We start from the raw sequence: 69,915 nt of genomic DNA on the forward strand, positions 1-69,915 counted from the left end.
CTTTCCCTCTCTTTAGTAGGTCTGGATCCCACCAGCATCCCACCACACCCACCTTCCTGGCCAGTGAGACCTCTGGGACGTGATCCTGAGTAGGACCCAGCCTGGCTCTACAGGCATTGTCCTGTTGGATCCCCCTCGCTGTGCACAGAATGAGCACCTCTGGCTATGAACAGTAAATCCTGGCAGTGGTTACATCCCTCCTGCACATTGCAAAGGCATCTGGAAAGGGCCCCAGCCCGAGGAAGAGGGATGGTGTGGGTCAGTGCTGCGTGGTGGATCCGGCTCTGCAGGGACAGGGTTTAGTGGAAGTGATGTGGCCCAGCTTGGCCAGGACAGGCTGGATCCCTGTCACACCAGGAGGGGCTCTGGCTCCCTGCCCTGCCAGAGCCCAGCCTGGAGCCACGATGGCTCAGATTGTCCTCATGCTGCTTTTTCCAGAGCAAGGCTGGAGCGCCTCTTCCCGGGGCTGGGGGCTCCCAGAGGAAGTGATTATTCATTTCCAGGAATGTGTGAACCAGGGAGAGCTCCTGGAAGCCTCCTTAGTGCTTGATGTCAATGTGTTTCCTCAGTGCTGGACTTCTGTGTCCTTTGGGGCCAGAGAACCCTTTGGCATCACTGCCTGGTGCCACCCAGGCTGCCTGGGCAGCTCCAGGCTGGGCTGATCCCTGGAATAGCACTGTCCCAAAGTGGCCAGAGGTGGGTGGCTGCAGAGCTGCCAACTCCTCCTCCACAGGGACAGGCTCTCCCAGGGCAGGGACTGCTCAAGCTAGGGGTGGTTTCCAGGAGTGTAGATAAATCACCCCAATGGAAACTCTTCCCTGAACTTCTCTGCTGCCCTTACACCAGCACAAGCTCAGCATCCACAGGACCTGTTGCAGTTTAACTACACACTGAAAAAAACCCCTCTTTTTGCTTATTCTGAACCTGCATTCTCCCACTTTCATTAATATGGCCTTGCAGGATGGAGACCTGCTTTTCTTCCATCACAGCTGTCTTGGAGAGCTGTTCCTTTCAGCCACCCCTCTGCTGTCATCTCTGGGATGGGCAAACAACATCCACAGTGCAGGTGACTCACAGCTTTCTCAGGTGGAACAACACCATCTGAAGCTCTAACCCCTTTTCCTCCCCTCACCCTCTCTCCCCTGGGCTGGGGGGAGCTGGGTGCACACACCAGCCCCCCTTGCCTCCATCCCTGCTCCTCCCAGCACAGGGCTGGGACACTCTGGGGCTGGGACAGTAGTGACCTCAGCACTGAAACTCCTGGCTGGGCCTCAGGGCTCTGCCCCTGGGTGTTCCCCAAACGCCTCTTTATTTATGATGCTCCATGAAAACAGTTACTGTCACTACCAAAGAGGCTCAGCTGCAGAAGCCCCCAGCTTCCCTGGAAAGAGGGACAGAGCTGCCAGACTGTATCCAGGCACAGCTGCTGGTAATGGGGATGGTGACAGCTCGTGTAATCCCCAACCACTGCCTGTCCCAGAGAGGGGCTGTTCTGGGTGGATAACCAGCCCATCTCCCTCTCCCGGGGTTGTTTCAGGTGGAATTGCTGGGCTCAGTTGAATTTGCTGGGTTCTGCCTGCTGTCTTTTGGGAGCATCCTCCCCATCCTGCCCCACCTCGGTCCCTTCTGGCTCCCACCCTCTGCCCCTGCCAGGGGCGTCCCCCTCCCTCTGTCTGACTGCACTGCTCAGGATTGTGGTTATTAAAATCTGCCCAACAATAAGATGAAGGTTTGCTCTCCCTCCTCCCCATCTGGCTCAGCCTTCACCCTTTCTTTGAGGACATGGAGAGGTCACACTGCTGCTTCCTCTGGCCACTCAGGGGTGATCCCATGGGAGGGGAGGCCAGCAGGGAGGAGACATATCCACGGGTTTGGGTGCAGGATTTGTCCTGGCATTACCAGTCCTGCCCGCTGGGAGAGCCCCAGGGCAGGCAGTGGCTGCATGGGTGGTCTGTCCTCTCCTCCCTCCACAGCCAGGAATCCCTCGAGGCTCTCATGGCACGAGAGGCACCATTACACACTTCCCAAACTTGCTGCTTCTTGCCAGAGACATTACTCAATCCAGACACAGCATGAGTGTCCAAATCCCTATCCCATGTGCAATCGGGTAAGAATTACACCCAGCTTCCTGCAGGGAGCCCTCACCCACCTGCTGCAGGTGCAAATCAACTCTTTCCATGAGAGCAACGTGTTCCAGAGAGAAAACATCAGAAAACATCTATTTTTGTGCCTAAAGGCACTTGTGGTGGAGACTGACCTGGTGGGACATCAGAGACAGTGTGAGGGGCTGCGGGGGGAAGTGGTTCCCTCCTGTTCCCTCCTGCCCCCCACACAGGGACCTGGAGAGGGGAAGCAGAGCAGCTCTGGTTCAGAGCACACCCCCCCCTGCACTGCAGCAGGGAAGGAGGATCAGGGACAGGATGAAAGCCCTGTAACTCCCTGGTGAACGGGCTCTTGCCCAGCCTCCTCCCACAGACTCCACTTCTCCTGCAATTTGTCACAGGAAGATAAATGGAAGCTCTGGGAAGAATCACAAGCTCCAGTTTGTCATAAGAAGCAAACTGGAAGCTCTGGGAGGAATCAGAAGCTCCCTAAGGCTTTGTGTAGGGGGTATCTATGAGGTCACCCCGTTCCTGCTCCTCCTATTGCAAAACATTCCCCTCTGTGGATTTTCAGTGTAAGACGGAATCTGCCCTGAATCCATCTCCTGCTCCAGCAGGCTGCAGCTCCTGGGGCCAGGCTGGATATTCTTTAAGTACATGGAGGTAAAAGCAGAATATTCAGAAGTCTCAAGGGTCTGTGAGTTGATACACAACCAGCACTGATCCAGGCAGGCTCTGATGCACAGCGATGCTCCGTGGCTGTGCTGGGGTTTGGTGCTGCTCTGCACCCTCTGCATGGACACACACACCCATGCCCAGCGTGTGGGGATGCAAAGACATGCTAAAGGCAGCAGCTGGGCTGTTATTTCATGGTTTAGACCAGTAGCCAGCTTTTACAGGACCCAAGACGAGCTCCCTGTGCCTGCAGAACTTGTCTTGTCCCAAAATGTCTATTAGCTTTGCTTCTATGTGGATGTTCTCCTTGTTATAGTGGTTTTCCTACACCAGTGTGTGATGGAAATGTAAGACAGTCAGGTGTTCATGTGTGTCCTTCCCACACAACCCCCCAAAGTGTCCCTTTCCACAGTCTCCAACGGGAAACGTGGTTTCTCCCAAGACTAGAACAGCGGGTGGGCACTGTGGGAGGAGCTGTCTGGATGCTCGTGTAATTAATGCATCCAAAAAGGGGAAGCTGAGATGTTTGGGATTGACTTTGGTGCACATTGGCCTTCAAAAAGGTATAAAATGCTGCTGGAGGCTGGGAGAACTGGGCCAGCTGGTCTCCTGAGGCTGCAGGAGTTTCTGGTTGGGATTCCTTCCCTCCCTGTAGCACACACGGTGTTGAATGAGCAGGTTCTGGTTAACGGTGGCTTTAATTTGGGTTTAAAATCCCGAATTTCTGGGAGCCAAAGGAATGAGCTGATGAGCAGCACCTGGCATGAGCAGTCCCTGGGCACGGGCTCATAACATGAGAACATTTGGGGCTTTTTAAGATTTCTTTCTTGCCTCAAATCTCAGAGGCATTTCTGGATGTATCACCCCTGACAGACCAAACCTGTTTGTGCAGAGCAGCTTAACATACATTCCTGCTATTAATTAAACTTCCAATCTGTCAGCAAAATAGGATGTTTGCTGGATGGAGCCACAGATTAATTCCAGCTTTTTGGACACCCAGGCAGGTGTGAAAACCACGGGATAGACTCATCTGAATTTTCTGGGGGGCAATATCCATGGATTGGTGACCTGCTCCAGGGTGTGCACAGGCCAGTGTTGTTTTAGGCATTTAACTGGTCTTTCTTTGAGAGGGCTGGATGTGGGTATTTTGTTCACACAGGATGTAGGAAGGATGATATCATAGCATCATATCATGGAATCCCAGAATGGTTGGGGTTGGAAGGGACCTTAAAAATCATCCAGTTCCAACCCCCTGCCATGGGCAGGGACACTTTTCACTAGCCCAGGTTGCTTCAAGACCCATCCAGCCTGGCCTTGGACACTTCCAGGGATCCAGGGGCAGCCACAGCTTCTCTGGGCAACCTGTGCCAGGGCCTCCCCAACCTCACAGGGAGGAATTTCTTCCCAATATCCCATCTTTCCCTGTCCTCTTTCAGTATCAGTTGAGCTGTATGTGCAGCACAGGCTTCAGGAGCAGAGTCACAGAGGGAGCAGCACCAAAGTGACCAGAAGGACTTTTTCTATTCAAGATTTGTAGCTTCTGGAGAGCTGGTGTGGGAGGAGGATGGTGATAGAGCCCCTGCACTGCCACAGGAGTGCACACAGGATCTGGATCAGCTGCCCAGACAAATGCATGTCCTTGTGGGGAGGTAACCAGGGGAGAAAGAAACGGTTGGAGAGACAGACGAGGCTGTGCAAGGGCCATGCACAGGCCAACAGGAACAACTGGAGACATCCAGGCTGATTTTAGGGTTACTTCCTAAGGAAATGAGCTCTGTAGCAGTGCACTAAGTGCCTCTGCCCTGGTAGCCTTTAAGCCAGCTGGCTGATCCAGCTGAAACCCAGCAGAGAAATCTCCCAAGACATTTCAAATACCCTTTTAAAGGTGTGCAGTGGGGGCTGGAGCAGAGTTCAGCTGATGGTTCTGACTGAGGAGGTGGCTTTGGGGGATAAAAAGCATCTCCAGGAGCTGGGCTGAGTTCCACCTCTCACTTCATCAGGTGCTGCTGTTGAAGTAGTTTTGTGCTGTCATAGGCACCCAACAATGGTTGGATTCCTGGGTGTGTCCTGGGGCCTAATTCCAGCAGAACTTGCCCTGCTCCGGGCTTGGCTGCTGCATCCACAGGTACTGGGGGCTGAAGGTATGAAAATGGGGATGGGTGAGGTTGGGACTGGAAGGAGAAAGCAAGGGAAGGTGACTTAGAGAAGGGAGTGGTGAGCTGGGTCTGGGGGATCAGCAGCCCAAAGGGAGGGTGTTGAAAAGGAAAACAAAGGAGTGTCTGCAGCCCCTGCCTGTGCCCACTGCCCAGCTCCCAGCTGGCAGGGGGTGAGACTGGGATTCTCAGAGCAGTCCTACACTTTACATGACTGTTTTTTTGGTGGTGCAAAGCCAAGTGCCCTGGGTAAGGAGAGGTGTAAAAGTGAGTGCAAGGGGGTAACTAGAGATGAGCAGCACTCCCAGTGCAGGCAGCTTGGTGTGTGCCCAGGATGGGGGAATGGCTGGAGCCCCAGGCAAGGAACTGGGAACCGGCACCAACCAGTGGTGCCAGCTGAGGGCTGGTCAGTCACCCTGGGATTCTGCAGGAGCCAGGGAACAACTATAAGATCCCAGACACAAAAATAACCCCTGGAATGGGTATGTTGATTGTAAGGGAACAAAAGCCAAGGGATTCCATTGGTTGGGGTCCCTCCCTGGAGGCACCAGCTCAAGCTGTTATTGCATCACTGCACCACAATGAAGGGACTTAAAGAAACGAGATGTCTGGGCCTCAGGTTGCCCAGAGAAGCTGTGGCTGCCCCATCCCTGGAAGTGTCCAAGGCCAGGTTGGACGGGGCTTGGAACAAGGAAGGTGTCCCTGCCCATGGCAGAGGGTAGAACTGGATGATCTTTAATGTCCCTTCCAACCTAATCCATTCTGGGATTCTGTGACTATGCTGTGGGAAACCCGGGACCAGGTTGGTGAGGGAACCTTGTGAGTGTAGGGTGTTTAGGGAGTCAAGGGGGACACCCATGGGGTCACTGGAACTGCCTGCTCTGAAGGGACTTGGGTCCCAGCACTGCCAGTCTGAGGGTGGAGTGTGTTAAGGAACACACAGCACTGGAGGGTGAGGCTGAAATTTCTCTCATAGTGCTGTTTTTTTTTTCTTTAAAATGCATGACTTTGCCACCTGCCCAGTGCAATTCCAACACTGTGAGCTCTCTGTGCACTGCCCAGCACCCAAAGCCCAATTCCAAGCCTTTCAGTCAGGAGCTGCACTCCCAGGCCGGGCAGGGAGAGCACTGTAACACCTCTGCATAACTCTGTTGGCACCTCCTGCACTCTGCTCCTCACCCGTGTCCCTGAGGGGGGGGAAAAGGGAAAGAAAAGCTTTGGCCACTTCGCCAAACGCTGATTTGCTTGCTTGGTGCCCCCACTACAGATTCAGTGAGCCAAAGGGTAGCTTTTTAAAGGAAATCCTGGAGCAGGATGAATTTGGCCACTTGACACCGATGGAACAACCTCCTGCTGACACCTTCAGTAAGTAGCCTGTGCACAGGTACGGGCTGCCCGGGGAGGGGGTACCCCGTGCCGGGGTGATGGGCAGGATCCTGCCCGTTGTTGCCCAGGGCAGGGATAAATCAGAGGAAGCTGGAGGATGCCCACAGTGTGCACCTCCAGCGAGGGCACTTCACCCGTGCTGGTCTCCTGCAAAACTCCGGGATTTCTTATAATCTTAAATATCTACCGAGCTGAAACTTAAAACTGGGCTGCGGGAACACTGATGAAGCTGCACCTTTGGTGTCTGTGGCTGCCCACGTGGAGATGGTTTTGTGCTCGGAACTTGAGGCTCTGCTGCGCTAAATAAGGTTTAATGTTCTGTTTGACCTTGGTTGGTTGTGCCGGGCCAGCCCTCGCTGTGCGTGTCCTGCAGCTCCCGGTGGAGTCAGGAGTTACCTCCTTAGGAAATGTGGGATGCGTGCCCTGAAAGAGCTGAAAATACTCGGATTTTGTTACGGGCAGCTCAGCAGAAAACAGTGAGGCTCATTTAAGTTCTTGTAGCAGGTGCTTCCCGAAGTGTAACTTCCCAGCTCCCTGATGCCCAGTAATTGAGGTTGATTAGTGGCTAATTGGAGCCATTAGTGGCTCGTTTAAGGCTTCGCTGCCCGTGCGATGGAAATGGGCAGGGAACTTGTTTTTGCAGCAGGTAACACAAAAATCACTTTCTGTGTGGCTTGGTGTGGTAACGAACATCAAACTCTGTGTGTTCACCAGGCTCTGCAGAGCCCTCAGAGCCTGCCCGTGGGTGAAATTCCTGCACCTCTGGGTAGGAAGTGATGATGGAGTCTACGGTGTAATTAAGTGATGATGGAATCTGTAGTTTAATTCTTGGTGTTTTGCATTTTCCTGGATGTTTTCTACCTTTTTGCAGTCATATATTTGCATGTACCTGCTGCATCTCTACGTGCTCTTGAGACCTCTGCCTGGGGGTGGGAATGTTTTGGCTCAGCCTCTGGGGCTGCATGTGGGGCTGTGTGTGCAGGCAGAGATGCTCTTCCACCTAAGAGGGTCCCTGATGCTGCAGGTGACTCTTGTTGTGCCACAGCCTTGTAGTGGGACCTCTGAGAAATCCTTATTTCTCTCCCACTCTCAGGACCTTCCTGTAACATTTCCTGCCATCTCTGGCCAGTGAATCCCGTGGCTACATGTGGTCTCCAAGTGCAAAAGCAGGACCACGATCCTGGGCTGTCCTCCTTGTTTTCCCAGCAGAATTAGCAGCACAAGGACGTTTCCACCCAGAGAGGTTGATGTTTTGGTTTAAAAAGCTGGGTGCTGCTCTCTCTGTGCCCCCAGAGAAATGGGTATGTAGTTTTTCTATGTACTTGTGTTCACTCATTAACTCACACGTGACCGGGGTGTATTTTTTCCCATGAGTTGCTCAAATAAAGTTTGAAGACTATACAAAAAAAATAGTATGAAATAGCTGGAAAATGGTGCTGGGATGGGCCATGACTGTAATTTTGCCATAGGACTGGGAGCTGGCTTGATGCTGTTCTGTTGAAGGCACACAGACAAACTCCTCTGCCACCTCTAACAGGGTATTTCAACCTGTGTGCTGTGGAAGAAAATAGCTCAAGGAGCTCTAACCAGCTCTTGGATTGTCTGTTGGTGGCTTGTGGGCTTCAGGTAACGTGTCCCTGGGTGCTGTGCAGAGATCCCCTGCCAGCTGGCAAGGCCTGTCCCCTCCTGGGACACTGCCCTGCCCTCACATCCCCCTGTGCCCCTTGCAGTGATGGTGCAGGGAGCCCTGGAGGTGCTGAGGCCACCACATCTGACTGGGTGTGTGGATCAGCTGGCCTTGGGCTGTGAGACACTTGCCATCCTGAAGGGGATCAGTTGTTTTTCATCAGGACTAGTGTGGGACTCCACAGCCCCACGGGCTCCCCCAGGCTGGGGCTGGGTGAGGGGTCAGGCTGTCCTGAAGCCAACAACGTGCTGAGGTGCAGTCCTGCTTCAGACATCTCAAGGTGGGTGGGACTGGCTCCCTGTGGGCTCCTTGCTTCCCCTGGATCCTCCAGCCCTGTCCATACACCAGCTGCAGAGGTTTCTGTTGCCAGCCAGGGTTATGCCAGCCCTGCCTGCTGTGGGCAAGGATGCCCTGTGTGCCTCTGGTTTCATCCTGTTGAGGTTGAGCTGCTCTACAGCCCTGTCTCTTGGGCAGGGATCACTACTTGTTCCACTTGCAGCTCTGCTTTGGTAGCCTGACTTTGTCCCAAGGGATGAGGTGTGTTTCTTGGGGAGCTGCTTCTTTCTCTGCTCCACCAAGTTTCGCTGGGATCAGTGGTCAGGAGTGTTGGAGGAGACAAATGGCATGTGCTGCATGCAGACAGACAGGCAGATGTATGTGTTCCATGCACTTGGAGCCCTGCCCAGGGGAACATAGGAAGCAGATGTTGGATTGGGACCTGCTGGATAAGCCATGGGCTCTCACTTCCTCCCGTGCCTCTGTGGTCTGGGTTGGCCAGAGCTGGAGTCAGGAACTCTGCAGGGGCTCAGGCAGATCAGTGCAGCCCTGGCTGCTTCTGCTGAAAGGAATGTCTGTTCATTTTGGAGCTTGGATAGTGGAAAAATGGATCCAGAAGGCAGGTTAAATAGGAATTGAAGCATGATCAGGAAATTGAGATGCTCTGACTGCTTTTCCCTATTCTCAAGGAAGCCTGGGGGCTGCTCTAAGGTACCCATGGGCCAGCTGGAGACAGCTGGGTGTGTTGGGTGCTCCTCTGAGAGTCTGTCCTGCCCAGCCAGACCCATCCCCTCCCATTCCTTAGACACCACTTGGGGCCAGCTTTGGTTGTCTGGGTTCTTCTCCATCTACCCTAGAGCTGGACAAAAGCTGAGGGTTTAACCTTCAGATCTCCTTGAACTTCAGCCCAAAGAAAGACCCAAATGGGTGAGATCCTCAGCTGGGCTCCACAAACTTTCCTCACTTCCACAAGCCAAGGAGCAGGAATTATCTCACTTGTCCTCTGCTGTGCCACCTGAGGCTTGTTCCTGTACCATGAGGACTGACAGGAAGGGATGTATCTGGACCATGAAAGAGGGTCCTGATTTAAATCTCTCTGGGGCAATGCAGCCCCTGGGGTGTGCTGGCAGTGCTGCTGTGGTGTGCAAGAGCTGCTCTGCCCACAGGACAGCAGTGTCAGCTCTTGCTGGTGCCCTGTGCCAGGTCAGGTGAGCAGTGATGTGCCAAAATGGGAGAGCAGCAGGTCTGCCTTGGGCTGTTGGGTCTGGGCTGCCTTCATTGCTGATCTCAGGGCATGGAGGAGCAGCAGGGAAAGCTGGGCAAAGAAATATTTCCTCCCCAAAATGTGAGATCTTGTGATTCCAAATGTTCAGGGACCTTGGGTGTGTGCCCAGCCCAGCTGGGTTGGTGCTGGTGTGGAGCACCAATGGTCCCAGGCTGGCTCCAAACACTGCTGCCTGTGTCTGCCCCTGGGGTGTGACATTCCTCCCAGTTCTGGCTCCTGGCTGCAGCTTGGATGTGCCAAAGGAACACTGCTGCAGCACAGGGAGGTGTCTGTGTGAGCTGCATGGCTTTCTGCAGCATGGAGTTTCTTTGCTCCTAACAAAAAAAATAAAAAAAAAGCCACACCAAAGCCCCAACAAACAATTAAGGAATTTTATTCTGTCTCAGCCATAGGCTCTGCTTACAAACCTACCAAGGGGTTTGTTAATTGGTGGCTGGAGATGGGAAACAAAGGTTGCTACATGATCAGTTTTGCTGAGAAGGAAAACTTCGGTGGAGTGATTTTTGCCTTTGGAGTGAGGAACAGCACTATTGGGAAATATATCCTGAAGAGAATGTTTTGAGGGACTTGTGCCTTCCCTTCTCTAAGCCATATGTGCAGCTGGAGCAGCTTCAGCCCTGGCTGACTTTCAGGGCAGATTAGGAAAACTAATTGGATCCAAATGCATTGATTTGGCTCCTCTGAATAAGGAGGATCTGAGATCCAATGGGTGGTTTGGGGTGTCAAATGTCTCCTGTGCAGGGTTGAGTCCCACAGGTGATGGGCTGGATGTGGCTGATGGTTTGGAAGGGACTTGTTCAACCTCAGAGGGGCTGAACCTTTTGCTGAGGGAGCTCCAGCCAAGGGTGGAGCTGGACAGCTGGCAACAAAAACCTCTGGATGCTTTTGGACATAGTGGCCTGTTCTTTCATTTGAGGGTGCCTCATTTTTTTTGAATCAACCAGCTTTATGAAGTGTTAATCTGAGACATCCCTTTCCTACCAGCTCAGGGAAAAGGCAGGTTTGTGGGGGCCACTTGTTCTACTGGGTTTGGCTTTTGCCCTCTGTCTCTGCAGCCCTGGGAAGATTTTGTTCTGATTTTCACTTTCATGTTTTCTGCAATGCAGATAAGGGCAGGAGCAAGCAGAGGGTGGTGGAAGGCTGAACTCTGGAGGGCTGAGCTGTTCCCCAGGGACAGCTCAGCAGAAATTCAAAGGAATGTTGTCTTGAGCATAGCTCAGGAAGGAGAATGCAGGAAATGATGAATTCAGTGGTGGACACTTGTATTTCTTAGGAATCTTGTGTTGCTGGTGTCCAGATTGAGTTGGTGTTTGCTTCTCTTGGAAATGATATCAAAAGCTTCCTTGCAGGAATGTGTGAGAGATGCAGCAAACTTGCAAGCAAATCCCTTGGGGATCCTGGTGGAAAAAGCAGTGCACATTTTTAACTGGGAGTGGCTGATCTGAAGGTTTCAATGTGAGATCACACGTGTCCTGCTGGCACTCTGTCCCCACTGAGCTGCTGCCCGGTGGCCCCTGTCAGCCCACATGGGCCCAGGGCTAAGTCCTGCTGATGAAGCAGCTTGTGCACAGCAACTTGTGTAGAAAAGGATTAACAGTTCCTCTAGAAATCACCACAAAGCTCTCTGGATCATTTTGGATGTGTTCCTTGCATTTATTTGGCACTGCTGGCCAGCTCCAGCAGTGCATCCATCAAGCCTATGTGTGTCTGGGCAGTGTGAGCACACTCAGCTCTATCCCTGACCTCCTGCTCACCCAGATTGATCTCCCAGACTTAAATCTTTTTTCCCTTATCCAAGTGTTCCCACAGCTTTCAGAAAGTTGCTACCATCTAAAGGGGGCTGAAAGGATGCTCTGAAGCTGCAGAACTGTGGAGGTGGTGAGCACTTGGGTCAGTGTGTCCCTGTTCACGTTCCAGCATCAATCCTAGGGAAAGGAGCCTGGGGTTGTGCTGATTTGGGGGCAGTCCAAATGTGGCTGTGCTATCTGAAAATCACAGCCTGGTTTGGGTTGGAAGGGACATTAGAGATCATCCAGTTTTAACCCCCTGTCATGGGCAGGGACACCTTCCACCAGCCCAGGTTGCTCCAAGCCCTGTCCAACCTGGCCTTGGACACTTCCAGGGATGGGGCAGCCACAGCTTCTCTGGGCAACCTGTGCCAGGTGCCAGGGTCTCCCTACCCTCACTGTAAAACACTTCTTCCTTATATCTAATCTAAACTGACCCTCTTTTAGCTTTAAAAAAGGTTTTAAGTGTGCTTTGGGTTCGTTCATAGGGATCAGATGGTGCTCAAGTGAGTCTTGGTCAGAGCCAGAACTGGTCCCTGTAGTACAGCAGGGCATCCATGGGTAACAGGAATGTCTGTTTGTGGGAATTCATCAGATTTCTGGAGCTTTGTGTGCAGTTACCAAGCCACAGGCAAAAAGCACAAGCACCCTGTGTCCTGAGAAAGCATTTGTTTTGGCTTTTCGTGGCCTGTTTGCAGGACTCTGGGAGGGCTGCAGGGCTCTGGGAGAGCTGCTTTCCCTTCTGATGAGCTGTGGTCTGAAAATGAGGAGAATTTCCTGTGCTAAGTGAAGCTAGTGGTTGACAGAAGGTTGCTGCAGATGGCAGATACAGAAAGGGTCACACGAGAGGTGACACGAGTGCTCTGACTATTTCCTTGTTGACAGAGCTGTTCACAGCTTCACTTGTTAAAACTGACTTCTCAGCTCTGAATCATAGGGGAAAGGTTTGGTTTGGGAAGGGCTGCTCAGGCACAAAACCCAGTTCACTTGGGAGGGTCCTTCTGCTGTGCTCCTGTGACATTCCTGATGGAATACAGGCCCGTATTTTCCTTTTGAAGATAAATTGTTTTGTGGTGTGCAGCATCCATCAGGGACTTTTAGGAAAATGAATCATCAAGGAGGTGCTTCAATCACTCAGATCATTCCAGGAGGCTCCCAAAAACACACAAACCCCACCATAACTCAGCAGCCACAACCACTTGAGGGAATTTTGTTCCTGGACCTGTAAAACCTTTATCACCGTGTGCAGTCACTGCTGCTCCAGCAGCAGCACTGGAGACCTTGGGGTGGGGGAAAACAAAACACAAGTGAGGATCTGCTGCAGCTAAACCACTTCAGAAAGTCATTGGAGCAGATAAATGTGCCAATCCACGTGGATGAACTAAGCAGGAGAGCTCCTGCTGCTCGAACACTCCGGTCCCTTCCTGGGTTATATTTGGTGGGGGGTCTCTGTGGGGTTTCCTTTTATGCCTTTGTTCTCTCTTGTTTGTTGTTCAGGAGTAAGGGATTGGGGAGCCCCATTTGGGTCATCCTGGGTTTCAGGAGGGCAGGCTGGGGGTTGTTCCCTTCCCGTGGAAGATGAATTGTCCGAAGGGGTGTTTCGGTTCCCGAGGCTGATTTGGCCGCACACTGAACATTCCCACCTCGTGTTTTTAGGGCTGTCACAGCCCTGCAGCATCTTCCTGCTAAAAACAGCTGCTGTTCCAGCCCCTGGCTCACGTTGCAGGCTGTGTCCAGAACAGCTCGTGTCAGAAAGGCACACACCCCGCTCCTCCCAGCCAGGCATCTCCAGGGAATGCGGGGCGGGTCCTGGATGTGTGCTGGGCTCTCACAACATGCACGTTCACGGCAGCTGGGGGGCGAGATGACCTTGTCCATCCACTCCTGCTCCATGAAGAGGCTGCCCGGAGCAGTGGGGGAGTCACCATCCCTCGGGGTTTAAAAGCTGTGTAAGAGTGTCACTTTGGGACACGGCTCAGTGGAGGCCTTGGCAGCGCTGGGGGAATGGCTGGAGTCTGATCTTAGAAGGCTTCTCCAACCTAAATGAATCCATGAGCTGGGGGGGGCTCAACCTGGAGAGGAGGAGGCTCAGGGGAGACCTTCTCACTCTCTACAACTCCCTGACAGGAGGGGGGAGCTGGGGGGGGGTCGGGCTCTGCTGCCAGGAACCAGCAGTAGGACAAGAGGGCACAGCCTTGAGCTGCCCCAGGGCAGGTTTAGGTTGGACATTGGGAAGAAGTTCTTCCCAGAGAGAGGGATCAGCCCTTGGAATGGGCTGCCCAGGGAGGGGGTGCAGTCACTGACCCTGGAGGTGTTTGAGCAGAGCCTGGATGTGGCATCAGTGCCATGGTCTGGGTGACAAGGTGGGGTTGGGTCATGGGTTGGACTGGATGATCTCAGAGGTCTTTTCCAACCTGGTTGGTTCTGTGATTCTGTGGTTTCAAAGGGCCAGGTTGCTCATGCAGGGCTGGGGGTTGAAACTCTGGGTCCAGCAAAGCCAAAAGCAGGGCTTGGAGCTGAATGGAGCAGGGATTTTTTGAGTGTGGAGCTTGGCTGGAAGCCCTGGAGATATCTGGGCAATGACATGTCCTGTGGGGCTCCAGCTCAGGAGGAGGCAGTCTGGGGCCATGAGAAACCCCAGCCAGGAGCAGAGGTACCTCAGCCAGGAGCAGAGGCACGTGGGGCCAGCAGTGCCCAGTGGCAGGAATGCCATGCTTGGGGCACGGTGTCACTTCTCAGGATGGCAGAGCAGCCCAGTTGCTAATCAGTGGAGCTGTCTGGGAATGTTTGCCTGTGCTAAGGAGGATTTAATGACAAAATGAAAACAAACAGTACGAATTTTCCACTTGGAAAGGCAAAATCTTCTCTTCTCTTGCCTGATCAGGTTTTTGATGCGAAGTGGATGTTTTCCAGTTGGAGTTTTTCATCTTGTCAAAAAGTCAAGAGCTCTGAAAAGCAGATTTATTCCAGCAAGCTCAAGCTTTTTTCCTCCCAACTCTCTTTCAGACAGCTCAACTCATTATTGCTGTTGAGGTTGGATGCCTCCTGATCTGAATGCCTTCACACAAAAACCTTTTTTCCATGATCAGAGACTGGGATTTTAGTTAAAGCAGAAAAAGCATAAAGCAGAAGAGTCTCCATCCTCAGTTATAAAAAAATCTGCCCAGACAGTCCTGAGGTACCTGCTGCTGGCCCTGCTGGGAGGAGGCAGGTTGGAGTAGAGGATCTCCAGAGGCACCTCCAGCCTCAGCAGTTCTGTGAACCACTGCACATAAAGCAACAAGCTTTATGATTAGGGGCTGCCCTGTGGAAGGGAAGTGTTGGAAGCCACAGAGGCTTGACCTCTTGCTCAGTGAAATTCCTTCTGGCCACTGCTGGAGATAGTGGTTTGCAAGCACAGCTCCTTCATGGAGCTTCCAAAAGAGTCTGGGAAAAGTGGAGTGTTGTGCTGAGGGTTGGGGTCTGTTAGCTCAGTGCAAGTCCTTGTCCAAATTCCTTCCAGGCTGGGTAGGCAGGGAAGAGAGGAGACAGCCTGGCTGAAAGCTTTGCCTCCTGCTCCCCATCACAGAGGTGTGGAGAAGTTAATTTTCATGGCTCTCTCAGTCTCCCAGGAAATCCATGGAAGAGCAGCTTCATCCCTTAGTTGTCACCTGCTCGAACCTGCCCAGGTACATGAGATTCCTTCCTCTGAGATGGATTTCTATCCCAGTGCCTTGCCCAGCAGGCAGCTCACTTGCTGCAGCTCAGCCCTGGGGGGTGCCAGGCTGTGGTGGGACCACAGACCCCTTCAGTGCCATGTCCTGATGTGACAACAGCAGCCAACACTGCTGAGGGGCTGTGACTGACTGCCAGGATGGAAGTGTCCCCTTGAGGGACAGGTGGCCCCTCTAGGAAGGAGCAGGTGTCACCCTGCCTCTCAGGCCAGGCTGCTGGGTGAGGAGGGACATGTTTTCTGTGCGACCTTTTGATGTGGTCTCTGTCCAGCTTGCAAGTGAGAAGCCATTCCCAGACAGAAATGGGGATGTCCATTCAAATGGATATTGGAGAGGGTTTCTCCAGCAGCTGCTCACAAGCTGGGAGTGGGAACTTGCCAGAGCAGTGTTTGAGTTGCTGATGAACCACACGGTGGGAACGCTTTGGGCTCTCCTCAGCAAGCTCCGAATGTTCAGCCAGCTGAACCCTCCAGGGTTATCAGGCTGAGTTTGGAGTCTGGGTCTGAGCCACCCTGGGAGTCTCCCTCATCCTTTCAGGATTGCTGCATGTGTTCTGTCCCTTGTGTTTTACTGAGTCATGTTATAGTATGTCTTGGTAAAGGAGAAATATGTGGCTTCCCTGACTCATCTACTTCCTCTCTGTGAAACTCTGTGGGGATCACAGACACCAAAATAGAGAGGGAGGAGAAGCAGGAACCCAGAGCTTCCTTCTTGTTCCTATGTGGTGCAGGAGCAGCCAGAAGCCCAGCAATGCTAAAATTAACACTGTGTCTGTTTTACATGTCAAACAGGCACCACCTGACAGCTGGATGGACCCCTTGGCAGAGCTGGGTCCTTCTGGGCTGGGCTCCACAGAAGTGTGGGTACATGTGATCCCAGCCAAGGGCTTTTTCACAGGGAAAAGTGATCTGAATTCCATGGGGCAGATGGAGCCAACTGTGGTTGTGGCACTGGCTAACTGAGGGAGCATCAGTGGAAATGACTCTTCAGCAGTTCATGTTGGCTGCCAGCAGGATCTTGCCTATCGAGCTCAGTTTGCTGCAGAGGCTAATAGCCCAGTAATTAAGGTAAACCAAATATTAGCTGGGAGCTGTGCCTGTAACTTAAATCAGATAGCTCTACTTTTGATGTGAGGCTTGATTGGAAAACCTTATGCTTAATTTGTGTTGCATTAGCCTGGTGGCAGCTGGTTTTGTGGGCTGAGCCTGAGCCAGATCTGCTGCTGTCATAAAGCTCTGGCTCTGCTAACACGGTGCTGATTTATGCTGGGTGAGGATCTGGGCCAAGTCTCCTTGTTGTGTTGCTGTAACCTGCATTGTTCAGGCATTTGCTGGGGTGTTTGAGGACAACCCAACAGTAAGGAGGATGTGAGGAAGGAGAAAACACTCTTTTACTTCCTGTTGGTCCGTGGTTTAATTTTTATTGTGCTATAGATAGAGCTGACTGTAAATGAGTCAGATTTGTGCCTGGACTTGAGTTTTTGTTGTGCTTCAGCATCTCTCTGTACATGAATTTGTATTAAATGTGGGAGAAGGTGCCTGTCTTCATATCCAAAATGTGCTGAATTTTTACACAGGGATGCTCTGGGTGGGCAGTTCCCAGGGGAGGAGGCAGAAAGGCCCTCTGGGAGCAGCATTGGGTGTCCCAGGCTTGTTGCTCTCCACCCCAGCGACTTCATCACTCCCATTTGCCGCCTGAGAACCACAGGCTGATGTCAGCTCTAGTTCTGCCCCAGATCCCCCTCATGCAGCCTGTTGTCTGGCAGCCCCTTCAGGGCTGGGCTGTGCAGGGCCACGGGCGAGCTGGAGGTTTGCAAACCTCTGAACTGGGGGCTGAGCGGTTTCTCTGGGTGAGGATGGACTTCAGGGGAACCTCCCAGTCTTCAATCCCATCCCAGCTTTGTGCTCAGCCTCTGGATTTGGAGCATTACCCCTGAGGTTGTCCCATCCCCAGGGACACACACGCTCTGCTCCGTGTGGAACTCGCGGTGTGGAGGCAGCGAGTGGGTTGGTTCCACGTGGTTTGGGTGCATGGCCCTATCCATGTACTGTTGGATGATGGGACTTAGTGGGCTGCTGCCCAGTGTTCTGGCCATGGTGACTGAGATCCCAGCCTGGGAGGTGCTGATCTCTCCCTGGATTTTGGGTTTGGCCTTGCCTTGTGCCAAGTTTTCCCTGGGGCTTCGTGCCCATGGAGAAAGGGCAAGTGATGTGTTTGAGGGGGAAGCCCTGACCAAGAACATCCTCTTTCCCTTGTGTTTAAGTCCTTAACCTGAGTGCAGTGCCCTCACAGCACTTTCCTTCTGTGGGAATAATATGAACTTTTGACTCTCTGACTAATCCTCAGAGCTGCTGTCCCTGCCCGTGCTGCCAGCCTGCTCTTGCTCCCTTCAGGTCTAAGATTTCATCTGATCCCAAATCCAGTCCCTCCTCTCTGCAGGATGTGTTTTAACTGTCAGCACTGTGTTTTTTACTGCTTGTATGAGTACTGGAGGTGTTGGAGCTGTGTCAGTGCCTGGAGAACACTGCAGGTGACTGCATGTTACAGCCTCCCTGAAGCCAACTCCATGTGCTTGTGATCCCTGTGCAAGAGGAGCCTGGGAATGTGGCTGTGACAGCAGGAAGCTCAGTGTTTGCTGCCTAAATATTGATCTGGTTACTTCTGCTTTGTAGAAGAAACTGTTCCCTGTGAGAGCTGTGAAGACCTGGCACAGGTTGCCCAGAGCAGCTGTGGCTGCCCCATCCCTGGAATTGTCCAAGGCCAGGTTGGACGGGGCTTGGAGACACCTGACTAGTGGAAAGTGTCCCTGCCCATGGTCGGAGGTGGAACTGGGTGGTCTTTAAGGTCCTTTCCAACCCAAACCATTGTGGGATTCCATGATTCTACTTGGGAAAGGTTGGAAAGAGCCTGTACTGCTGGTTTAGAGCTGCTGGGGTCTTGCACACGAGCTGTGCTTGGGGCAGACCCCCTTGGTGGGACAGGACCCTTGTCTGTGCTCTGCTCCAACTCCAAGACTTGGAGCATCACCACTGAGGTGCTTGTAAGCCCTGTGCAAGGGACAGTGTGTCTGCTGCAGAAATAAGGGTGGAAAATGCTCCATTGAACTGGTCCCCTTGAAGTGAAAACTGACTGTTCTTCCAGGGACATACTGGATAATATCTTAGGAAAGTGATTCGTGGGGAAAATGTGATCAATGCTTGTTCTTCAGTAAGATTCAGTAAGATTCTGCTTAGCTCTTATTTTCCCCACCAGAAGCTGAAGTAGAACGGGGTGATGCTGAACCAAGAAGGCTTGTAATGACTTCCATAAGGTTGTTGCTAATTAAGGAAAATGAGGGTGAAATTTGGGGCTGGGGAGTGGGGAGATGAACAGCTTTCCCTGGAAAGCTTTCCAAGGCATGGCCTTTGGATGTCAGAAATAAGGCACCCCTTGGGAGTGGTCACAGGGTGGCCTTGGTCTCCAGTGTGTACCTTGTTACCACGTGTCTGGATGCTCTCCCTGCCCTGGCACTGCTGGGTTACCAGCCAGAGCCCTTGGGGAAGTGCCATGGCATTCCTGGGGGATTAGTTTGGAGACAACACGAGAAGGCATAGCCCCACATGACTGGAAAGGCACAAACACCAGGATTTATGGTGTGTTTTCCTGCAAACCCACCACAGGGGTATCCCGTGCCTGTGTTAGAGGAGGACACAAGTGCAGGGGAACTATGAAAGCTCCAACTCTGCATGTTGATTGCACACAGGGAGCAACATCCCTGACTCCTCAGGGAAGGTTTCCATGGGTGAAATTCCATGGGTGAGTGAGCTTTCAGGAAGATCCAGCTCACAGCAAGGTTTGCTGCCTTGCTTAGTCACTGGGAGTCTTGCAAGAGTCACTAAAAACAGAAGCTGCACTAAAATAACTCCCCAGGCCAGCTCATTTCCAGGGAAAATCCTGCTGAGTCACCAAGTGTAGCTCAAACTACATGTGCTTACTCATAAACACATGAGGTATCTTGGCTCTTCCTCACTCTGTGGAGTGGAGCATCCATAGGGCTTCCAAGGGGGATGCTCTGGCTGGGATTCCAGGTACATGGCTCTGCTGCACTGGGTTTATTTTTATTAGCAGGGTGTTTACAAACATCAGAATTGAAGTGGGGGTATGAGAGACCCCAGTGGATAATGGGATTAGCAGTGGGGTGATTTTAACACAGCCTGAGCCCCCAGACTGCTGGGGTTGGAGTGAGGGGAGGCAGGTTGGGAATGCAGCTGGGGAGGAGGCTTGTGTGGGGCAGGATTTGTCCCCTTGGTCTCAGGACATGCCTGTCTGAGCTGGGCTGTGATGGTTATGGCTCTTCCCTGGTGGAGCTGGGTGCTGTAGGAGGGTGAGGAGCCTCTGCTGAGCTGGTGTCTCCTCCTGAGCTGAGCCTGCTGCTAAGGAGCAGTGGAAAGAGACTGGAGGGAAGCCTGGATGGAGAGGAAAATGCTGAAGAGGCTGTTTCTGTAGAGGTTTTGAAGGCTTTTATGGCCATCAGTCCTTTGAGAGCTCTGGGCAGCACTCACTGCTTTTCCTGCTTTGCTGTGGTCAGTTAAGTCTCTCCACAGCCATTCCAGGCAGCACCTCTGGGAGGTGCAGCAGAAGGTCAGAGATGTGAGGACACGATGCTGGATACGTCCCTTCCCTGCCACAAGCAGCTGTGCCTTAATCATGGACCCCAGAATGGTTTGGGTGGGAAGGGGCATTAAAGATCATCTCATCTCAACCCCTGCCATGGGCAGGGACACCTTCCACCAGCCCAGGTTGCTCCAAGCCCCGTCCAACCTGGCCTTGGACACTTCCAGGGATGGGGCAGCCACAGCTTCTCTGGGCAACCTGTGCCAGGGCCTCCCCACCCTCACAGCCAAGAATTTCTTTCCAATATCCCACCTAACCCTGCCCTCTGTCAGGGGGAAGCCATTCCCCTTGTCCTGTCCCTCCAGGCCCTTGTCCAAAGTCCCTCCAGCTCTCTTGGAGCCCCTTTAGCCCTGTGCTTTGTACAGGTTGCAGGAAATCTGTGTGTGCTGTGTTGCAGGGGTGCTGGATTTTGGGTTGGGCATGGATACTGTATTTGTCCCCTTCACTAGTGAGCAGCTTATCCCAAAAAAGTCAGTGAAGGCAAATAAAACAGGAGGTTATTCCTGTTTTGGGGGCTGCAAAGGGTTAACTGCTGCCTGAGCTCATAGCCCAGTGCTGTGGAAGTTGAGCAATCTGGGATTTATTAGGGAAACTCAAACTGGGAGTTAAGAATGCTCCAACCAGCAGAAAGCTTTCTTGGAGCTCTGAAACAAGTTTTCTTCAAGCAAAGCCCTGCTCTGCAGTGGCAATGCCAGGATTTCTTGCAGGGGCCTCCGGGAAGCAAAGGAGGAACAGGCGGATCTGCTCCGTCCCACCAGCCCAGCATGGAACTGCTGGTGCTGTTGTGTCTCCCTTCCCAGGCAGACAAAGAGCCCCTTGTCCACCCCAGCACTGCTTCCTCCTCCACACCCCAATCCTGATCTTGTTTCTGGTGGACAACAAGGAGGTTAAGTTCTCCCTGGGGATGCACAGTGCTCCAGAGGGATCAGAGGTGTAAAACCAGCTGGGGACGTGGCCCCTGGCCAGATGCTGGGAAGTAGAAAGGGCTCCTCTGGCTTCTCAGAGGAGGTGGCTGTTCTTCATCACTGGGATCTTTTCCAGAGGTGATCAGGAGTTTAAAGTGAATGGGGGAAGCTCCAGGAGCCTGGACAAGAGGAACTGAGGGGAAAGCTCATAGCTGTGTGTAACTCCCTCAGGAGGGATCCCTGCTGTCTGAGAAGAGGGACAGGACACAAGGAAACAGCTGGAGCTGTGTCAGGGGAAGTTTGGGTTGGATTTGAGGTAAAGGTTCTTCCCCCAGAGGCTGGTTGGGCACTGCCCAGGCTCCCCAGGGCACTGGGCACAGCCTCAAGGCTGCCAGAGCTCCAGGAGGGTTTGGACAACACTCTCAGGCACAGGGTGGGATGTTGGGGTGTCTGTGCAGGGCCAGGAGTTGGATTGGATGATCCCTGTGGGTCCTTCCAACTCAGCATATTCTATGATTTCAAGTAGAGCACGTGCTGTGCAGTGGGTGGGTGGGTGGAGGAAGGGAGGGCTGAGAGAGGCTGTTCTCAGTTCCTTGGGGAAATGGGAGCTGATGCTCAGCCCCAGCATGGCTGGGACTGGTTATTCTCCAAAATGCCTCCATCAGATGTGGCTGTGCATCTGTATTTTTTCTTTCCTCACTTGGAGTCTCACAGTAAACTGGGAAAGTGTTCCTCTGCCAACTCCTCTGCCCACCCTGAAGGGAGGTCCTGGTGCTCCCCCCGACCAGCACGTGCTGGGCTGTTCTGTGGGCACAATGCCCTGCTGTTCCCTCCTTGTGCTTGGTGGGATGACACACTTCTGCTGGCACTGGGGGGGTCAGGCTGCAGGAGAATGGGGGTTTTATTTTCTGTGTCACCAGCCTTTGAACTGGGGCTGTCCTGAAACGACCTTATTGCCCTTGGCTGTGTGCTGTGCATGGGCAGGAAGGGGAAAATGTGCTGGATTTCCAAGTGAACTTGGAAGACTCTGTTTCTCCCCTTGCTGCTCAGTGGGTAGGGTGGGGAAATGGCTGCGAACAGCAGGGGTTGCACTGAGTCCTGGTGTTAATGGGACTTTTATCCCATAAACTTCTTCAGGTAGAAATTGTTCCCTGTGAGGGTGATGTGAAGCTGTGGCTGCCCCATCCCTGGAAGTGTCTAAGGCCAGGTTGGATGAGGCTTGGAGCAACCTGGGCTAGTGGAAGGTGTCCTTGCCCATGGCAGGGGTGGAATGAGAGGATCTTTAATGTCCCTTTCAACCCAAACCAGCCTGTGATTCCATGGAACTGTGGCTGCTGTGTCAGGGTTGGGTTTATCCAGTATTTCACTTGCATGGAGGTGTTGCTGTCCTGCTGGTGATGGATCTCATCTCTCATCCCTGTTCCACCAGCACCCATGGCAGAGCCTGCCAGGGACATCATATGTGGGCAGAAAGTGCCCTGGGGGTGTGAGGAGCTTCAGGATGAGCAGGCTGGTGGGGTCTGTGCCAAATTCTTAGTCTTTGAGGTGGCAGATGTTCACAGAGGGTCAGGTAGGAGGCAAATCCATGTGCCTTTATCAACTTGGAGAAATCCTTGTGCTTTTGCCAAGATGAGGTGGAGTAAGAGCGTTGCTTTGTTCCACAGGTGCCCTGTCCACAGCCAGATGCTGGGTTTGGGTTGGTTCAAGCCCTCTGTGGGCACTCTGGGGCACAAAACTTTTGGGGGCAAAACTGTTGTGTAACACTTCCATGAAGAAAACAGAGAAGAATCTTCAGCCCTGTTGGAAACAGCACTGATGGAGAAGCAGACATATCCTGGTCCTTACTGGGACAGGAGCATGGGCATGGATGGGGAGCTGGGCAGGCTTGGAAGGTGGTGTGGGCTTGATGCCCCTCACTGGGGGAGGGTCTGGAGGTTTGTGTGGACTGATGAGCCCAAGGGAACCTGTCCTGGCTCCCAGGACACACCTGAAACCTGGTGTATCAGCTGGCCTGGAGATGCTCAGCAGCTTGGCTGTGGAGCTGCTGTCCCCTCTCCAAAAGGGGACAGATTCAGCGATGGCTCCCTCCACCACCTCCAGGTGTGGGTGTAGCTGTGAGTCCTGGTCCCGAGGGGAGGCACCTCCAGGCTCTGCCCCTCCAGGCTCTGCCCCTCCATCTGCTGCAAGCAGGGAGGGGGTTCTGGGGGGGTAAAGGGTCTGGGGGGCTGTAGCAGCAGCGGGGCAGGAGGTGGATGTGGAGCCACACATGAACATCTCGTCCTTTCCATCCTACTGGAATTGGACTGCGGGGCCACTGCGTCTCCCAGGGGAAAAAATGCCCAGGAATTCCACAGACTCTTCAATCTCGTTTCTGTTTTACAGTGAGACAAAAAGGGTGCCTTTGTGTGAGGGCTGAAAGGAACTGCCCAGTCCCACAGCCTTCCCGAAAGCTTAATGTCAACTATTTGCCTCCTTGTGTTTTCACATAAACAAGCACTTTTTGCTGAATTTCTGTGCTCTGGCTGCTCCCCCAGCTGGGTGTTCCCCCTGCTCCATGGCACCCATGGGATGCACAAGCTGTCCCAGTGAGCCACCTCCCAGCAGAGATGCTGGGATATCTGGGGGATACCGGCCAGAGATCAGCAGGAAAGGTGACTAAAGCCAGGCTGGGAGAGAAAACAGCAGCTTGAGCTGCTTTTAATTTGAGGCAGTGCTGCTTTTCTGATAGCAGGGGCAAGCTCGTGCTTACAGATCTGGTGTCTCATCCCTGTTTACACCAGCCTGGCCCAGTATCTCTTGCTGGGCCATCACCCATCCCACCCTGGGGTCAGATGTTCCCCTGGTTTAAAGTGACTGTCAAATTAACAGCAGCAGCTGAGAAACCACCCCTTCTATTTTGGTTGCTGTTTGCATGTGCACACTGGAGCGTCTCGGGTGTAGCACCAGAGGTTTCTATCCTGGGCTCCACCTTCTCTTTCTGTTTTTTTTCTTTTTACCATGTTCTCTTCCCCTTTATGAGAAGAAAAACTAGAAGTGAAAGAAGGACTAATGTTGTGTCTGCAAAGAACACAGTTGGACTAAAAATGCCAGCAGTGTTCCTGTGGGTATCGTTCACTGAGCTGGGCTGCTCCTTGTCCTGTTCTGTGCTATGAAACCTGAGCTGTCACCAGGAGCATTGTCAAACATGTCCCCATAAAAAACCCCAACAAAATCAAACCCAAAATAACCTGGGGGGTGCAGTGCCTGCAAACTGCTGCTGCTGGGGAAGCCCTTGTGGTTTTTTTTCTCATGTTCCTCAGGCAGTTTTCAAAACTCAGGGTTGGGAAGTGGATCCTGGGGTGGTTGAGGTAGTGGTGGGGATCCACATGGATTCATTCCTCACTTCAGCACCCATTTAGAAGTATTTGGCCTGGGACAGGATCTTGGGTAATGAACCATCATAGTTCACCCCATGGTTCAGTGTCCAGTGGATCCAAAGCCCCTGGAAGGGAATGGATGGGTACTTGTCAGCTCCACCTGATGTTGGATCAAGTCCACCCTGGAATAAACAGAAATAAACCACTTGTCAAGCTATTTGTTTCTCCCACTGGCTTTTCACTGTGGCCTCAGCACCTAGACAAGGTTTTTCACCTTGTCTGGAATCTGTCATGGGATCCTGACTTCCCAAATCTGTCTTGCTGCCTCTTCTGTTGATCCATTCCTTCTCCTGCCCTTTTCACAGCCTGTGATCATCTCTTTCCATCTTTATCACAGCCTCCAATTCACATGGATGGGGAGGAGTTTGGGTTGGAAGCAGCTCATGGAGAACTTCAAACAGTAAAATCAGATGAATGAATAAAGGGGATTTTTGTTGCTCTTATCCTTTCATCAGCTTTATTTCATTCCCAGCAGTTGAACTTGCAATTGCTGTTCTTTCTGGCTTCTTGCTGAGTGTCAAATTAAAATCCTGCTGAAGCTGAGAGCAAACTGCTGTTGAGCTCTATAGGACAAGGAAGGTCTGAATTTTACTTCTGGCAGAGTAGCACTTGGTTCTCTTCGTGTTGCTTAAGCTGAGAGGTTACAAAGCCCCTGGACAGGAGCCTTGGAGGCAGGAAATTCCACTCCTGAGGATCCCCCAGAAATGAAGGCTAAACTAAGGTTGTAAAACCCAGGGTTAAGATGTGCTCAATAGTGCCTGTCAGGCTTCTTGGCTCCTGAGGATGTGGGGAAGAAGGCCCACAGCTGCTGATGGTTTCCCGAGGGAATTCAGGAGTTTTCTGTGCCACACTTCTGTTTGGTTGTAGGAAAAACAGATGCTTCAGTTCCAGTGAGAAATCCCATGTCACTGGAAGATCACAGAATCACTAAGGTTGGGAAGAACCTCTAAGATCAAGTCCAACCATGAACCAGCACCCCCTGTTCACAACCCAAACCATGTCCCCAGGTGACAGGGTCTCCACCTCAAGACTCTTTCCACTGGATTGGGTGTCCTGTGGACTGACTGTGCTGCAGGAATCTGGGTGCCCACGAGGTGCTGGGGAGGGATGTGTGCCTTGGTTCCCATGTCCAGAGTGAACCCCGTGTGGAATCCTCTCCACCCCAGCCTGTGGAGATGTCAGTTCTTGCAGGCCTGTGTACCCCAGCCAAGAATATGGGAACCACATGTCCAAAGCCCAGGCACTGGGAAGCAGAGGCTGGGGGCCCAGAGCCTGACAGCAGGGGCTGGCTTAGAAACAAGTTAGAGAACAGAGGGGGAGGGAGGGAAGAGTTCTAATTATCGTGAACTTTAAAAACCAGAAAATAAAAGCTTATTATTTCACAGAGTCCCCTCTGCAACATGTAATTTCATTTCCCTCTATTTGCTTTTACTGCTTGCTCTGGGCACTGTCAGAACAACTTGATTTATAAGTGACAGCTTTGGCTGTTTTTCAGGCGAGTCTCTCTAAATATAAGAGTGTGAAAACTGTCCCAGTGCCAGCAACTCTCTGCAAATTCAAACTCACATGAGTTGTAGCATGAAGCAAAGTGCTGGGTGCTTTATGTCTCTCATAAAAAGCAACCCTCCCTTCTTCCTCTGGGGAGATTTTTTTCCTTTTATTACAGGGAATATCTCAACCTGCAGTTGGAGAAAATAAAAACAAAATAAGCAGCGGTTGTTACCTTGCTATTGCCCTGCTACTGCCTCCCTTGTGTGCTATCAGTGGAGAGTTGTAGGTCAGGAGGGAGATGTTTATTGACCAAGGCTTTTAGCAACAGGGCTTTGTCTCCAGTTCCCTCCTCATCGTGGAAAGGAAATGAATAAAATGAGGCCTAATGCAATGGCAGGTATATAACACAGCCATGAATTGATAATTACATCTGAAATTTGGGGACAGCCTGAACAGGACTTAGCATGTGCTTTATGTTCTGGTTAATAAAGAGAAGCTGTGTTCTCTATGTGACAGTTCTTCTGTGTCACTTTGGAAGTGCCTGGCTTTGGTGGTGCTGTTTTGGATGTAGTCAGAGAAATTTGGACCTTTGGCTGTCAATGACTAGAAGCTCAGAAGCCTTTGATGTGGATTTAAAGTTGTCCACGTGGGTCCCCATTCTCACAGGAGTTGTAATTCTGTAATTAACTGTAAAGTTCTGGTATTGTCCATTTTTAGTGTCACAAAAGGATCATTGTTTGGGTCTTTTAAACTCTGCTCTCCAGAGTGGGCTCCTCTGGTGTCCAAACAACCTGAGTCTGATTTATAGCCTGGCTGGACAGAGCAGGCTGGAGGTTTGTGCTGCCAAACCAGTGGGAAGGGTCTCAGGTGGGTCCCTGGCTCTGCCCTGGCTGCTGCTGATCCTGCAGAGCTGGGTGGGGGTGGCAGCTTGTGGTGGACAAAGGAGGCTTTTTGATTTGATTTTTGGACTGAATCATAGAATCCCAGGAAAGTTTGGGTTGGAAGGGACCTTTAAGGTCATCTCATTCCTGCCAAGGACGGGGATACCTTCCACTATCCCAGGTTGCTCCAAGCCATGTCCAACCTGGAGCACTTCCCACTGGAGCAGGTCACGAGCTGATCCTCGGTGTGGACAGCTTCAGACAGACCCCAGGCAGGGGGAGGTAATGGCAGGCAACAATCCTGTGCCTCCAGTGGGATGGAAGCCAACCCCATTCTGCTCTGGGAAGCCTTTCCCAGGACAGTCCTGGAGACAGGACTCCCTGGCAGGTGCTTCTGAGGCAGAGGAGCTCACGCTTAGTTATGCTGAGAGGATTCCCAGGGATGTTGTGGAGCCATTTCCCTTCCAGGCCAGTAGCCAAGCACAGGCTGTAAATAACAAATGGTGGCTGATGATCCCCTCTTGTTCTGCCTCGAGGTGTTGTCAGCTCTGGGCTTTCCCTTGGCATCTTTGCATTCCCATCTTCAGCTCCAGTGCTGCTGTGGCATCTGGCTGTCTCCTGTCATGCTCTTGGTGTGAAGGAGTCCCTTCTGGGGTGGCCTGCCTCACATCAGGGATGTCATCCAAGGAAAGCTGAGGAACCCAGGCTCTGTGTGTCCTTTCCCTGGAGCTTCTTTAGTTACTGCTGGTTTGGGAAGGGTTAGAGATAAGGTCAGAGGAGAAATATCTGGGGTTTGCACCAGCCTCTATCTCATCACTCCAACATGGGCAACTTGGCAGACCTTGTGGACTTGTCTGAGGTTCTTTGCACCCAAGCACCCACCACTGCACAGGTAAATTCACCTGGTGGGTATCCAGACTTTATCCTGTCACCAGTGTTCCCACATCATCAAATATCCAAACTGGGGGTGCTGTCCATCAGGTTTTATTGCCCTGTGAGATGATGCTGTAGCAACACAACTGAGCCCAAGGCTCTTTTGAAACCCCAGCCTACATGAATATCCCTGGAGTAGCAGGATTCATCCAGGATTAAACACACACAGGAGACATGCCTGGTGCATGCACATGTCCTTCTGTCCTGGACACATGAGCTCAGCCAGTGTCTTCACATCAGGAGCCCTTTGAGCTGGGAACATTTGGCTCAGTGCAGGGAAGGCTCCAAGGACAACATCAGGCGTGCAGTGAGAGGAGCTGGAGCCACAGCCCAGCACCAGAACCCTTGTCCTTCCCTGCTCCACCACCTCGTTGTGCTCATTCCTTGCCTTTCCAGTGCACAGCTGGTGGTTTAGGGTGAGGGACTGAGCTGGGTCTTTGTTTGCTCTGCAGAACATGGGGAGAGCTTGGTTTGGTGGTGAGGAACAGGAACTTCTCCCCCACGTTAGGCTTGTGTTTGCATGGTGAGGAGCTGGGGGTGCTGTTCTGGCTCTGGCCCTCGCTGTCACACTCCCTGTCCCTCCTGGCACCCATCTCACTGGCTCTGGGTCCTGCTGGGAGCAGGTGGAGGGGTTTTGCTGCATCTCTGGGGTATATGGAACTCCTTCCATGGGCTGGTATCCCCACAGCTCAGCCCTGGGTGGCATCTGTGTGTTTATTCATTTTACAAAGACATGAACTATGGCCTATAAAAGTGGGGAAAAGGCTCCAGATCAGCTTTTTGTGCCTCACTAAGTGTTGTTTTGTGTCTGATCCTACTGGTTTATTACCAGGTTGCAGAGCTTTGCCTCACACATGTGGACACTCATCATCAAGCCAATGGGTCCCTGTTCAGAGCAGCTCCTGGTACCCCAGTTCTTCTGCTGGGGGTGGCCCGCTGTCCTTCCCAGCTCTCTGGAGAATGGGCTGAGCCAGAACTCCCCAGTCATCAGAAACACTTTGAAAATAGTCAAACTATCCTTTAACAAGAGGTTTTTTTAACTCTCCTGTAGTGGTTTTACTCCCCATCAGCCTGATGAACTCAACAGTAAAACAGTGCTGTAACAAGGGCTAAAAACTCCAAACAGTGAGTCAGAACAGGCATTCCAAGAGACATGGACTATCTCGGCCTGTCAAAATAAATTTTGTTTAAGCACAGAGTGTGCCACTGTCTGAAATCTCATCATTTAAACCAAGACTATTTTTGGTTGGGCTTTTCCCCCTGCTCGGGCTGAGCGTGTGTGCACAGCGTAGGTACAGAGTTTCACTGCGCTGCAACTTTTTTGGTATGGAAACTTTTTTTTTTTGTTTCCCCCCTCTCCTGCAAACACGTCAGGCTGTTTCTATTCCTAGCTCGGGGAAGAGCCCGGGCTGCCCTGACCGTCCCGGTAACGCCGCTGCCGGGCGGTGCTTCCAGGGGTGTCCTGGCTGGATGTGCGGACGTGTCCCTGCGGGGAGGGTGGATCGCTGTCTCTGGGGAGCAGGGGGAAGGCGAGCAGAGCCCAGCCCTCGGGATGCGATGGGAGTAGTTGCCGGCGGCAGCGCGGGACAGCACGGCCGCCTTCCCGCAGCGCAGGTGGGAGCACGGCTTGTGGAAAAAGCACATTCCTGACGTTTCGCACACCCAGAGCCCACCTGGAGCCAGCCCTGGCACGGACAAAGGTGCAGGAGCAGTGTGGTGCACGGTCTCAGGCTTGGAAGCCTGAATCACGGAATCATAGAGTCAACCGGGTTGGAAAAGACCTCCGAGATCAGCCAGTCCAACCCTTGATCCAACCCCGCCGTGGTTCCCAGCCCATGGCACTGATGCCACATCCAGTCTCACCTTAAACACCTCCAGGGATGGTGACTCCACCCCTCCCTGGCCAGCCCATTCCAAGGGCTGATCACTCTTTCTTCCTGAGGGATGTGGCTCGGTGCAGACACCGCTGAAAATACAACTTCCCTCCTTCCTTCTGTCCCTACAACTTTAAAGGCTTCAGATTATCTTTGACTAAAGTCTTTAAATGCTCTCATTTCTCTAAAACCCTGTCTTGCAGCTCTGAGCCTTTTGGTGTTAATTCGTGGTGGGACCTTGGGAGAAACCTCACTCCCAGCTCTGACCCTGCCATCCCCCCTCTGAGCACCCAAAGCTTTTTGGCACTTTTGAGGGGACCCTGGGTATTGCAGCTGAATATCAGAGCCCTGACAAACCCCAGGGTGCTGCTGTTTTGGGTGTTTCCCTGATATGCTCAGCTGGCTCACAAAGGGCTGGCCCCCTGCAGGAGAGAAGGGGACAATTATCCCCAGTTGAAAAAACAAAATAGTGCACAATGAGAGGTAAGGACAAGCCTTGTGTCAGGTGAAAAGTCTGTATCTAAAAATACTGATACCAATGATCTCATTCTCCAAGATCTGTCTGAATGCATCTTCCTTTCCTGCATGACTCTTTTCCTGGATTTTCTGCTTTGAAGAAGCAGATGTCTTGGACAGACATCTTCCCAAGTAGGCTCAGCCTTATTGCTCCAGCCACTTCTGCCAGCCTTGTGGCTTTGTGTGGGAGGTGCAAGACTTGAGTGATGAAGGGGTTTAGGACAGAAAGATGAGACTGGGAAGGTCTTCAGTGCAGGCTTGCCTTGGCCATTGGTCAGTGCTGCAGAAACAAGAACTGCTGATTTCCACCCCACCCCCTTTTCTTTCCCACTGTTTCTTGGTGTAACACTGACCTCCTGCAGCTCCTCCTGTGCTCAAAGATAGAAATAAAGGCTCAAAGGCTAGAAATTGTGGACATTATCTCTGTTTCTTGCATGGCTTATTTGGATCTTGATGCAAAGTAGCTCTGGGTAGAGCATTGCTGTCCCTCAGTGCTGCCTGGCCCTCCACGGCCATCGCTGATCCCAGCGTGGTCTTTGGCTCCAAAGAGCATCCTTGGTGTCACCCTTCTTTGTAACCCTTCCCAGAGAGGGAAGAAGCCGGGCTGGGATCTCATGGTGTCTGTTTCTTGGGTTCCAGAGGTTGTGCTGCCCTCAGCCAACGTGGGGCTGCCGGGACACCTCGTCCAGATCCAGCGCCCCGGGCCTGCCTACGTCACCCACACAGGGCCCCTGGTCAGGAGGCTCCTTGAGCAGGACCAGCAGAGAAAGGCTCCTTCCAACCCCCCTGCACAGACAGAGCCGAACATGGAGCCTCCAGGAGATGGTCCTGAGGAGGAGCCCCAGGTACTGAGCAGAGGCAGCAGCCCTGGCAGTGGGAAGGACTCCGTGGGAATGCCCCCGGCTCAGAGCACTTTGCCATCACAGTGTGTTTACAGCAGGGTTATTTTTGCAAGGAGACCTCCCTCACGTGTGCTGCCATGGAGCAACCTGGTGTGTGCCAGCAGGAAGGATTGATCTGCCTGCAGTTGGAAGCAAAGCAAAGAAAGAAGATGCTCTTGAGTGTTTTCTGGAGTCCATTAAACTATCCATGCAAACAGCATTTAACTTTTTGAGTCTTTTCCTAAAAGCTCCGTGTCAATGAAAGCAGACAAGCACAGGAGGTGGTGGTGATGTGTTCTGTGCTCTCTGCTCTCAGGTTTGGAGGAGACCAGAACCTCTGCTGCTGGTCTTGCCTCACATGGCAGGAGCTGTTTGCAGCTCTGCTGCTCAGAACTGCCCCCGAGGGCCGGGGATGGGGATGAGATGCCTGAACGCCCACACAGCCACACACACAGGGCTCCTTCTCTGCTCCTGTGACCCTGCTGGCATCAGCACAGAGTGCCAGCACCCATGGGGGGTTGGCTGAGGGGAACAGCCTCTGGGGACTCTCTGTGCATCAGCACCCACTGGGGTATTGGATGACTGGAGAAGTGCACTGGGAATTGGTGTCCCAGCTCCTTGGAGCTGTTGTGTCCTGCTGAAGGAGTGAGGATTGGAAGGGAGAGGAGTTTACAGTGGGCATTTCCTTGTGCTTGTGTCCCTTTTTATCTTGCCTGCCTGTCCTCAGGGTGTGAGGTCTGACCAAGCTGCATTTACCACTTCAGTTATGAGGAAAGGCTGAGAGAACTGGGACTGGTCAGCCTGGAGAGGAGAAGCTTTGGGGTGACCTCACTGTGGCCTTCCAGTGCCTGAAGGGGCTACAAGAAAGATGGAAAGGGACTATTTCCAAGGGCCTGGAGTGACAGGACAAGGGGGAATGGCTTCAAACTGCCAGAGGACAGGGTTAGATGGGATATTGGGAAGAAATTCCTTCCTGTGAGGGTGGGAGGCCCTGGCACAGGTTGCCCAGAGAAGCTGTGGCTGCCCCATCCCTGGAAGTGTCCAAGGCCAGGTTGGACGGGGCTTGGAGCAACCTGGGCTGGTGGAAGGTGTCCCTGCCCATGGCAGGGGGTGGAATGAGATGAGCTTTAAGGTCTTTTCCAACTTAGGCCATTCTATGATATCCATGTATGGGACACAGGTCAATTAAAAGCAGAGTGATGCAGCAGCAAAGCTGAGTAATCAGCTGGCAAATGAGCTGCTGCTCCTTTCTCACTTTTACAGATGAGCTGAGGTTAAAGCAGCTTGGGGGACGTGAATTTTTGCAAGTCCTTCCCCCAGTGTGACACTGCAGAGCCCATCCTGGGTGTCCAGCTGCTGGTGTGTGCCAGCTCAGCCCTCAGCGCTGAGGAATATTGCCAGGCTTTTAAAAACCATTTGCAAAGGCACCACCTCATCATTTTTTGGCTGTCAGAGGTAGAACCCAGTGTTCTGGTACCATCTCTGTGGCCACCTTCCTCCTTTAGGATGTTCCAGCTGGCACAGCAGAGCCTGCAGCCCCCTCTGACAGTGTGTCCAGCTCTGCTACAACAGGTCCAGCCTGTGCTTCGAGTGAAGAGGGGTCCAAATTGGGCAAAAATGCTGAGTGGCTGCTCAGTGACCAGCTACACCAGCCTGAGGGGTGGCATCTCCTCCTGCAAGAGCACTGCTGAGGAGGCACCTGAGAGGGAGCAGGAGGCTCTGCAGAGGTGGGAGGGAGGTGCCCAGTTTGGCCACTTGTACCTGTTTCCCCACAGGGCTCTGCTGGGGATGGGACCTCACATTTCCCTGGAGTTTCTAACTGGCAAATATGGGAATTCTTGTCACGAAAACACCAAAACACACCACTTCCCACAGGGGTGATCCCTTCTTTTTTCAGATTCCACTTCCAGCTGGTGCTGGATCATTTCAGCATTTAAAGCCCTTGAAACAAAGTACTTTTACTTTCCTCGTGATGGTGCAAAAAAAGAATTGACAGGTTTTTTTTCTTCCTGTCAAAATGAAATTTTCTTGAGGAAGATGTTTGCCCTGGCAAACTTCACTGAAGTTATAAACAACTTATAATCAGCAGTATTTGCTGCTGCACCTGATGGTGTTCCCAAAGCTGCACTCTCAGTGGACTTTTGGCTGCTGTGGGACTGGTGCCACTCATCAGCTCAATGCTCTGGGAAACAGTGTTGGGTTTCTGCAGGGAAAAAAAATGTGAAGAATTAGAAAATACGACCAAAAAAAAAAAAAAATAGAAAGAGAAATTACCTCTTTCCGTGGATGTAAAAATAACTTTGTTCTCTGCCCTGTTTTGAGCCTGGGCACCCTCGTGCCCACAGCACGTCACAAGCCCCGTGTTCAGGGGTCTGTCCCTCCTGCCAACCCTCAGCTTTGGTCACGAGCCATGGAAATGGGAATGAATAAACAAACCTCAGTTTCTGACTTTGTTTCCTGGGAGGGATCCTGGAGAAGGGAGGCAGAGGTGCTGTGTGCTCCCCCCTCGCTGACAGGGTGGTGGTGGAAATAGTTGGGAGAGAGACCCAGCTGGGGCTGTGTCTGTCCTGCTGGTGACTGGAGGGGTTGTGGGCACTGTCCCCTTGGCACAGAGCTCCAGTGTGGGGGGCACATCTGTAAGGGGTGGCATTTATTTAATGGTATGAGGATGGTGTCCCGTGGCAGCGCTGAAGCCAGTGCAGGAGGTGTGGGATGTGAGGTGAACCCCTGTCCGAGCCTCTCAGGGTTTGCTCTGCAATTCCATATTCCCAGGGAAGGTGGATAAGGTCCTGATTTCCCCTCAGGTTTGCTGTCAGCCATCCCTGCCCATGCAGAGGTGTGTGAGTTGTTTGCACTTGCAGGGCTCAGGGGTGGGGAGAAGGAAAACATCCCCCTCCTCCTGCTGGTGCAGGGAGGCTTTGCCAGGGGCTTGTTCACAGCTCTGTGTTAAACCATTCTCACTGTTCCACCTCCTCCTCCTCAGGGAATGGTCTTCTCCTTCCTCAGCTTATTTACAAGCACTTCTGTGGTGGGAAATGGTAGAGAAAAAGGCTGAAATCATCCCTAGAGAGCCAGAAACGGTAGCTGAGGTGACTGAGAAAACATTCTTGTTTTCCTTTTGCACGTGCAAGTGTTTCCACGTGTGCTGGAGCACGTTAGAGCTCGCTGAGGGAAGGTGTCCCAGGGCACAACAGCATCTTTCCAGCTGGGGAATCCAGTCCCATGGCCAGGTCTAGGACTGGTGGAGGTGTTGTGGGCTCTTCTTTGCTCTCCTTTTCCTCACACGAGGTGGTTTTCTGTCTCAGTTTCCCTGCAGCAGGGTCAGGGATATGTGGTTGGGTCGTGCCTGTGCACTGGAGTTCAGGTGTGTTGGAGCTGTCTTGAGAACATTTTGGCTTTACAGATTCCTGGCAGTACAGATTCCTGCAGCAACATGGCCAGAGGTATAAAAGTTTCAAGGAATTGAATGATTTTGTCATTAAAAACTAGTTGAAAATGCGTTATGTCTTCAGCAAAGGTTGGAGTGTTGCTTCCCCATGACAAATTAGAGTAACATGGAAGCAGGCAAAACCAAGTGCTGTGAAAAGCACTGACAGGGAAAAAGGGGGAAAAACAGTGAAGAAAGCAAAGGAGAAAAAAAAACAACAACAACAAAACCTATACATGCTGGCTTTGGTAATTCTTAAATTAAGCTTTTAGTAACTTTTATGGGAAATGTTGATTTTTCTGTTGTCACTAAGGACAAAAAGGACTTTTCCAGGGTTGCAAATCACAGAATGGCAATTCTGTTTCAGCCTGTACTTTCCATTAGCAGTAATAAAATACCTGGAGCTCCGTTCAGCTCCAGCTGAAACCATTCCCTGCTATTTTGGAGCCCCGAGGTCCAGCAATGCCTGGTGTTGGTGGGCCCAGGGCTGTGCTGGGTGTGCAGGGGCACTGTGGGTACCAAGAGGGCTCATCATGTGGGTGAGCTCTGTGCTCTAGGCAAGGCTGAAACCCCTAAAGCAACCCATAAGGTGCCCTGGGCACTTGCCTTGCTCTGTAGCCTGGCACTGGAGGGCTGGGCAGGCAGACAGTTGCTGGATGGTGCAGGAATCCCTGCTACAGCAGAGCATCCATGGAACATTGGATGTGGCACAAGGGAACACTGGGGATCTGAGGACAGGAGGAGATGTGGGGAGTCTCTTGGGGGAAGGGTGGAATTGCCCCCCCTCTGTCTGTCAACAGATGTAGCAGCACCTACTTAGTCATGATAATGTCCAAGTGGGGGCCCAGAGCTAATTGGAGCTCTAAATGAGTGTTATTATGCTGTGGCTGCTCCCTGCCTGCTGTATGGAAACCAGATGCTCAGGTTATTAAACAGACACAAGCCAGGTGCTGACTGCCTTGTTTAAGTAAAATAGGAGCTGATTTCCTGCAGGACTGAGTGTGGTCATATATATGCCAGCACCCAAGGATGGGAGGAGAAGGCTGGGGACAATGTGGCCATTGTGGCTTGGGGACCCCTGACGAGGGGTTTAGTATCACTTTGGGATGTGGCTGATGGATGGAGTGGATGCAGAGCTGCTGAGGGTTTTGGGGTAGTTACTGTGCTCCAGAGCAGTGCTGTGTTCCCTGAGCAGGTCACCAGTGTGCTGTTGACCAGGAAAATGTCTCTGGGTGGGACACCTGCCCTGCAGGAAGGGCCCTGGCAGGGCACACAGTGACAAACCCTCAGCAGCATGTGGGGCTGATCCCAGGAGCTGCTGGGGCCCAGTCCCTATATCAGGTCTGGGGGGTACCCACACTGTTCTGCTTTCAGAAGCAGAGTGTTTTGTTGGAGGGTTTGTCACTGAGAACCCTCATCTCCAAGTGCTTTACGACCATCGTGAGCACAGCGGGTGAAGACTAGAGTTGGTTGTGAGCAGAGCCAAGAGTTGCCCAGATGACACCGAGGTGGTTCCAAAACAGCTTTTTTCCAACACTTTTGTTTTGTTTTTTGGTTTCCTTTGTCTGCAATCTTCACTTGACTCATCTGTCACCACGTGGCCACCTGTGCCAGCAGCAGCTCCAGGCGGGAAGTGCTCCATGCCTTGCCCTCACCTCAGGGTCGTGTTTGAGCCCTGGTGGAACTGAGCCGCTGCCGGAAGCTACAGTGAGTAGTTCCTACTACTGGTAGTAGTTTGGTTCGTGCCAAATACCACAGCAGTGTTCAAACTTGTCCTCACCACCCCGTGAGGTGGAGGGGAGGTGCTGCAGACACCGAGGTGCTGGAGTTGCTGGTCCTGCTGCTCTCTGATCCTTCACAGCTCCTCACAAAGCCTGTGGCGAGTGCCACGGGGGTCACAGCCTGCTGCAAACTGTCTGATCCTCACAGAGATGTGGATTTCTTTCCTTACAGGTAGCTTGGAGTGAGTTCTGGGGGGTTATGTGAAACTGGGGCGGGGGGGTGTGGGGGTGTCCCTCCTCATTGCAGGGGGGCTGGACTAGATGAGCTTTAAAGGTCACTTCAACCCAAACTATTCTGTGATTCTGTTGGAGAGAACCACTTGCTGTTTGGCTGCTAAGGCTGAACCTGGGTAGCTGGAAGCCTCTTGGAACAGCACCAGACCACAGGTGAGGGGAGACCTCACTGCAGTTCCACCTTCCTGGGCAGGGGCAGAGGAGGGGCAGGGACTGAGCTCTGCTCTGGGGGGACCAGGGACAGCAGCCAGGGAACGGCTGGAGCTGTGTCAGGGCAGGCTCAGGGTGGATCTCAGCAAAAGGTTCTTCCCCCAGAGGCTGGTTGGGCACTGCCCAGGCTCCCCAGGGCAGTGGGCACAGCCCCAAGGCTGCCAGAGCTCCAGGAGGGTTTGGCTGATCCTCTGGGGCACAGGGGGTGACTCTTGGGGATGGGCCTGTGCAGGGCCAGGAGTTGGACTGGGTGATCCATGTGTGTCCCTTCCAACTGAGCATATTCTGTGATTCTGTGAGTCCAGGGCAAAGCTGGGACAGTCTGGACCTGGGCTTTGCTGAGTCATTTTTGTTGGACTTAAAGAGCAGTGGAAAACTGGCCATTTTCATGCAAGAATTCCCCCCCCCAGCACTGCTCTGTCCTCTCACGCCACAAAGATGCTTTTTTTTTCTGTCCCAGCCTTTGCTCTGGGTGCAGTTGTGCCACTCCAGCTCTCAGAGTGACTCTGCCTCAGTAGGAGCTTGGTATGATGTCAATGTTTCGAGTGGGTGAAGCAGAGGAGGCAAAAATAGACATTTAGACATTTTTCCAGTTTTGCCTTTTCAAAAAGGAATATTTATAGCTCGGTGCATAAACACAAGCTCTCTTTGTGCTACCAAATGCAACACACAGCACATCACCCCCTCAGCCCCTCAGCCTCAGGATGGGTCCAGGCAGCTTTGACTTCCTGGCAGTGGGAGCCTCTGTCTCCCTGTACCCCAGCACAGTGCTGGAAGTGTTTCCAGCCCAGGCATGAAGCACTCACCAAGATCTCGGGGTGCCCAGGGGCTGCACCCCTGGCAACAAAGCTGTCCTGTGGGGCTGCAGCACACTGGGGTCTGAGCCTCCATTTTGGGATTAACTCTGTAGCATAATGAGGATGGTGATCAGGGGGGTTGTTATCAGGTCACTCCTTGCTGGGTGCAGAAGGTCCAAATCACTACATTTCCCTTTACCTGTGTTTTTCCATCTGTGGGATTTGGATAATCCCACAGAGTTTTGAAGTGCTTTGAGACTTTTTCAGGGTGTTGTTTCACAGCTGAACCACCTCTCAAGTTCTGACCTTGCTTGCAAGGAGTGTTGGGTCTGTTCTCATGTGTTAAGGTTCTTTAGCTGCTGTTGTCTCCAATGTTTCAGCAGGAATGGGAGGTTGGATGTGGGTGGCAGGTGAAGAGGTTTTCAAAGGCCAGCACTGGCTCTTCAAAACCCGTGTGAACTGTATTTCCCAAGGTTTTCCTGCTGCCTCTCAGCCAGGAGTGCTGGTTGTTTTTGGCAATACTCTGCAATCTGAACTGCACAGGGATGGTGCCTCAAGGGCTTTGTTGTGTGATGCTGCTCACCAGAGTGGCTGGTTTATATGTTTGTGTTTTTGGATCAGTTGTGACCCTTTGAAGAGCAGTTTGGTGGAGGGTTCACACTGGCTCATGTGGGAGTAAAACTCCCAGATCTTTGTGATAAGGAAAAGCTTAGCGAGCAGGAAGGTGGGGCTGGTGATGCCTGAGGGTCTCTGAAGGTGGAGAGGATTCAGTGCCTTGCAGGATCACTCTTCTAGCATCCAGGGGGACTTAACTTTTGCACCTTAAAGCTTTAAATGCAGGACAAATAAAATAATCCTGATAGCAGTGGGTTTAAAGCCTGGCCCGCTGTGCTGTGCTCACTGTGCAGCTCCGAGGGGGACCCTCCAAAACCTTGCCAGAGATCTCCATCTCACCTCAAACTGCTTTTGGTCTCATCTCTGGCATGTTCTCCCAGCTGCTGGAGCAGGACAATCAGCTCCATTCCTCTGGCTTGCCTCACAGTGCCCAGCTATGTGCCAGCTCATCAGGCTCCCCACGCTCGCTGCAGGCTCTGAGGTTGGCACTGCCTTCCTGGCTCCTGCATCCCTGCCCTGCTCCAACAGCCAGAGCCTCTGCTGCATCAGCAATGGCATTTTGATTCCTCCCCTGCAGAGGCAAAGTCCAGCAAGTTTGAGTATCCCAGCCCTGATGGGATTTCCGGAGCTCTGGGTGCAGGAAAACCATCTGAGGGGGTCACAGGTGTTCTTTGAGTCCCTGGGTACCAAGAGGTAGCTTGGAAATGCAGTTCCACCTCCAAAATCCATCTGCTCCAGTGAAACCAACACTTCCAGAGGAATTTTGCTGTGTTCTTGGTTTTATTTGTGTTGAAGGCTTGTCTGGATATCCCAGCATGGGTGGGGATCGTGGGAAGGAGAACCTAACCCCTGTAATTTCAGTCTTTCCCTACTGATCATTCTCTTCCTTTTCTTTCTTCTCTCTCCCTGTCCCCCCTGGCTCCATCTCTCAACTGAGCTGGTTGTTAGCACAGCAGGACAGGAGCAAAGCTGAAAGGCTGGATGAGATTTCCCTGGCTCAAATGTCGGGGTGAATCCCCACACCTCACTCTCACAAAACTTCAAGTGTAGTCACCTTTATCAGTCTTCAGTGGGTGGCATCTGCTTTGAGTTCAACCTTAGTCCTGCAGTGGGAATTCTGAGTTTGCAGTTTCTGTTGGACATGGAATTTTTACACTTTTCTTGTAATGGAAACTTCTCAGTAGTTAAATGAAACTTAGATGCTTTTTAAAGTTTATCTTAATGCACAGTAGATGCTTTTTTAAAGGTGTTACAGTTTCTTGTTAAAAATCTGAAAACCACAAACTGATTTTGGTTGGGTTTTGACCACAGATTTTCAGTTTCTAGAAAGACAAAAAATCTCTTCTCGTTGAGCCTGGACAAGGAGAGAGACTTTCTCCTACACCTTTAGCTGTGCTGGTGTCAGATTCTGTGTCACCTGTTCAGGAAGAACAGCACTGAAAATAAGTAATGTCTCCTCTAAAAAATACAGACCATAAAGTCACAGAATCACAGAATGGTTTAGGTTGGCAGGGACCTTAAAGCTCATCCAGTTCCACTCCCTGCTGTGGGCAGGGACACCTTCCACTAGCCCAGGTTGCTCCAAGCCCCATCCAACCTGGTCTTGGACACTTCCAAGGATGAGGCAGCCACAGCTTCTCTGGGCAACCTGTGCCAGGGCCTCCCCACCCTCACAACCAAGAATTCCTTCTCAATATCCCATCTATCCCTGCCCTCTGGCAGTGGGAAGCCATTCCCTGTGTCCTGTCCCTCCAGGCCTGTGTCTCAAGTCCCTCTCCAGCTCTCCTGGAGCCCCTTCAGGCACTGGAAGGGGCTCTCAGGTCTCCCCAGAGCCTTCTCTTCTCCATGCTGAGCAGCCCCAGCCCTCCCAGCCTCTCCCATCAGGGTGATGTGTGAGCAGGGGCAGCTGAAGATCCCTGGCAAAGCCTTGTTTGGAGGAGTGCACGTGTGTCTGTCCAGGGCAGAGCTGTAGAAGGATCTGCCTCCCTTATCTCCTGTCCTTTCCTTTCCCAGCAGCTGGAATATTTACTCTGCTGAGATCAAGGAAGGTGGGCTCTCCTGTGGTGGCAAAGGTGAAGAGATATCCTCTGGGATGGGTGTGCTGGTGGGTCTGCCGTGGGCTCAGGAGGTACCAGTCCACACAGAACTGAGGAGCTGCTGGAGTTTAAAACTGGATTTGGAGCTTAAAACATGAACAGCCAGAAGGAGGAGGCAGCAGACCACTCAGTCCTTGCCTACAGAGATGGGATCAGCTGCCCTCGTGGGGGACTGGCATTCCACCTCTTCCCATCCACCTCCAGGCTCTTGGCTTGACTGTTTGCCGAGGAAGCAGAGTGGTGGCAGTTCCATTTTAGCCCATGGCCCTCTCTTATAGGACAGATTATTTTTTACAGTCATCAGGAACCAACAGGTCAGACCTGCTGCTCTCCGGACTTCACTCCCTGAATGCCAGAGAGATGCCAAAGCCGTGGTGGAGGATGGCACAAAAGGCAGCAGCTGAGAAAAGTGTTTTGATTTGCAGTCAGGAATCCTTGCTGCACTCCTGTGTTGGTGGCTGTGCCCAGACCTCACACAAGGACCTGTCAGTCTCCTGGTGGGGTGCCTGGAAGCCACTCTGTGGCAGCTCCTCTGTGATAAAAGGATTTCCCTGCTGGTTCTGGCGTCCTGGGCTCCCTTTTAGCAGCCTCAGGAGGTAGATGGCATTCCAGCCACCCACAGAGGTCATGTCAGCTAAAGGAGACACAAGACTGGGCAGTTCCAGTCAGTCATGTGCCCGTCTGCCACCACACCCTGCACTTGGAACTGCAGGAAAGGGCTCGTCGTGTTCTGTCTGTGCAAGGTCACAGAACCACAGACTGCTTTGGGTGGGAAGGGACCTTAAAGATCATCCAGTTCCACCCCCTGCCATGGGCAGGGACACCTTCCACCAGCCCAGGTTGCTCCAAGACCTGTCCAACCTGGCCTTGGACACTTCCAGGGATGGGGCAGCCACAGCTTCTCTGGGCAACCTGTGCCAGGGCCTCCCCACCCTCACAGGAGGATTTTCTCCCCAATATCCCATCTAAACCTACTCTTTGGCAGTGGGAAGCCATTCCCCCTTGTCCTGTCACTCCAGGCCCTTGTAAACAGTCTCTCCCCATCTTTCCTGTTACTCTTACAGGTCCTGGAAAGCCACAATCAGGTCACCCCAAAGCTTTTCCTCTCCAGGCTGAACAATCCCAGCTCTCTCCCCTTTCCTCCCAGCAGAGCTGCTCCAGCCCTCTGATTCTCTTGGTGTCTCCTCTGGACTCTCTCCAGCAGTTCCATGTCCTCCCTGTGTTGTTCCCAGGGCTGGAGCAGCTCTGCAGGGGGGTCTCACCTGAGGGGGCAGAGGGGCAGAATCCCCTGCTGGCCACACTTCTTTCTTCTCAAAGAGGTTGTACCTGAGTTTGGGGTGCTTTACAGCAGCCTGCCAGCCAAGGCAAGCCTTGGCTCTGATACTCACCTCTGTTTTCTTTCTAACCACACACGGATCCTGCAGCACATTTCCTGGAAGATGCTCCGGCAATTAAATTAGCATCGATCCCCCCGAGCTGGAAGTGGGCTGTGCTGGGAGCCCAAGCTGTTAGCAGGGCCTTGGGGAGCAATGAGGGGCGGAGATGAAAACATGCTGGGGAACAGAACCTCTCTGTGGCTGCCCCAGCCGCTCTGGGCCGCTGGCCAGGCTCCTTCGGGCGCATTAATGGCAAAGTACAGCGCTGATAACGAGAGCGAGCCCTTTCAGAGCAGAGCTAATCCAGGGCTCCAGACTTGCTGATTCACTCTCTGATGGATAAACAGGGATGCTCTGCCCATGCTCCATGTCTAGACGGAGCAGGGTGGGCAGGGAAAGGTGCTCTGTGAACAGCCAGGTCGTTTGGGGCTCCGTAGACTCGTGTCAGCACTTCCACCAGAAACTCTCCTGCCTGGAGGATCCGACAGGGAAATGGTGTGGGAATGACAGGGTGAGGCTGTAAAACTGGGCGAGGCAGGAGTTAGAGGAGATTTGTTGTAACAGTGACCTTGAAGGCAGGTCAGGATACTGAGGTGCTGGAGTGGGTCCAGAGAAGGGCAACAAGGCTGGGGAAGGGTCTGGAGCACAAGTGCTGTGAGGAGCAGCTGAGGGAGCTGGGGGGGCTCAGCCTGGAGAGGAGGAGGCTCAGGGGAGACCTTCTCACTCTCTGCAGCTCCCTGACAGGAGGGGGGAGCCGGGGGGGGTCGGGCTCTGCTCCCAGGAACCAGCAGTAGGACAAGAGGGCACAGCCTTGAGCTGCCCCAGGGCAGGTTTAGGTTGGACACTGGGAAGAAGTTCTTCCCAGAGAGAGGGATCAGCCCTTGGAATGGGCTGCCCAGGGAGGGGGTGCAGTCCCCGTCCCTGGAGGTGTTTGAGCAGAGCCTGGATGTGGCATCAGTGCCATGGTCTGGGTGACAAGGTGGGGTTGGGTCATGGGTTGGACTGGATGATCTCAGAGGGCTTTTCCAACCTCCTTGATTCTGTGGTTCTGTAACACCCGGGGTGTTCTGCCCATCTGCACCATGGCAGGAATGGAAAGGCAGATGGGAGCGAGCAGGGGTCACATCACTCCCAGGAAGGGGAAGTTCCTGCTGGAAAAGGCTTGGAGAATCCACCATAGGATGCTGTTTTGCATAGGGATTTGTCTGTAGCTTAGCATGGAAAAATGCATCCTGCTTGGACAAGCTGGTCCAAGTGGATCCCTGAGAGCTCCCTGTCAGCGGGACAGTGGGATTTCGGGGTGAGTTTGGTGCTTTGCCATGGAAACCCCACTGCCCCTATAGCAGTGCAATAGAGCAGGGGAAGATTCATGCCTTTACCTGACTCTTAAAAATGCCTTTCACCTGTGAAAGATGCTTTGGGGTGAAGTCAGATGGTTCAGGAACCTGAGTCTGTTCCTGCCCTGCAGCAGAGCCAGTTCCTTCTGTGGTGTCAGTGCAGCTGGGCTGGGATGAGCTCTGGCTTTGGGGAGGTTGGTGGCATTGGGCCTGTCCCTGGTGCAGAGTCTTTGCTGGGACTGGAACAGACAGACACAGTGGTTTGGTGCTCCTGGGAAGCTGGTCAGGCCCAAACTGAGGGAAGGGGACTCAGCCTGGGGCTCCCTGTGAAACCACAAGGTATCCCAAAGCCTCAGTCCCAACCTGGGTGCTGCTTCCAGCTCCTCATTTCTGAGGGATTTGGAGTAGAATTGGTACAAGAGCATAACATCCAACAAGATGCCTCTGTTTACCTAAATAACTGGTTTTTTTGGGAAGAAATAAATCAGTTTAATTAAAACCAAAGCTCAGTAGGCCACACTTCCCCACACATGGCCATGGCTCCTGTGGGCACATTCCTGCTGTGATCACACTCAGCTGGGCCATGCAGAGCAGCACTAAGGTCTCACTTGCCTTGTGCTGATTTTAACCTGAAGCTGCTGCATTTTCCAAGCTGCTGAGGACCCAACAGGGTCCAATCCAGCCCCTACTTTGCTGCCTGCAGGCAGCTGGTCCAGGACAGAGTGGGCAGAGCAGAGGTTCCAGCTGTTTCTCCAGCCAGGGATTGAGAGGCAGGATTTCGAGGTAGGTAGAGAGTGAGACTTCACACAGAAGGGAACTTCACTCCAGATTTTGGCCAGACCCTTTGCTTCCAGCACTGCAAATGAGGCAGATCAATTATTCTGAAACAGAAAGTGGAAATTACAGCTCCCCTGGCTGTGTTCCAGCCTCTTGGTTTGCTGGAAAACGTTCCAGCTGATGTTCTCCACGCACAGACTCCCCCTGGGATAAAAGGCATCCTGCTGCTTGTTTTCATGCAGATTCTTCCATCCCACCACCCTGAGCCTTGCCCAAGTCTGTGCTCGTGCTCCTGCAGTGCTGGGGAGCAGCTTGGTGGCAGTTTTCATAGCTGAGCTGCCCCATGTTCTCTGCACCCTGGGGCAGGGACATGGGTTACACAGGAAGAGATTTTTCCCAACTAATGCATTTCCCAACAACTCAGTTTCTTTTCTTGCAGCAGGACAGGCTGAGGCTGATATAAGTTTTGTGATCCAAAAGCAGAGCCAAGAGCTGTGCCTGGGAGGGACAGTCCCAGGGTGAACCTCTGCCCTGGTCCCACATCCTGCAGGGAGGACAAACCTTCCTTCAGAATTATGTCACAGGAGGGACGTGCTGAGAAGTTTCACTTCTTCAAGCAGCCGTCTTTTGGACAATTTCCAGATGAGTTCTGGTGATGAATAAGCACTTTTGCCCTGGAAAACTCTTTCCTCCCCCTCCCTGTAGCAGCACAGTCCTCCAAGACTAATGGCCACATTGCCTGAATTCCAGGAGAGCCACCTCCCCTCCCCTCCTCACCCCTCTGAGGGCTGACACTGCTTTTGGGGGGGATGTGGGTCTCCCAGGGGCTATGGGACACTTTGCCAGCTCCAAACCAAAGGCACTGCATGTTTCCCAACCTTTCTCTTGGTGGGGTTGCCCCTCTGGTCCTGTGGCTGGTGACAATCTGGGGTCACTGAGTGCAGCCTCTTCCATAATTTGTCTGAGGTCACCTTACATGGGGTTGTGTCACCTGCTCCTTTGGGGCAAACCCGGGGTTCCTGTGGGTGTTGGTGAGACTGTGGGTATCCCAACAGCATCAGGACCAGTATCTCCTGCCCAGTGCTTTCCCTGACCCTCCAGGATAATGGAATATCTCCTCCATGTGCAACCTCTGGCCATTAAGGTGCATTTCCTTTGCCTCTCTTTTGCAGCATCCCACCCTTCTGTTGTCCAGAAACTTTGCTGGGGCTGCTTGGTTTGTCAGGTTGTTGGTGTTTCCTGGGCCTTTGGGGCTCCAGCTCTGCCTTTCCTGCCTTCTTTTTCATTTTGCCTCTTTTTTTTTTTTTTTAAATATAGTTTTGGTATCTGAGCTCCAAAAGGGTGACTCCCAGCTGGGGAAAGCTTGCAAGGACGTAATTCAGGCCTTTAGGAGAAGCAGTCATGACACATCTACGTGCAGCTTCCCCTTAAAGACGTGATGGACATTGCAGGATAAGGCAGAATATGTGTAAAGCAATATAGCTCTAATCATATAGAGGCTAAAAATGGGCTGGAAAACACTCCCAGGGAGTCAGTCCCTGCCACAAGTCCCAGCAGATAATTGTTTTTTTGTGGCATGCCTTGAGCATTAATGTGAAGGGATATTTTGGACTGAGAGCTGGGAACAGATCCCAGCGTGCTGGAGCCTTCATGAGAGCTCCTGGCAAGGGCTCACTCTCCTAGAACACAAAATATTTGCAAGTCCTGCTGGGCTGCCTTCCCCTGGGAAGCAGTGGTGAGGACACTGGGCTATGTGTGTGTGGATACATCCCTCTCCATGGGCTGGATGGGGCTCTGGGAGAACCCAACCCTTCCTCCACTGTAGGGTCATGGGGCCAAATGCCCGAGGTTTTCTCTCTGTGAAATGCAATCTCCCCCTGAAACGTGGGGGATTGGTTTTCCTGCTGTGAGCTGCCAAATGGCAGGGTTTGATCTGGGAGTGAGCTCTGGGCAGAGGAGGAAAAGGGACAAACTGCACGGAGTCACCAAATGCCTCCTCTGTCCTTGCCCGGGCTGAGGTCCTGCTCTGCTGAAGAGATTTCTGCACCAAACACTCTGGACTCTCCCTTTGTATTGACTTGAAAGAAAAATGGGTGTCAAAACTCTCAAAACCAGGCTCTTGGTGCCTAAACCCCTTCTGAAGGTGGGCCTGGCATTGTTCTGTCACTGCTGGGGTGACCTCTCTTCCTTTCCCTGGGTTGTCTGCAAGTCTCAGGTGACTTTGCAGAGAGGGAGAGTGGGTGCCTTCACTGTGAGACAGGGAAAAATGCCTCATCTTGGGAAGGAGTTGAAGCAGGGGCTGAATGCCCCACTTGGATATTGCCTTTTATTATTTTTGGGGGGGGGTTAAAAAAAATCCGACGTGAAACAAGGGATCCAGTTTTATCCAGTGGCTGGATAAAATTTTATCCCAGTCCCTGGGAGCATCCCCGGCTTTGCTCAGTGGAAAACTCATTAGCAGCGTGTGTGTGAGGAATGAGGCTCTGTGACGACACGGACGTTTCAGAGAGCAGCGCAGCCCCGCTGGGTTATTCAGGATTTCGTGGTGCTCTGGAAACATCCCAGAGGGGGAGCTGGTGGGAGGTGCTGTCGGAGCGCGGCTCCGCTCAGCCTTCCCCGCTTTTCCTCTTTCCCTTTAAGGCTTCCTGGAGTGCCCGGCGCACTTTGGGCTGGAGTTTGTGAATGAGCACTTTGGAAAGGGATGGAGGGTGGGAGAGCTGGTGTGGGCAGGAGGCCCGGGACCCCTCACTGCTCCCAAACAGTTCTGCTGATGCTCAGAGAAGTCCAACCAGTTTGTTCCTCACTTTGAGCTTTGCCCTTGTGCCTCCACATTTTTCTTGCAGATTCCCAACCCAGCTTGGATAAAGTCTTTTTTTTTTCCAAGCTTTCCCTCCCCCCCCCCCCCCCGAAGTTTCCTCGCGCTAAAGGGAAACAGAATCTGGGGTCTGAATTCTTCACTCCCCCAAACAATTAGTATCATATTGACTCGAGCACAAATATGCTCTCTGCAATCCAATGTAAAGAGCCGTGGAGCCAAGAGCTCCTTCCAAGTGCTTTGTGGTGCTGAAATGAAGGACCAGACCCCGTGTCCTGCCCCAGCACTCGTGAGCAGCTACTCAAGTGCCTGATCCTGCTGCTCCTGAACACCAGCCCAGCGTCAGAACGGGGCTCCTTGTGTAAGTGAGCTCAGAGAGCCCTCACGGGGGTAGAGCACGAGGAATAAGCAGGAACAAGCACCTTTCCCCGAGGTGGTGGGCTCCGTGTCGCCTCAGGGGCTGTTTGGGACCGTGTCCCCCTGGTTTGCTGGTGGCAGGGTTGTGTTTCTGTGCTTGGCTGCTCTGAGCAGCCTTTGCCTCTGGCCCTGGCAGCGCTGAACACGGGCTGGTTGCATTACCCCGACCTTCTCAGGTTACAGAGCTTTTTGTCCCTGGGAGCTATAAAAAGCCAGTAGTGAAATTAAAACCACAACGGAGCTCCTGCCTCTGCTGGCAGGATGTTTCTTTTCCTCTCTAAATGGAGCAGAGGATGAGGAGGAGGGATGTGTGTGGCAGTGCAATGAGTGTGTGTTTGCATCAGGGGGAACAGTGTCAGGGCCGTGTCCGTCCATGTTCCACTCCCACCAACTCCCCAGGGAGCCACATCTCCTTATTTAGCAAAGTACCTAAAGTTAGGCAAGACAGACACGGTCCACTGAGTCATTTAAGACCAAACTTCAATTATGACATCAGCAGAGAACCTCAGAGGTGCTCCTGGGTGGAGCAACCCGGTCTAGTGGAAGGTGCCCCTGCCCATGGCAGGGGGTTGGAACTCCATGATCTTTATGGTCCCTTCAACCCAAACCATTCTGGGATTCTGTGATATTCTCCATCTCTGCTTCCCTGGGCATGAAGGTGGTCCAGATCTGACTGGATCTGCAGGATGTTTGGGGGCAGAAGGTGGCCCCTGCCTATGTGGGACCATTCGTCACAATTTGTAAGCAGCTTCTGGTGCCTCCTCCTTTCCCTTCCTCTCTGCTGATTCTTCTCTGTTCATGTGTTGAGGACCAGCTCCAGGAAGGTGATGGAGAGCCCTCAGGACTCCCCCTCTGCCATCTTAAGGTGGCCTTGGGTGAGCCAGGGTGGGGACAGTGGGCACACTGATAATAAGAAAGAACATGTAGGAAGAAGGAGGATGTGGAGTGAGGTCTGTTGGTGGAAATAGCAATGGAGAATATAGGAATATGTGTCATGTCTTCCAAAGAGTGGTGGGATGCCTTGCTGGGTACTATAAATTCCCATGGATTTAAATTAGTGGTATCTCTGGGCAATAAGCCAAAAAACTGAAGTCGAATAACTGAAAGGGGTTTTTTTTACCCCTTTGGAAAACGTCAGTTTCTGGAAATCTCTCCCACCTGGAAAAGTATTTGTCCAGAAAGTTTCTGAGTTTTAGAGTGGACTGTCAGAGGGGGAGGGATGGACACCCACTGGTCAGACTGGCCTTGGGATGGGGCTGCACCTAGGTGCAACCCAGCTCCATGTCCTTTGAGCTGAGCTCTGCCATGCCCACCTTCCTGAGGTGTCCACAGTGCCCTGAGCTGTTCCTGGGAGGGATGGTGAGAAGGTCTGGAAAGGGTGAACGATGTCCCAGATTGCACCAAAAAAGCCCTGGAACAAACCCAAGCCTGGAAACCTCATTTTGTTCCCACAAATTGCTGTTTCTCGTTGCTGTTTCTCCAGCTGCAGCACCACGACATGACCAGGCTCCGATCGCCCTGCTGGGAAAAGGCAGGGATTGCCCAAGGAGGGGAGTCTCCTGGAGCAGCCTGGCTGCTTCATGGGTGATTCCCTGACAGAAGGGATGCTCCAGAATCATCCCTCTCAGCTTTTGTTTCTTCCCAGCCTGAAGGCCAGGGAGGTGCTCCGGTGGCAGATTTTCCTCCCTTCTCCTTTGCCGCCTCCTTGGCCCAGCTGGAACCTCTTGGGGGTGGTGTATCCCTGTGCTCCTCTGCTCCCAGAGCACACTGCACTTTGCTTCCAGATGCTGTTCCAGCTGTGTCCTGGCAGCACAGCCCAAGGCACAGCTCCCTGAGTCACCACTTTGCTTGGAATGAATTTAACCATCGCAGGGAGAGGTGGCCTTTGGGATGGCTCTGTGGTGCCCTGCAGGGAACGTCCTGCCCTGCTGCCAGGCTGGACCTTCTGGCTTCAAGCCCCTGGACACCTCCAGGAGCTCTTGCTGCTCCTGGCCTCTCCATTCCCATTCCTGGGTGCCAGTGATTTATCTGTGCATCCTGCATGGGGCCAGGGCCAGGGGGCTGAGAGATCACGCTGCGAGTTGTCGCTGAGAGATGCAAAACCCTGTGTGTTCTGTGCATTTCTGCACAGGTTTTTTACCCAAAAATAATTGCCAGCCTTGCCAAGCCACAGGGCTGTTTCCCAGAGGAAGGCAGGAGTCTGCAATGGGGATCTTGAGATGGTGATTTGCCTCCAGCCCCACCAATGCTCATCAAACCATCACAGGAGAGTGGAAGGCTTAAGGAAAGTTATTAAAAAAAAGCCCTGCTCTGAAGTCAAGAGGTGCAGAAAGGACTCCCTTGCTTTCTAAACTCCTTCTCAGAGAAGGGTTTAAGTGCAGCTGAGTCTTCTCTTAGCCTTGGATTGTGTCAACAGTTAAAATTTAAGGAATTATAGAGGTGTGATTAAATCAGTTTGTCCCGCAGGTTTTAGTGATGGCAAATCAGATATATTTCTTTGAAATGAATTATTTATAATGACAAATAAACAGACAAGTGAAGAGACTAAAGATCTTAGAATTATTTACTACAGAGTGTAAAAGCTAAAAACCTACTAATAGAATATAATATAGCATAAATTAGTAAAGTGCACTGTATCAATGCGATTATATTAAAGCAATTGTATCAAAGCCAAAAAAACCCCAGTCGTTAAGTAGAGACTGATACAACTCACCACATGAGACAGTGGGCAGATCCCTCTTTCTCTTAACCCCCGGGGAGTGACCATGAAGAGGTGTCCCTGCTTCATGGGAGAAGCTCCACGCTTAAGGAAGTCTGTGGAGGCATCTGCCATATGAAAGTTGGACTGGGCTTTTATAGTTGTAAAGTGATGGACTGGCAGGCACAGATTTCCAGGCCAGTGAGCAGCTTATCTGTCAAATCCTGCTTCAAAAAGCAGGGGGTGTGTTTGAAGTCTGGGGAACCAGGCTGCTTTTAGCACAGTTCAACCCCAAAGCAGCACCCTGGTGCCAAGCAGCAGAACTTGCACGCTGGCCTGCATTGTTTGCATTCTCTGGTGGGATTCTAGGCCTTCTTGGGGTGGGCCATCCTGCCACACCATGTTGTGCTTGTTCCCATGTGAACCTGCCTTCACACCTGTCTCCTCTGTGAGTGAATGACACCGTGGGCTGGAGGCCTAAAATCCGTCCCCAAACCAGAGGGCATGTGGGAAATGGAGGTGGCAATCAAAGGGAAAAGAGGGCAAGTAAATGTTCAAGAAATATGAGTGTCACTTGGTACAGGTGGGTCACACAGCAATGTGCTGGCTGGGCTTCCAGCTGGAAAATGGACCATCTCAGGAACCTGGATGTGTTCACCAGGAACTGCAGTGACAGGACAGGGAGTAATGAGTTCAAACTGAAAAAGTCCCCTGGACATACTTTTCCAGGGGAAATTTGGGTTAGATATACAGAAGAAATTCTTCCCTGTGGGGGTTCTGAGGCCCTGGCACAGGTTGCCCAGAGAAGCTGTGGCTGCCCCTGGATCCCTGGAAGTGTCTCAGGCCAGGCTGGACGGGGCTTGGAGCCACCTGGGCTAGTGGAAGGTGTCCCTGCTCGTGGTAGGGGGTGGGACTGGATGGTCTTTAAGGTTCCTTCCAACCCAAACAATTTTATGATTCTGTGATTCTAAAACTTGGTAATACACAGGATACAATAATTGAGACAATAAATACTGGTTATTCCAGATGTACCCAGGGAACAGGGTGGATGTGCTCCACTCTTTTACTCCTTTCCTCTTTGAGAGCTGACTCGGTGCAGGCTGTGCCTCATCCAACTGCAGATGGAGTCATGGAATACTCTGAGCTGGAAGGGACCCACAAGGATCATCCAGTCCCACTCCTGGCCCTGCACAGGACATCCCAACAATCCCACCCTGTCCCTCAGAGTGTTGTCCAAACCCTCCTGCAGCTCTGGCAGCCTTGGGGCCGTGCCCACTGCCCTGGGGAGCCTGGGCAGTGCCCAACCAGCCTCTGGGGGAAGAACCTTTTACTGAGATCCAACCTGAGCCTGCCCTGGCACAGCTCCAGCCTCGGGTCCTGTCCCTGGTCACCAGAGAGAAGAGATCAATGCTTTTAATTTCAAGTTTAATTTGGGAAAGGGGTCTCTTTTCAGTACCCTGAGGGTGAGGACATTGCTGTCTCCACTGTTGTGGGCAGGGACCATTCTTGGTGCTGGAGAAATCCACCTTCCCTGAACTCTGCTCTCTCTTTCCATCCCATCACTTTTGGGCTTTATTTTTACTTAATCCCCAGATGATCTGTGGAAGGAGTGTGCAGCTGGGCAGAGAGGAGCTGCAGGACAGGGAGAGAGCCTCGGGAGTTGAGACCCACCTTCTTCTTTGTGCCTTTCACTTGTGGCAATCCAAGGCTTGTTATCCTGCTGTGCTTTTCACCTGGTCCTCTTTCCTTTTCCCTATAAACATTTGAGAGGGTCCTCTGGGAATATCCAGCTTGGTCTGGGGGATCTGGAGAAATCCCCAGATGCTCCAAGGGACAGATGTTTTGAGAGCCATTGCTGAACCAGTTCCTCAGCATGGAGCTAGGGGGAGGTACCGTCTCTCAGATGAGATAAAATCAAAGTCCCTGTGACCCTTAAAAGTTCTAAGATGCTTTTTGCAAGACTGGAGATGTTAAGGACATTTTTAGGGCCAGATGCTTGTACACCTTCCTTGTCATTTTGGTTCTGTAGCATTAGAACATCTGCTGCTTCTTCCCAGGGACATCTGTGCTTCCTTTAGGATTGTGTGACTGTTGCAGGAGACACCCAATATTCCCTATCATTCAACCAATTCAGGAACTTGTGGGATGAGAGGCATTAATTATGTAAGTGACAGTGGTGGAGGATTTTCATGGACAGGAGCAAGTGATTCATCCCTTTGTATTGGCCACATGTGATGCTCCAGTTCCTGCTCTGGCTTCCTTATGTCAAGTGAAAGGTTGGTGTGAGAGCAAAGAAATTTGGAAAAAATCCATTTTGGGTGGGAACTCCCACACTGGTGCAGGATGGAGACACCGTGCCTGGCATTGTAGTCCATGCCTGGCCTGGCTGGAAGGCAGGGAAGGCACACTGTGGTGGCCAGTGCTACCTGTTGGCAACTCCTCCCGATCCTGTTGTGGCCCTCTGAGCAGATAAGGGCAAGCAGATGGAGAAGTGAGATGATTTTCTTGGCCCAAAATATGCTTCCGGTGTGGGATTCCCTCTAGAAATGCAAAATCTTTTGCTTTTGCCTCGGTGCAGTTTCATTTTTGCCGCTGCAAGAGAACAAGAGATTAAAACCATCAGGATTGAGAAGGCGTTGCTGTGAACTACAGAAGAACCAACACTTGACATATTAGTCCCATAGTCCCTCTGTTTAAATGAAAGCATCTCCCAGCTGGTGTTGGTGTCTCCCAGCTGGTGTTGGTGTCTCCCAACTGGTGCTGTATCACTGTCACAACATTTGAACCCCAGCCACTGTCACCACCTTACAGACATCTGGTTTTGATGTGTGGGGGTTTCTTTGCAAGCACAGAGATGTGAGGAGGTCACTCGAGTGTGCAGGTGGTGGGAAGTGGCCCCTGAGCTCCTGTGGGGGCTGTGTGGGGGTGGGATGCAGGGGCAGGAGCTGGGCTCTGTGCAGGGAGGTGACCACAGCCCACTTGGCTGAGTGGGGAGGGAAGCCCTGAAGACCAGGGCTCCATCTCCAGTCACCTTGGGACTTCTCAAGGAGAGAGAAGAGACCTCACAGCAGCTACAACTTCCCGTGGAGGGGCAGCACCAATCTCTCCTCTCTGTGACCAGGGACAGCAGCCAGGGAATGGCTGGAGCTGTGTCAGGGCAGGCCTCAGGTTGGATCTCAGCAAAAGGTTCTTCCCCCAGAGGCTGGTTGGGCACGGCCCAGGCTCCCCAGGCAGTGGGCACAGCCCCAAGGCTGCCAGAGCTCCAGGAGGGTTTGGTTGATCCTCTGGGGCACAGGGGTTGACTCCTGGGGATGGGCCTGTGCAGGGCCAGGGGTTGGACTCGATGATCCTTGTGGGCCCTTCAGCTCAGGAGATTCCATGATTTCCCCACCTCGGTATATTTTTGTTGTAGTTTCCCTCTTTTCCCTGGTAAAACTCATTTTCCCCCAGAACCTGCCTTTCCCCGTCCATGTGGTTTTAATCACACGCACGTGCTGAAGGAAACCAGAGGTGCTGCCTGTCCCAGCCCCGCTCATGGGCCCTGTGTTTGTGTAGGGCTGCTGCTCCACACCTAAGGCTGCTTGCTTGGGTTTTCTCTTTCATGAATCAGGTCTCTGGTGAGGAAGCTGTTGGATAATACAGCCATTTGTTTTGGGCAGCTGCCTGCGGGTGCCGGCCCTCCAGCCTCCTGAATGTGGCTCTCACATGTGCACTGCTCAGCCCAAAGGGGCAGCAGGGCCTTGATCTGTAACCTTAATAAAAAGCTGGTCAAAATAACAGTAAGCCAAGGGAGCAGCTCACCCTGCTCTGCTATCACACAGCATGAGCCCACACAGGATCCTCTCCTCAGCCCTGGTCCCTGCATGAGGCTGCCCGGTGAGTTTGGGATCCCCGAGCACAATGAGCTGCAAGAGGAAAGGTTTTCATCTACCCAACCCTGTGAGGATAGAAATGTCCTCTGGAGGAATCCCAGCTGTCTCAGCTTTCCCTGCCCTGCACAGTGCAGAAATAAGACAATTATACCTTAATAAAGACAGAGTTCCCACCCCTGATCTTCTGGTAGCCCTTTGTGGGGTGGATGAGGCATCTAACAGAGGGGCAGAGTTATATGGGATATTGGGAAGAAATGGTTCCCTGTGAGGAACAATTCCCAGAGAAGCTGTGGCTGCCCTGGATCCCTGGAAGTGTCCAAGGCCAGGGTTGGATGGAACCCTGGGCTGGTGGAAGGTGTCCCTACCCATGGCAGGGGGTAGAATGAGATGAGCTTTAAGGTCCTTTCTAACCCAGATGATCTTTAAGGTCCTTTCCAACCCAGAATTTCCAACCCAGATCATAGAATCCGTGATTCTCTGGGGTTCTATAATCTGTGATTCTGTGATTCTGTGTGAATCTGTGATTCCATGATCTCCCATGTTCCTGCCCTTGTAGCACCAGGGATGGTGATAACAGGGACAGCTCACACTGGTTTCAAGAAGCAGAGGTCTGTCAGGATGAGCTGGGAATCTCCCCAAGATGACTCATGTAATGCTGCCAACACCTCAAGACTGTGTTTTTGGGCTGATGAACTGAAGATAAAATATTTAGACTCCTCCCTCCCAGCCAGGATGCCTGGAGGGACCAGCCAAGGCCTTGTCCTGCCCTGGTGAAGGGTGACTGCAGGGCCTGGTCCCCACTGGGAGTGGCTGGGATTGAGTCACTCTCCATCTGTCTCTCGAATCTGTCCCCTCTATATCTGCAAAATTCCCTTGCAATGAGCTGTAATGAATAAATAATTCCAACCAAGATACTTCTTATCCATACTAAAATCAAAAGTGAATAACCTGATGGCAGATTAACTCAAGCTTTCGGATCTAGAAAAATACTGAGAAAAACTTATCCATTAATTTCAGTGCTTTCTCTTCATCAATGGCTATTGGAGTATCATTAAGTTCTACTCCAGATCCAAGTCCTACAAACCTACTGTCACAGGGGCAGATGACCATTTGTTGCTTTGCCTTTAATTCCTGATCCCTGGGAACACTGATTGTTTTGCAGCACCTTGTGTAGAATCAGTGTAAATCAAAAGGACATGTTTGGACCTCTCCAAATCTCTAAGTGCTCTTAGCAGACATCAGGCAATGACCTTTTTTTCCTTGCCAGCTCTGCTGGGCAGTGCCAGTGCCTTCAGTGCCACCCCTGCCCTGCCCTTGGCATGTGCTGGGAGCGTCCCTGTCGTGGTGACACACCAGAAATGCCGAGGCTCTGTCTGGGATTATCCCAATAAATCACTGTGCAGGGCTGATAAGGCTGCAGTTATTGCCCCCATTCTGTCTGGGAGGATCCCATGGAGGGCATGTGTGCTGTCAGTGTGACATTGTTATAGTGTGATCCAGCCATTCAAAATAACATTATTAGCAGCAGAAAATGCAGAGCCAGTTAAACAGGAATATTATTCCATTAGAAAATGTTTTAAGGAAAAATTATTTGGAGGGGAGGCAGAGAGATGTAACGTTAGGTCAGAAGAAAGCTCACAATTTTTTTATTCTTTCTCTGTAGGGTTTGTTTGTTTTGTTGTTTTTGTGTGTGTGTTTTTGTTTGTTTGTGTTTGTTTTGGGTTTTTTTAGTGTTTTGTTTGTTTGTTTGGTTTGGTTTGTTTTTTTTTCTTTTCCTGTTTATTTATTTATTTATGTGTGGAGGTTTTCTGAAGGCATTTTCACAGTGTAGCTGAAAAACCCGAGTACAGACTCTGGTGGTGCAAGGCTGCTCTGCCAGTTCCTGTTAGAACCTTCTCCCCTCCACGAGACCCAGACTGATCCAGCCTTGGAGCTAAACACAGTGTTGATAAACCCCACTGGTTTTGGGGTTCCTCTTGCTTCTGGACTCATCTCTACCCCCGTTTGCATTTCAGTCAGCAGGGAAGGGCTTGCACACAAACCCACACCCTCAGGCAGCTCTGAATGGCATCATTCAGATCCTAATCACAGGCAGCCTCCTGCAATCCCAGCCCTGGGATGGATGGCACAGTGGAGTGTAAGTGAATTAGGGAATGCAAGAGCATGATTAAATAGAATTGATGGTACAATTAGATCTTATTAGCTCTGGGTGCCAGTCTGCATCCCATGGCTGTGCTTTGGGTGCTGAGCCCCTTTTTGTGAACTTACCTGACAAAGAGGGTGCAAAAAGGGCTGTGTGTGTGCTGTGACCAGCACAGACCACTGCTCTAGGAGGGCAGTTTGATTTTTTTCCTTAAACTGGGAAATCCTGTTGTTCCATGATTGAATCTCTCCATGTGTGGATGCCCAACCTGAACTTTAGGTGTCACCCACTGTGCCAACACTTGAGACATGCCCATGGGGGACAGTGTTGGTGTTCTTCCCCCAGAGGGTGGTTGGGCACTGACCAGGCTCCCCAGGGCAGTGGGCACAGCACCAAGGCTGCCAGAGCTCAAGGAATGTTCGGACAATCCTCTCAGAGACAGGGGGGATCATTGGGGTGTCTATGCAGGGCCAGGAGTTGGACTGGATGATCCTTATGGGTCCCTTCCAACTCAGGAGATGTTATGGTTCTGTGATTCTGCTTCCCAGACATCCCAAACAATAGTCAAACTTCCCTCCTTGCCAACCACTTCAAGGTCAATGTGTTGCTCACACCACACATGGGATTCAGCCACGAGTGGTGGCCACGACCCCAGACAGCAGTGGCTGCCCAGGACATGTCAAGATCCCAAAGCCTGGGAAGGTCCAACCCCCTCTGAAATAACCTTCAGCCTCCTGCTGGTGATGGTGGTGGTTAAACCTCGGGGCAGCACAGGCTTTAAAGGCAGGTCAGAGCCAGGGGTGTTCAAGTGATGCTCCCACGGAGCTGGTTGAGGACTGACGGGTGATGTTTTGGGTGTCCCTGTGTCAGATGTGCAGGGGCTGCTTTCATTGTTCCTATGAAACACAGTGTTGGGGACAACTTGGCACAGCCCAGGTGATGCCCTTGCATGCCCCTGTGCCGCCCTGGGGTTGGCAGAGACCTGTGGCACCGAGGGCAGGTGAATCACGGCGGGACAGCCCGGGTGTGTCTCCGTGAGCCTCGCTGAGGGCCCTGCCCTTGCTGACACCCTCTGGCGCCCTTTGGGACTGCTGGGGTGGAGCTGTGAGCCCTGTGCCCTGCCCCTGCTGCATCACACCCCCAGCACCTCACAGGAGCCGTTCCAGTGCAAACTGGGTCTGGTTTTGCTCTGGGGACAGAGATCCCTACCCGTACAAAGTGGGACTCGTGCCCCTGATCTGCTGCAGCTCTGCTGCTGGGGGGCACAGGCAAAGAGGGACACAGAGTTCACCAGTGTCTGTGGTTTTGGGTGGGTTTTGGGTTGGTTTGTGTCTGTGCCCCTCTCCCCTCTGACGCTCTCCCACATCAGAGGGGAGAGAGGCACCGTGTTTGCACCTCACAGGGCAAGAAATCCCCCCTTTTTCTCTAATGCTGTAGATAAGCAGAAACCAACTCTGAAGGGCATTTCTCCCCGCTTTCCATTGGGGATTCCCAAATTCCCTGCAGTCTCTCTGTCCACCCTTAAGGCTGCACAAAACATTACCAGCTCAGAGCCCCCTGACCCCTCCCATGGTCTTCTCTGTGCTCACCCCAGGCTGGTTCTGCTGGGCACAGTGGGAATCCTGCTGTGTTTGTCATCAGACAGAAGTGCTGGGGGCAGGATCAGGACCTCCCACACCCATGGGATAAAGCCACACACTGTGCTCCTGGGAAGAGGCTGCCTTACAGGGTGACATTAAATGCCCAGAGGGAAGAATTAGTTCTGCTTTAGGCACCTTAGAGCTGGATGTCTCATCCACGCTGACTTTCAGTGACTCTGAGGAGATTGGGACCTCTCTCCATTTCTTAGACACCTACCAGCAGTCTCCTGGTGGATGTTACTGGGGGGGACAGGTTGGGGGCTGGGCCACCAACCAGCCACGAGGCTTCACTGCAGCTGGACTAAGACAGGAGCCCCCCTCTGCCACCAAGGGTGGGCTAGGCAGGGTCCCATCCCCATCCCAGGGGCAGAGCTGTGTCCCTGTGGAGCCCCGTGCCACCCCTCCCTCCCTGGCACGGCTCTGGATGCCCCCCCTTGTGCTCTTCTGCCGTGTCCTGCTCGCGTTCCACGGCTGCTCGGCTGGCAGAGGCAGCATCCCCAGCCTGGTTTTGGGATGCCATCCATCATCTCCCCGCTGGCCTGAGTGTCTTGGCTGGAGGCTGGGGCACTTCCCCGTGCCTGGGGCTCGTCAGGAATGCGCTAATTGCTGCTGGAAGCAAAGCTGCTCCCCGGCGGTGCTGAGCAGGCAGGGCCGATCCTCCCCAGCCCCCGGGGATGCTCCGGGAGGTCCCGCCGTGCGCTCAGCGAACGCTCCCGCAGATTTACAAAGGGCTCAGATTTATCTCCCCTCCTGCTGCTCTACTTAAAAGGCGTATTCGGGGCCTGCCAAGAGCTCGCCTGGAAAAAGCATTTCCTCCTCCCCCTCTGTCCGAGCACGGAGCTGCTGGGTCACATCTACCTTGAACGATGGCACCTGAAATTCCAGGAGGTTTTCCCAAGCAAAAGCACCCCACGCTCCCCAGCTATTTGCTGCTGTGGTGTTTGCCAGGCTCCCTGGCTGGTGAGTCAGCAGCATTCCTGCTCTTTGATTTTTTATTTATTTTTTTTAATTTCAATCTGGGATTTTTGCTGAGGCAGCGTTTTCCCCCTTATCTCCGTGCCAGCACATTTGGGCAGGTCCCTGTGTCTCTCCTCCCTGTCCCGTGGCCCCGTGGGGGTCAGACACGGAGGGAATGGCTGTGGGTGCCCTGAGGGATGGCACAGGCTCCTGACAGCCAGGTGTTGTGATTTCCCCACGGGGCACTTCAGCAGCCTGATAGAATCCCCCAGCACCCCTGCCCGGGGCAGCAGGGAGCAACTCAGTGGCAGCTTTCTGGAAATTAAAGATGCAAAGAAATGTTGTCCATTGCAGGGGCTTTTCCCAGCAAAAAAAAAAAAAGGAGCAAAATCATGTGCAGGTTAAGTGAACCTGGGAAGTTTGTAATAGAATCACAGAATGCTTTAGGTTGGAATGGATCTTACAGATCATCTACTTCCAACCTCCTGTCATGGGCAGGGACACCTTCCACCAGCCCTGGTTGCTCCAAGCCCTCTGTCCACCTGGCCTTGGACACTGCCAGGGATGGGGCAGCCACAGCTTCTCTGGGCAACCTGTGCCAGGGCCTCCCCACCCTCACAGGGAACAATTTCTTCTGTACTTCTAACCTAAATTCCCCCCTTTCAGTTTGGACCCATTTGTCCTTGCCCTGTCACTACAGTTCCTGGTGAACAGTCCCTCTCCAGCTTCCTTGCTGGCCTCTTGAGATACTGGAAGGTGCTGTGAGGTCTCCACACAACCTTCTCTTCTCCAGGCTGAACAGCCCAACTTTCTCCTCCCGTGTTGAGCAAACACTCAGATCCCAACACTCAGATTTTATTTCCTGTGGTTCAAAAGCAGCAGGTGCTGGTTGCAGAAAGCCACATAGATGGAAATAAAGTGTGTCAGGAAGCAGAGGCCTGGCCCTTGGAGCACCCACCCTGGCAGGGCTGCTGTGAGGGGTGGCAGAGAGGTCTGGGGGGTGGCATCTGGGCTTAGGCAACAGGAGGAAACTGCTCGATATGGATGAGCCCTCTCTATGCCAGACCCACCATGCCAGGGCTCTCAGAGTCCCCCAGATGCTGTTTCAGTATTAAAATCCCCCCTGCACAGGGATGGGCTGCTGAGGTTTGGATCATGGAATCATGGAATCATGGAATCATGGAATCATGGAATCATGGAATCATGGAATCACAGAATGCTTTGGATTGGAAGAGACCTTAAAGATCATCTCATTCCACCTCCTGCCGTGGGCAGGGACACCTTTCACTAGCCCAGGTTGCTCCAAGTCCTGTTCAACCTGGCCTTGGACACTTCCCGGGAATGTGAGTGTCCTGCAGGACTCCATCACCGCTGTCCCTTTGCCATGATTTGCATCCTCATGGCAAGGAGGAGGGAGGGAGATGGTGATCCACTCTTTTATTTCTGTGTTCAAGGATCCATGGAGCCAAGGTGGGGGCCAGGCAGCTGTGGTGTGGGGAGTGCTCTGCTGGAAACACCTCCCTGGGATTCCTGGAGAGCGAGCAGAGCCCAGCCGGGCTCGGGAGGCACAAGTGGCACTGGCTCTGGCATTGCTCCCCAGCCCTCACAGTGATTTTTTGTACATGTGCTGGTACTTTATGAGCCCTCAAAACCCGCTGTCTCCATTCCAAGATCCAGCTTTATTGCAGGTGGGGCTCGTAGCAACCTCTCCTCTGTGTTTGCCTAACAGTGCCCATCGTGCTTTTATTTGATTGTAATCTTGCCAGAGCGTGGCCATCAGCCTCGACATTTTTCATGCTGTGTGTCAGCTCCCTTTTCTCTTCTTGGAAGATTTCCAGGGCAGGGTTTAGCTGTTGGGAAGGGCAGGGCTGGGGCACTGCCCCTCGTACATCTGACCACGTCGCCTCACAGCAAAGCTCCCTGGCACTGGGTCCCAGGGAGCTTTTGGGCCAGTATTTATATTTTCATCAGCTGTTTATAAAGTCCCTTGGACATGGTGCTCCCCCCCTGAGTTGGCAGTGCAGCCTCCTGGAGCTGTGCTCTTGGTTGTTTAGGGAATGCAGAGGCTGCTTTTATCCTGCCTTTGCTGCAAAATGTGTTTTTCCCAGAGGCAGTGCAGGACTGGGCCCTTCCTCGTGCTCCATCCCTGTCCTGGTTTTCAGGTTGGCTGCTCACCAAGCTCACGTCCGTGGGCGAGGTGTCCTGGCAGAGCTGGCAGCCCAGGAACCTTCCCTGCCCTGGGCTGACCCCACAGTGTGGGCAGCAGGGCAGGGGGGGGATTCTGCCCCTCTGCCCCACTCATGTTAGACCCCACTTGCAGAGCTGCTCCAGCCCTGGGGTCCTCAGCATAAGAAAAACGTGGAGCTGTTGGAGCGAGTCCAGAGGAGGCACCAAGATAAGGAGGGAGCTGGAGCCCCTCTGCTCTGGAGCCAGGCTGGGAGAGCTGGGGGGGTTCACCTGGAGAAGAGAAGACACCTGAGAGCCCCTTCCAGGGCCTAAAGGGGCTCCAGGAGAGCTGGAGAGGGACTGGGGACAGGGGATGGAGTGATGGGATAAGGGGGAATGGCTTCCCACTGCCAGAGGGCAGGGATAGATGGGATATTGGGAAGGAATTGCTGGCTGTGAGGGTGGGCAGGCCCTGGCACAGGTTGCCCAGAGAAGCTGTGGCTGCCCCTGGATCCCTGGAAGTGTCCAAGGCCAGGTTAGAGCAACCTGGGCTAGTGGAAGGTGCCCCTGCCCATGACAGGGTGTTTGGAATGAGATGGGCTTTAAGGTCCTTTCCAACCCAAACCACCCTATGTTTTTGTGATAGCCCTGCTAAATTTGGGCTGCCCCCATATCAACCCAACCTCAGTTCTCCTTTCTCTGGGATTAATGCAGAGATGCCTGTCAGCAGCTGCAGAAAACCAAACCCATACTTAGTTCCTTCATAAGAAAAAGATTTAGCTGCAGGCTGAGAAGGAGGATCTGTGGCTGGTGCAGGGCTGACACATCACTGGGGTGGATGGATGGGTTGTGCAGCAGGGCTGTTCCTGGAAGGCACCAGCCTGGCCTGGCTTCACTCACCCTGAGCCTGACAGATGCAGCCTGATGGGATTTTTTTTAAGTGCAGTGTCTGGATCTCCCTGTTGGAGAGCTTTGCAAGCTGACAGACAGACACACACATCCCTCAGAGCCTACAAAGCTCGGGGAGACCACGGAGCTGGTGAGAGGGTGCTGATGGCACATCCTGCTGAGCTCTGCACCCTTGGTACCCTGGATGGTTCCTTGCTCAGCTCCGGGGTCTGGCATCCTCCAGCATCCTCTGGTTTGTCCTGGCAGAGCCCAGGGGAGAGTGTGGAGCTGCTCTGCCCACCCTGTACAGGTGCTTTTGGAAACTCTGTCCATGGGTTTTAGAGGAAGCTGGTCCTGGTTGCAGATGAGCCCCATGTTGTGGTCATGGGCAGTGGGCTGCCAGGGGTGAAATGCACTTGAAGACAACCAGTTTTGGAGTGAAAAACATGCTCTGGATGCCAAATATTAAAAGCTGCTGGAAGAAAAAGAGCATTTTTGTTGTTGGAAAATGGCCTGTGACCCACAGGTCAGGCAGGGGGTCAGAGCCCTCATGGAATAGGGCAGGGGCAGGATGGTCTGTGGTGCTCTACAGAAACGAGCCCAAGGGCCCCAAAGGAGACACCAAGATTCCTCTTGGTGCACTCAAAAGGTTTGTCCTTCCCTCTTGTCCATGGGGTGTTTCCAACAAAGCAACATTTTCTACTGGAAACCCTGTGAAGGCAGTGAGAGCACCGAGCCCCAGGGCTGCAGAGCAAACAGAAGTGGCATTTTCTGTCACTGCCCCTCACACTCTGCAGTCCTGCTCTGATCTGGGGTGGCTTTTCATCTTTTTTGGCATCCTCAGGATCCCAAAGTGCAGCAAATCCCCCTCACTGCCTGTACTTTCTGCACTCCCTTTTTTTCCCACATCTCCTGGCAAAATCAAGGTATTTGAAAGACCTTGATTTCAAAGTGTCTAAATCTACAGATCTCCATATACACATTTCTCATCACATTGCATCCAGCTCAGTCAAGTCCCACAAGAGGCCAAATGCACATTTTGTTGCTTTAGAGAAGCAGAGATTTTGCCCCTCAAGCCCAGCAAAAGTTGGTTATTTAATCCTGAGTAGCCCATGGAGAAGTGAATGGGGATGGGATTGCTCTGAGCCCCTCAATAGCCTTTTCTGTGCCAACTTTCTGGATTATAAGGTTGGAAAAATGTGGTCTCAGTTTCTGTCTTCATTGCTTATCTGTTGGCACAGCATTTTAACCCCAGCAATAAAAGATGGGTGAGAGTGTCCTGGGGGTGAGTTGGATGTGAGTATCTCAGTTATTGAAGCCACTGAAAAATTATTCTCAGGACAACTTTCCATATGCAACAGCAGGTTAATTGAACTTGAGCCATGCAGCAGAAATGTGCTGATTCCAACAAGATTTTCCAACAGCAAGAAAAAAAAAAAAAAAGGAAAATATTTTGTTTGGACTGTATTGAAACTCCAGCAGAAGCAGAATGTTTCTGTTCCATCACTTAAATTAATTTCATGTAATGTGGAGTGTAAATTTTAATATTATATTGTCTTTACAGATTGTATCATGTAGTGCATGATTTAAGAAATGCACAGGAACGACAGGAATAATGAGAAGAGTTGCTGGAGTGAAACACTGTAATGGCCCTAAACTGCTTGCTGGGAGGAAATGTTTCTTGGCAAACACAAGAATTCCAGCTTTTTTGTGCAGAATCAGAATCAATCTCTCCCTTCATGTCAGGATTTCCCAAGTAATGGAAATTGCAGCTCCCAGCCAGCTCTGCTCAGGATGCAGTCTGTGTTAATTATTCATCGGAGCCAGATAGAATGGGAGATAACTCAGAGGAAACCTGGGATAACAGCTCTGAAGCCCTGTCACATCCCTGGCTGGCTGGGGACATGGAGCAGAGGGGATACTCAGCTTGCAGTGCCTGAGCATGGATGGTTGTGGTCTGATGGTGGAGGGGCAGAAGGGACCTTAAAGATCCTCCAGTTCCAAGTCCCCTGCCATGAGCAGGGACACCTTCCACTAGACCATGTTACTCAGAGCCCCATCCAACCTGGCCTGTTGCTCCTTGTGTGCCCACAGAGACCCAGCTGGGATGTTACAACTCCTGCTGTGGGCTCCAGAGCCCCCCAGCTTATGTGCAGCCCCCCAGCTTGGGGCTGTGCCTGGCATAGGTCGAGCTGCAGCTCCTAAAGCAACAACGGGGCCGTGGCTGCCAGAGCCCAGAGCCAGCTTCATTTGCCCCAGATTGCAAAATCCTTGTGTCCACCCAAGTGAGCAGGCAGCAATCCATGCTGGTTTGGGCAGGGGAAGCCCAGGGAACACCTGCATGGTGGTTGTGTTCTGGTGATGGGGAGTCACAGGAGGCACCCCCAGCCTCGGCTCGGGGTCTCCCCAGCACCCCGTGAGAAAGAGGCAGTGGCAAGAATTTATTGCACAGAATCACGGAATCAACCAGGTTGGAAAAGACCTCTGAGGTCAACAAGTCCAACCTTTGACCCAACACCACCTTGTCACCCAGACCATGGCACTGATGGCACCTCCAGGGACGGTGACTCCACCCCCTCCCTGGGCAGCCCATTCCAGTGTCTGATCCCTCTCTTTGTGAAGAACTCTCCATAAAGAACTCTCTGTGAAGAATTTCCAAGCTTTCCAGAAAAATTGCTGCATTGGCAGTGCTGTTGCAAAGGGAAACCATGGGAGATGGTAGGAGTGAGGAGAGCCCAGGGCCAGGCAAGCCCTGACTGCCACGTTTGGGGCCAGTGCTGAGCCAGCTTTGCCAGGACAAGGAAATACAGCAGTGGGATGCACACAGAGCTGCTTCCATCAGACAAAACTTGTTGCCTCTCAGTTTCTGACGTGTAATTGGATCCAGCATTTTGGAGGAAGGCTTCACTACCAGCTAATTTGATTTTTATGGGGAGCACTGAGGTGTTTGGGTTTGTTCCTTTCAAGCCACCGGATCTCGGAGTCCTGTGGCTACGTCAGCATCTCAGCTGCTGTGTAAAACCAGCAACCTTTCCAGGTCCTCAGGATAAGAGGCTTGAAAGCACATTTATTTTGGCATTGGAGACACCTTTAAACCTCCACTCTGCAGCCCTGTGGCAACCTGTGGCCCTGGCAAAGCAAATGTGTGTTCCATGCTCAGTTTAAGCTGTGAGTGTTGTCACACAGAGGAACAAAGTTGCTTTATTGCCCCAGGATGGGGTAGGAAAACACAGAGGCTGCAGTGCCTGAGCCTGGGACAGTGTGGTCCAGCCTGGAGGGAAAAGCAGTCAGAGGGACTCTTCCCTCCAGCCTCCTGCCTGGTCTCTGCAGGGCAGGGGACCCGTGTTGGGACAGCAAACACAGGCATAAAGCCAAGAGATGTCCTCAGGGTCTGCTCCCAGCTCTTCCTGCAGCTACTGCTGTCAGATTTACCCACCATGAGTGACTCCTGCTCCAGGGGTGATAATGGCATGAGAACTTGTCTGATAATTCCACAACAAACTTGTATTCACCTTGAAAAAATAGCCCCAACAGGACCTTCCCCCAAACCTTTCAAGGAGGAAAACAACTTTCTGTTTCTAATAAAGGTCTCCAACATAAGCTGAGCAGGTTTTATTTTCATTTTTTCTTCTCCACAAAAGTTTCCATTGTGTCCAAAAGCCATTTTCTGTCAAAAAAGTTTTGATGGAAAATATTTTACTAAATCTATTCGAAGTGATACAAAGCCTTGCCAGAAAGAGGGAATGAGTAAACCCTGTGAAGCTCCTGCTCGGCACATTAAAGGGAATATCACCCAACTTTCCAGAGGCTCCAGAGGGTGTTTGGGTGGTCCTGGTGCTGGGCAGTGGAGCTGGGATCATCACAGCCTCTGGTAAATGTTAAACCAACAAATAAATCTGCTTTGCTCAGCAGCCAGAACTGAGCCTTCAAACTGGGGTGAAGCTTTCTAAATATCATCAGGCATATTTTCTTTAAAGGAAGGAAGGATCTTAATTCCAGCATTCCAACCCAAAATAGACGTCTCTAAGAATAGCCCTTCCCCACTGCAGGGCAGGATGCCCGTCAGGAGGAAAAGGGGTTGGGGGAAAACAAGGAGTGCTTTCCCTAAATAGCCACGCTGGAATTGGGAAGGGCTGGGTTTTTACTCTGACTGTGGGTGAGCATCCAATCCCACTGAGGTGTTTTGGAGCTGCCAGTGGCCCTTTGGATCAGGGACTGGAGCAGCTCAGTGGCTCCTTGGGTTGATGGAATTGTTCCTTAGAGGCCTGATGGCCACCCTGCAGTGGATCACAGAATCCCAGGATATGCTGAGTTGGAAGGGACCCACAGGGATCATCCAGTCCAACCCTCAGCCCTGCACAGGCCCAGCCCCAAGAGTCACCCCCTGTGTCCCAGAGGATCAGCCAAACCCTCCTGCAGCTCTGGCAGCCTTGGGGCTGTGCCCACTGCCCTGGGGAGCCTGGGCAGTGCCCAACCAGCCTCTGGGGGAAGAACCTTTGGCTGAGATCCAACCTGAGCCTGCCCTGACACAGCTCCAGCCATTCCCTGGCTGCTGTCCCTGGTCCCCCCAGAGCAGAGCTCAGTCCCTGCCCCTCCTCTGCCCCTGCCCAGGAAGGTGGAACTGCAGTGAGGTCTCCCCTCAGTCTCCTCTTCTCCAGCTGAACACACCAAGTGCCCTCAGTGTCCTCACACGCCTTCAAATCAAGGCCCTTCCCCATCTTCACTCCCTCCTTTGGACACTCTCTGATGGCTTCATGTGTTTCTTGTCCTTCCCCTCTGCCATCAGAGCCCATTGGAGCCCAGGATGTGGCTGGTGAAGGTGCTCCAGGGAAGGAGAGGATGCCCCAGCCATGCTCAGTGTGTCCTGACAGAGAGAAGCAAAGGCATCCCACTGGAATTATGAAGCTGGGAGTCTCTCCCAGTGTGAGTTATCCTGGGTCAGGTGCTGCCAGGCTGGAGGGATTTGTGTGTGGCTGTGTATGTCTGGGGCAGGGAGGACTCATTCCCATCCTGACACTTCAGCAGGGATTGTAGTGAAAGGACAAGGAGTAACAGGAACAAGCTGAAAGAGGGGAAATTTAGGTTAGATGTTAAGAAGAAATTTTTTGGAAGAAATCCAATTTGTGGAAGAAATCCACAGCCCAGAGAAGCTGTGGATGCCCCTTCCCTGGCAGTGTCCAAGGCCAGGTTGGTAAAGGCCTTGAGCAACCTGGTCTAGTGGAAGGTGTCCCTGCCCATGGCAGGGGGGGGTTGGGACCAGATGAGCTTTAAGGCTCATTCCAGCCCCTTAACATTCTGTTACTCTGTGACCTCTTTCAGTTTAAAAAGTGCAACGCTGGAGTACCTCAGATTCCATGAAGTTCAAGAAGAGACTGGATGGATGGAGTCTGTAGTCCCACCTCCTTTTCCCTAGAAATTACAGTTTTGCATAATTTGAACAGTTTTGACTTCAGTATTTCCCTTTTGGGGTCATATTTTCCGTGCACATATGAGGCTCAGGGAGGAATTTCAGCATTAAAGAGGTTTCCCAAATAGCCTTCCATGGAAGTCTCAATGAAACAATAAAAGCTGACAGCACAGGCAGGTCCTTCCACCCCCATTTCCTTCCTTTCAGTGCTGGCATTGGAATTGAAATCTCCCAAGTTTCAAGCACCTTCAGATACCAAAAGCTCAGCATCTCCTGGAGGTACAAGCTGCACCTTCCCAGCTCCTAAATATTGTACCTGTTCCTGGTGTGTCCCTCCTGGAGCTGTTGGAAGCTTTTCTCTGTACAGCTTTAGTGCCACATCTGGGTTGAGCTGTTCCCCAGAAGTCCATAACCACACTGAGGTGATACTCAACACTAAACATCATCCCAGGTTTTTCAGGAGCCTATGTCAGACCTTAAATATCATGATTTTGGCTCCATCAAATTGCGCCTTTAGTTTAAAAACAATATTTTGAGGGCTGCACGTGCCCGGTAGAGAGTTTTATTCGTCCCAGTTCATGTCCACAGGGTGAGTGTGCTCATGGGAGCTGGTTGTGCAGATTCTCTTGGCTCTCAGGGAACAGAAATAGGCAATTCTGGGGAAGAAACAGGCAATTTTGGGGCAGAATCACTCCCTGCCATGATGGTTTTAAATGTACAGGAAAGTGAATGAACTGCCTCTGCTTTTATAGCCCAGCTTTACAACTGAGATGATTTATATATTCAGGTGGGTTGAAACATGTTGGTCTAAAACCAGGCAAAACCCACTGGGTTTGGCCAATTAATTCGTATTTTGGGCCCTTCTCAAATAAAACCCAAGGTGGGTGTAACAAAACCACGAAACCCCAAATCTGAAAGATGCCTTTGCACAAACCCCTGAAAAGCCCCCAGGAGCTGAATCTCCCACTCCGGAAAGAGGGAAAAATAATAGGGTGGAAAAATGTGAACTCCACCAGGCTGCAAAAACCTGAAACCTTTTGGTGCTTGTTTGTGAAAAGCCAAGCCAAGGAATGGAGCTCAGGCCAAACTTTCACTGTGGGAAGGGCTGGTCCAGCCTGAACTGGCTCCTTCCTGCTGCTCACACACTCCAAGGAATAAACTCTGTGCAGAGACAAGAGGAAAAACACTTCCCATGGGATGTGGCTTCAAACAGGGAAGCCCACACTGTGTGCCTGTGAGGGAGGAGGTTCCCCCTCACTGGGGGGTCTGGGAGCTGCCTCCCACCCCTCCACCCAGATCCAAAGGTCTTGTTTTAGTGAGACCTAAAAGGTGCCCCTAAAAGGGTTAGATGGGATATTGGGAAAAAATCTTCCCTGTGAGGGTGGGGAGGCCCTGGCACAGGTTGCCCAGAGAAGCTGTGGCTGCCCCTGGATCCCTGGAAGTGTCCAAGGCCAAGCTGGACGGGGCTTGGAGCAACCTGGGTTGGTGGAAGGTGTCCCTGCCCATGGCAGGGGGTGGCACTGGATGATCTTTAAGGTCTTTCCAACCCAAACCCTTCCATGATTCTGTAGTTGTTAGTGATTGCAGATGGTCAGGTCCAGCACATCATGAAATATTTTCTCAGGAAAGTGTGGGAAAATGCAAATCTCCTGGTATGCTTTTCCAGCTTCCATGATACATTGCCAATGTCTTGTGGTTATTCTTTCTTCCCTGCCTTTATCTGGTTTTCTCTGTTTTCACTGTTCTAAGGTGAAATCGGGGTGTTTTGGTTTGCTTTGTGCAGCTGGTGGGTGAAGGTAGATCATGTTCTGGCTCGGGCTCAGCAGCACCAGGGTCCCTCCTGCCCACCCTCATTTGTGTGATGAGTTTCTGGGTGCAGGACACCTCTGTCCAACTCTTCCTTTCCGAGGACTGCGGGTGGCACTGGGAAAGTCCAGCCTGGTGCTCAGGTCACAGGAAAAGCTGCCATGGAGCGGGTGCAGAACAGCAAACAAGGGACTGTAGGATGCTCTTACATCAATTATCCAGGTCTTGCTGCTGGGAAATGTGTGTGATATCAGGCAGGAAGAATTTATGTGCAGGTTTTTTTAGCACAGATTAGGAGAAACAGCTGGTTGAAGAACAGAATGGGTGATGTCACCATGCAGCTGGGCTGTGTTGGGTATGGGATGAGACCTGAGGATGGAAGGACCTGGCACAGAGCTGAGGATCTGGCTCCAGATCTCCATTTGGACACCTTCATGATTCCCTCATGGAGTGCAGACACCTGGCACAGCTTCCCTCATCTCCTTGGGGAAGGTACCTGGAGAAAGAGGCTTTGGGATCATTGCAGACCTCTTCGTGCACCAGCTGGTTGTCCAAAGGAATTCACCCCAGGGCAAACCACCGGGATGGGATTTGCAGCTCCAGCAGAACAAATCCCACAGGCCAAGGGAGAGGTGGCTGAGGGGATTTGTGGCAATCAGGAGTCCTGTCTCTGGGCTGGGGGTTCCTGTGTGAAGCACATGGGCTGCACCTCTGGGAGGCTGCTCTCCACACCCCTCTGTGTCCCAGGACTGATGCAAAGTGTTTGTGCCTTGTATTATGATTTGGAAGGCAAGATTTGGGAAGAAACCATGGGATTTAAAAGAAAACTGAGGGGCTGGCACAGCACTTTTGAGGAGGCAGGTGAAAATCCTGGCTGTCAACTGAAACCCCAAACCAAAATGGCCCAGAGGTGCCTTTTGGAGTGAACCTTTATGAGGGTTCAGTGTGCAGAGGACTCAAAGACTTTCATCCTCTTACTTTTACACAACATTCATCTCTCCAAAACATGTCAAAATTAACTTTTTCTAAAGGCTGCTCAGGATACAACCAGAAAACACCATTTTCTTAAACTCCTCGAAAATATTCATCCCTTCCAGGGGAAGAAACCCATCACTTCATCCCTGCTTTCCATTTTCCTTAGCAGGCACTGTGTGCTGCATCTGGCTGAGCAGACCACGGAGCTCCAAGGATAAAAATGACATGTAATATGAGACAAAGCATCAGGCAAAATATTTATGTAATGAAATGTTAATGATTGTTCTAAAGGTCTGTGGCAGGGCAGGGCAGAAAAGAGACACTCCTCTCACTGGTGTGTCACAGGGGGGGACAGATGCAGGAGGAACAGCACTCACAGGGGTAGGAAAAATGGGGTTTATTAGGAAATTTGATCTGCCCTTTCCAGCAAAAACGATCTGCCAGATGATACCGAGTAATTTAAGGGATCTAATCTGATCACAGCTGTCTTAATTATTTTTCAGCTCTGCATGGAAATGGTTTCCCTTTGTTTTGGAGTTGTAAACATCCTCTGTAATCCTCAGCCTGCTGCACAGAAACCAGAGAGCGACACTGACCCAAAGCACCGAGGGCTGAGCTGGGGGCACATCCAAAGTCATCCCATCCTTCACTGGCAGATCCAGCTCTGGCATCCTGGCTGGGGCTGGGACACCTACAAGGGCCAGTCACCAGTGTGGTAAGAAAGGCAAAATTTTCTGGAAGGAAAAGCCAGTTCAGATCCAGGCTCTAATTCCAGCCTAATATTTGGTCAGGCGAGGGCAGCTGCTTTCTTGTTCTTATTCAGCATCTTAGAGTAGCTGGAGTTTTCCATATCACATATTGAAATGG

General features: G+C 52.2%; 1 protein-coding gene across 1 annotated transcript; it reads left to right on the forward strand.

Moving 5' to 3' along the window:
- Positions 1–2,656: 2,656 nt before the first annotated feature.
- Positions 2,657–30,834, forward strand: LOC116796229 (CMT1A duplicated region transcript 4 protein homolog). The gene is made up of 3 exons (XM_032706692.1): positions 2,657–2,765; positions 6,198–6,295; positions 30,373–30,834. The coding sequence occupies exons 2-3, from the start codon at positions 6,268–6,270 to the stop codon at positions 30,747–30,749; spliced, it is 405 nt and encodes a 134-aa protein (XP_032562583.1). The 5' UTR covers positions 2,657–2,765; positions 6,198–6,267; the 3' UTR covers positions 30,750–30,834.
- The last annotated feature ends 39,081 nt before the right edge of the window (positions 30,835–69,915 follow it).

Source organism: Chiroxiphia lanceolata, chromosome 19 (assembly GCF_009829145.1).
Source record: "Chiroxiphia lanceolata isolate bChiLan1 chromosome 19, bChiLan1.pri, whole genome shotgun sequence".
Lineage (NCBI taxonomy): Eukaryota > Metazoa > Chordata > Aves > Passeriformes > Pipridae > Chiroxiphia > Chiroxiphia lanceolata.

Coding starts and splice junctions, on each gene's coding strand:
- LOC116796229 (XM_032706692.1), top strand. CDS start 6,268: ATGGAACAACCTCCTGCTGACACCTTCA. Junction 6,296..30,372: donor ACCTCCTGCTGACACCTTCA/GTAAGTAGCCTG, acceptor CTTGGGTTCCAG/AGGTTGTGCTGCCCTCAGCC.